Raw genomic sequence first — 72,089 nt, 5'->3', positions numbered from 1 at the left:
AGAGAATTCTCGAGCCAACTGCTTTCAGACTTCGTCTGCAATATCTGCTCTTCCTGGCTCTACCACAGACGGTCTTTGGGCTGGAACATGTGCATATATCTATATCTATATCTATATCTATATCTATCTATATCTATATCTATATATACATTCTATTAAATCCATTCCTTGGGAGACCTTGACTGCTATGAGTGGTATATCCCAGGTACATTGCTGGGTCGAGGGTAGCATCAGAAGATTCCTTTCGTTACACAGGATAGTCTCTGCAAGTCTGTCCTGCTGGCAGGGCACACATAGGGGACCAAGAGGGCAGTGGGGAGAGCTGCATCCTTCCAAGGGGAAAAAAAAGAGTTGGGGGAGGGAGAGGGCAGGAAGGAGGGTGGCAGGCGTGGCAGGCCACAGTGGAAGCCCTAAGCCATCAGGGTGAGGAGTGGACAGTTACATTATCAGGGGTCACAAATGGGTCGCTGGAGGTTCCTGAGGCAGAGAGAGGCATAATCCAAACACTAAATCTGGTGGCTGTGTGGGGAGGGACTGAATGAGGGGACTGATGTCAGGGACCCCAGGGAAGACACAGGGAAAGGCTGAGCGTGGGCATGGGGGGATGGGAGAAAAGTCATGAGAAAGGGACAAAGTAGAACCCAAGTGGCCAGGTCCCCAGGGACACAATGGGGGAATGCAGACTCCATGAAGGGAACCAAAAAGTGAGGCCGGGGAGCTGATTAGTGGGGAAGAACTAGTGAGTAGAAGGTGGTGGTAGGCCATTGGAGTGGAGATATTATGGCAATTATTGTTGGCCAACTACTCTCTAGCAGGCACCATGTTAAGCCCTTCTCATGTCTCATCCCATTTATTCCTCACAGCCTCCCACTGGGGAGATCCTATTATTATTCCCGTTTTACGGATGAGGAAACTAAGGCTCAGAGAAGTTAAGTACTTGCCAAGTTCTCACAGCTAATAAGAACCCTGTTTACTTACTCCAAACCTTCTAACTGCGTCTAGGCTCTGGCTCTTGGGAAGCAGTCAGAAGCTGGTCCATCATCCGGGGATGACAAGAAGGGTCTTAGGAGTATCTGGGACCTCCAAGGAAATCTGGAGGAGGAAATGGACAGGAGAACTAATCTTTATTGAATACCCTTAGACAAGTCACTTAACTATCACCATCTGTCAGTGAGCCTTTCATCAGACCTCTAACAGCAACTTCCCCTTTCGCCGGGATTCAAGTGGGATCTGGAGCCGGTGTCGATGTCCCACCGACAGCTCGCTAACCACAGCACAGCCGCCCCTTACCTGAGCACGAAGGAGGCACCTTGCTCCTTCCACTTTCTAATTCAAGTCCCCAATTTCTGTTTTTTTCCTAACAAGAAGTTCCTTTCTGGTTGTGAATCTGGACAGCAGACGCGGGGAGGGGTGGTAGGGAGCAGTTTTGGGGGTCACCATAGTTTTCAGTTATTCCCGGGGGAGCTCCATCAGCAGTCTGGCATGGGGAGACACTGAGGAGACAAGAGAGCCTCAGGCCTTCCTGCTTCGAGTCTGTCTTCCTCACCCAGGTCTGCCTTCCCAGAGCCCAGCACACTTCGGATGCGTGACAAGTGTCTGCGGGATGAATGAAGGAATGAACAAATGTGAGATGAAAGGTGCCAAGGGCAGAGCCTGCCGGATGGAGGAACCTCCAGTCTCCCTGGCTGGCACCGCGGTGAGTCACGGGGCTCTCCACGCCTCCAAGGCAAAGCTCTGGAAACCTTCAGCTCTGACTCAAGCCCAGCTGGCACGGAGTGGGCTTCAGTCTGCCTGCCTCAGAGGTCACACCCTGGTTGCCCAATCCTGGGACCGGCGGCCTCGCCTCCAGTACCCAATGCCCCCAGCCAGATCCAGGCTCTGACATTCTGCCGTTGTCCTATTTGGGCAAGACAGTGGGCTGGAGGCTCCCAGCAGGCAAGGACTTGGGCTCACCCCCTGCGTGCCCTCAGGGACAGGCTCACCGTTAGTGGTGGGGGCATGTCCAGGGGGAAAAGCGGCTCATTAAGCGCCAGCATCTTGAACACACAGCTGTCATTCAGGCCACACAGCAGTTCTGGGAGGCAGAGGAGGAAATGAATATGGGCCAAGAACTTAGGAGACTTCTTGAAGCTCCGTTAGTGGCAGAGAGCTTGGGGGGGTTCAAATCGAGTCTTCTCTTCTAAACGCCGTGTTCCTTCTAGCCACCCTAAAAACTCCAGTGGATCTGGGACCTGGATGGGGAAGCCAGGGCGTCTCAGAGCCCCGGCGGTCTTAGCTCCCCCCAACCCAGGCTGAGTCGGGAAGGGCAACAACTCCTTTTAGGCCTTGAAGTGGCTCACTGACGTGTCACTAAGACTGGGACTCTGTGGCCTCTCAGATGCCAGGATGGGCAAAGGGGATTTCTTCTGAGACCTAAAGGGCCTGGGTAGCATCTGGATCCCAAGGGTGAGCCTTCTGCTTCTACCCCCACACCCTTAGGGCCTCTTTCTCTTGCTAGGGCCTGGGGGCCCACAGCACACAGCCTGAGGTCAGGCCATGCCCACGCTCTGGAAGGACCCAGTGTGCCAGAGGTGAGAAGAAAGGCAAAGCCAAAGAACCTGGCAAGGGGAGACCATTGAACACTTGACCCTAAAGCAGGGCAAGCACGTGGACCGCCCCAGACTCCACCCGCGCGCCCGGGTATCTGAGAGGCCCCAGTCAGAGTCAGTCAACACCCGCTGAGTCTGCGCCTTGCCTTCCAGAGCGTGGCGCCCTGGAGCCGTAACTGGACCTCTGTGAGAGCCCTTCCCTGTGAGCGTGACACACTGCAGAAGACTCTGATGGGCATCGAATGAGATGGTGGGTGCGCGTGAAGCACTCCCCAGCAAAGCCAACAAAAAGAAACGGAGAGAAAACATCCAATTAACGTCTGGAAACGGAACTGTTCTTATTTCTGGCTAGGTGTTGACGGTGCCGCCTCTGCTTAGTTGGATTTGGGTTAATATTCCCTCATATTATCTCATTCTCTTTTTTAATTTGTACTTGAGTGACTGGCAAATGACAATGGACGTGAATTGCAGGTCTAGTATGTGCTAGATTCGTCCCTCTCAAAGTTTGTTCCCTGGACAGATTGTACCAGCATCTCCTAAAATGCATTTTATTTTATTTTTTTTTTAAAGATTTTCTTTAGGGGGCGCCTTGGTGGCTCAGTGGGTTAAGCCTCTGCCTTCGGCTCGGGTCATGATCTCAGGGTCCTGGGATCGAGCCCCACATCGGGCTCTCTGCTCAGCAGGGAGCCTGCTTCCTCCTCTCTCTATCTGCCTGCCTCTCTGCCTACATGTGATCTCTGTCAAATAAATAAAATCTTTGAAAAAAAAAAAAGATTTTATTTAGGTATTTGACAGACAGAGATCACAAGTAGGCAGAGAGGCAGGCAGAGAGAGAGGGGGAAGCAGGCTCCCCGCTGAGCAGAAGGATACATTTTAGAAATGCAAATTCTTTAGGGGCGCCCCAGACAAACCTATCCAGAAACTCTGGGTGGGGCCCAATGACTAGAATTTCCGTAAGTTCTCTGCTGATGCTCCCGCATGCTAAATCCACTGTCCCAAATGTTTTACATGAATGTCTCATTTAATTCCAAAAATGCCTTAGGAGATGGGAATTAATATCTCTGATGTACAGGTGAGAAATGAACTTCGGTGAAGTTAGTGCCTTGCCCCAGGTTGCACACTATCGCCCTTTGTCCTCACTACTACAATGCCTCCCAGAAGTGGGACAGTTTTGTTCCCAGTGGGTGTCCTAGGGGCAGGTGTGAGAGGCAGGAGTCACTGGTAAAGAGGGAACATTCTCCCGGGCTGATGAATAGCATAGCTGGGTATTTTTACATGGTGTGCCAGACCAACTGGACTGGGTTCTTTTATGAAAACGGGCCAATATTTAGTGCGAGGGCTGTCCTACTGAGCTGGCTTTCCAGAGGCGACGCTCCTAGTTTGCAGCGGGCCCAGAGCACCTGCCTTCTGCCAGTCGTGAGTTTCAGCAGCACTGAGACCTGTGGCCGACCTGTAGATAACACCATCAACGACGTACTGGACTCCCGCTGCAGGATCTAGAGGGTTTTCGATTTAGGCTCAGGGACAAAACTCACAATCAAGGGGTAGGAGTCTGGCCTGTCCAGCTCTAAAGTTCAAATTCCTTCCGTCATGCTTCCATTATGAGAAGGCAGCTCTCAGAGGCAGGCAAATCTCGTCCTACCCTTGGCGCCCAGGCCCACTTGCCCTGTGGGGTCCTTGCACCGGGAGAAAGCCAGGGGCAGACCACCAGCGCAGGTGGGCCCAGCGCCAGGCGCCCAAGCCAGAGGAGCCCAAGGGCGCCCTGTCCGCGGCCACAAGATGGCGCTGTGGCTCAGGGGACTCGGGGGCAGGCCCGACACCCTCTGCAGGACCGAGGACCAGGACCCACCAGGTCAGGCCGGTCCCGCGAGGGGGACCCCCGGATCGCTGAAAGCGGTTGTGGAGGAGACTCCCCGCTCCTTCCTGCTCCCGGCCGCATCGGGGAGGCTGGACCCCGCGGAACAGGGACTCAGCAGGGGCTTCCAGGCAGGGAGCGCCCCCAGAGCCCAGAGGTTTCTCCCTCCCATCGTCCGCCCCGAGCGCCTCCCAGCCAGCCGGCCGGGCCCAGCCCACTGCCCTCCCACCATACACGTCATTTCAGCCCAGTCCCCATTTGAGGATTTTAAATATTGCAAAACTCAGCCTCAAAAATGATCTCTTCCCAAGTCAGTAACGTGGGAACAGCGTTGTATGGTGACAGATGGGGACTACAGTTATCACCGGGAGCCCCGAGTAATGTATGAACTTGTCGAGTTGCTGGGCTGTGCGCCTGAACCTGATATACCACAGATGTCAACTATACTTCAATATTTAAAAAAAATTTTAAAATCACAACGAAATGATCTCTTCACCTAAGGTACGCTCCAGCTTTAAAACCTAGCCGTTGAAGCTTCTTCTTTATATCAAAAATAAGTTACAAGTGGAGTCAGAGTCCTGTGCCTGCTGTTCCCTCTTTCCCAAAGTCTTTTCCCATCACTTAAGAAAAACATGCCCAGTATGTTTGTGCACACGCACACTCGATGAGGCAGAATTCTGAGTTCGAATCCTGGATCTGCATTAAAAGTTGTGTACCACCTAGCGAGTCCTTTAATCTCCCAAGGCTCACTTTTCTCATAGATGAGATGGGAATACTAAGGGCACCTGGGTGGCTCAGTTGGTCAAGCGTCTGCCTTGGGCTCAGGTCATGATTCCAGGGTCCTGGGACCGAGTCCCACATCGGGCTCCCTGCTCAGCGTGGAGCCTGCTCCTCCCTCTCCTTCCTGCTCACGCTCTCTATTGCTATCTGTCGCTCTCTTAAATAAACAAATAAAATCTTTTAAAAAAAGGATTAAAAAAAAAAGAAACCCAATAAACCATTGCCAGAATCAAGGCCATAAACATATCCATCACTTTCCAAAGTTTAAAAAAAAAAAAAAGAAGAAAAAGAAGGAGGAGGAGGAGGAAGAGGAGGAAGAAGAGGGATGGGAATAATACCAGTGGATCGTTGGAAAAAATAAATCCATATAAACCATGGGGAATAGCGCTTAGACATGTAGTAAGTGCTCAATAAATGTTACCGTTGTGATTTCCTTCCCACTAATACTTCCTGGTGTGTACTTATTAGTGGTGAGCACAGTCCCTTGGCATTCAGTCCAGGCAGCCTTGTGTTTCGGACCGATTTCATTTGGAATATCTTATGGCCGGGGCGGAGGGGGGAAGCTCTTTTATATATGTCTATGCTCAGAAGACCCAACTCCTCCCGCCGTGAGACCCCACAGACCTCCCGTCTGTGGTCCCCGCAGACCACAGCCTCGAGCTGCCACTCTTCCTCCCTCTTGTCTTCTCCGGGTGGTGGGTGCTCGCAGAGACCAGCCATTGCAATGGCGGAGTGTCCCCCCTCTTTTCGGCTGTGGGGCAAGCGGTGCCCAGTTGTGAGTGGTAGAAGCTATAGCCTTTGATTTTCCTCTAGGCCAGGGAGCCCCTTCTGCTCCCCAGGGCTGGGGGGATGTCTCGAGTGCGTAGGGAGCGGCGCCTACGCCCGTTTTATTTCCACCCAGTACTGGGGAGACCCTGTGTTCCGTGGCAAGGCCTGCAAGGGCGGGGGGAGGACTGTGGCTCCGGAGCGTCGGCCAGAGGAAGGTGGTGTGCGACTCTCACCTCTGCTGTGCCCGGTCATACCGGTGAACAGGTCAGTTGAAGACGTTTGTGTCTGGAGTTCTGTGGGGTTTCTATTTCTGTCTTTCCCGACTTCTGCATTTCTGAGAGCTGGGTGTTCCCTCACCATCTCTCTGTCTTTCACAAACCCGTGTCTGACAAAAAAAGGCTTCACGGGCAGGGCACAAGCCCTCCACATGTGTTGACTGACTGCCTGACAAACTGGCTCTGAGACCTCAACCAAGATCTTTCTAGAAGCCGCAGGCAGACCCATGGACCCACTAGATTCCATGGGGCGTCCCAGAGATCACTCCCTGTCAACAAAAAGCTACCCGCCTATGCAAATGAGAGCCTTGGAGGTGTGGGGAGCAGGGTTGGTAACCCGGGAGGAGAAAGGGCTTCTGGTTCATCTAGGAAGGCTTTCTGGTTTGGGAGGGTGTGTGTGCTGTGGACGCTGTAATTAAAATGGATGCAGTTTGACGAAAAGGAGAGAAGGGTGTGGTTTTAGGCCATAACCCATCCTTTCCTGGTTCAGGTCCTCACTTGAGTCATTCCAGAGTTCCCCTGCCAGCCCCTGGGAAGGTTCCAGTGCATGACATGTCTCAGGAAGCTAGCGAGGTTCCTAGAAAACCACCCACAGAGAGCAGATCTACCATCTCCACCCCCAAATCTTTCTTAGAAATCCTACCTGCAGCGAGGAAGGAACAGATCGGAGGTCAGGGATTAAGCAATAAGCAAATACTGGGTTTGGGGCACCCCCGTAATAGAAATCTGGTTTTGGTCAGAGCCACTTGCTGGCACCTACTCCCTGGGGGAGGCCACAGGACAGATGTGGGTTGAGCCCGGCGGGGAAGGGGGTGTTTGAGGGGCTCTCCGACGTCATGATCTCTGGCTCAGCTGGCAGAGTGGGGCCGGCTCGGCCAGCTGCTCTCCGAAGCGCTCGCCTTCCTGTTTTCCTCTTGGGACGTTGAGAGGGAAATCTAAACCGTGTGTCTCCGATTCATTACTGTGAACTCATCAAGTTGGTGTTTGGCAAGAGTCCTTGGATGTTTCCGAAAGAGCTTTTGGTTTGGTTTCGTTTGTTTTTGTAGTGTTTTTCCTTTGAAATAGGAGGTCCGTTTTTGCCGAGAGTAAAACGACAAACTAGATTGGAGGTTGGATCGGAACATAAGGAGAAATTTAGAAATTATCCTTTTGTTTCTCTATTTTTGACTGTGCAATACAAAGTAAGTAAGAGCTAACATTTAACCTTGCAGATCGGGTCCTATTATTACCATCCCCCAGCTACAAAGAACAAAACTAAGGCCAGAAGAGTTAAGCGAAACGCCCAAGTCCGAAGAAGCGGGAAGTGGTGACCTGATACACCCACACGGTGCCGAGGACCCACGATGATACTTTGGGGGACTTAGAAAAATGTTTCAATTTCTTAATTTCTTTAATTTTTAATTAAACTCAGAAGGAAAAAATGAATTTTTAGATCTGAAGATAATGTTTTAATACATCAAAGAAATATGTTCATCTTGGGGCACTTGGTGGCTCAGTCGGCCAAGCCACTGCCTTTGGTTCAGGTCATGACCTCAGGGTTCCGGGATCGAGTCCAGTTCAGGTTCATTGCTTAGTGGGGGCCTGCTTTTCTCTCTTTCTCCCTCTGCCCCTCCCCCCATCTCTCTCTCTCAACTAAATAAATAAATAATCTTAAAAAAATATATATTTTTTTTAATCCAGCATGGCCATGTAAGTTGTAATTATTTTAGAAGCAGCCCTCGAGCCGGGTGCCAGGTGGAATTAGAACACAACAGTGGCAGCCGGGGCTGGAACTGCCCAAGTGAGCTGATCGCTGGGTCCAAAGTGACTCAGACACCACCTTACCCCCTCCCTGGGGGAGCCAGGCCCGCATCTGAAGTTCAACAAAGTACTACCGGGTCTGCTCGGGGAACGTTGCGAGAGGTTTCATGAAGGAGTCGGTTCTGCGCAAAGAGGCTTAAACGTCAAAGGAGAGAAATGGGAAAGTGGCAGCATCGGTGGGAATGGGGACGTCACTCGTATGGGGAAACTGAGGCAGCTGAGAGGTCGTGTTGGTCATCAGTTGACATTCAGTTCCAAAACTACTTTTCAACATTTTTCTTATACGTTTCACATCCGGGACTCGTATTTAATGACTAACCTCCATCAGTAGTACTGAAGGCCTAACTGCTGCTTAAACTCACAAATGATTCTCTTACGTAACAGGAGGAAATACAGGACCTCTGTTTTGTTCGTAGTTCTCTCCTGTTAGATATTAACTCATATTCATTCTTTAGTAGTTAGTGTCCACCAGTTATTAGCAAATTGTCCTAAAGTTCATAAGAAACCTTCTCACTTCCTTATTTTTGCATCGTAGTGACATACTAAGGTTTGTAGGTTTCCATGGGGCCGACTGGTGGTTTACAAACAGGGCTCCTTAGAGATAGAGCTTGGTAAAGATGCCCAGAGCTGGGGGCTTGGGGCCTTTCTGCCTGCTTTCACCTGAATATTAGAATGATAGATTGATAGATAGATCGGTAGTCAAGGACTTCCACTAAATAAGAATAGCTTCCACGTACACCACGTGCTCTCTGTGCCCGGCCCTGTTACCAGCGCCTCATATGCATTAGCTCCCTTGATTCTCTCAATAACCCTATGTGATGAGTACTGCCCTTATCCCCATTTGGCAGATCAAGAAACGGAGGCCAGAGAGGTCCACTACCTTGCCACGGTCATAGCACAAGATCTGAATCCAGTCTTGCTCTGTGTGTTTCCCACTCGCCCTGAGGCCTCTGCGTCTGCCATGTTGCAGCCCGCTGGTTAGGGATGTTGCTGGGCCTCAGGTCCCCAGTGCCACCCTCCAGTGGGCCTCTCAGCCTCATTCTGGTCCGTGCTGTTTGGTAGCTGCAGGTGGCACCTTGTGCTGTGTGCAGGGCTAATCGAGAATGTAAACCCCAAGGAAGACCCAGGGCCCGAGGGCCCACAGGAGCACGCAGCGGGCCTTCCTCACAGCGGACAAAGCGCAGGCAAACCGAGCCTGTGAGGGAGTGTCAGGGCTGTATCTTACTAACACTACTAACTCATAACTTACTGTATCTTACTAACACTAATAACTTACCAACACTAAGAACTCATAACTTACCGTATCTTACTAATGCTAATAATTACTGTGACCGACGGCATTTACGGCCAGTTGCTAGACCTTTCACACTCATGATCTTATTTAACCCTCAAAGCAGCTGAGCGGGCAGGTATTATGAGTCTCTCTGTCCAGGGGACACTGAGCCCTCGGGCAGGTTGAGTGACTCCCCAGAGGGCACGGCTAGCTCCCCCGGACCTTCTACCAGGCCATAGTACCTCTGCTGCCTACGTGGCCACCACCCATACCCACCAAACCCATTTGTGCAGAAGTTCCTCCGTGAGCGTTCTCGGGATCTTTCTCTGCTTCTGTTCCTGCCTCCGACGGTCAGTTCCTCGAAAAGGTGAAAAGTTCTATTCACCAGCTCTCTTTGTGTACCCCCCTCCCCAGTGCCAAGGGTCCCACAGGAAGTTCTGGGTAAGTTGAACTCTAGTGAGATGCTCCAACTTCATGGCTCTGCTTGCATCAGCACCTGGCATCTCTGGTCAAAATGCAGAATTAGGGGCACCTGGGTGGCTCAGTCGTTAAGCCTTTGCCTTCGGCTCAGGTCATGATCTCAGCGTCCTGGGATCGAGCCCTGTATCCGGCTGCTTGCTCAACGGGGAGTCAGCTTCTCCCCCTCTCTCTGCCTACTTGTGCTCTCTCTATCTCTCTGTCGAGTAAATAAATTTTTTTTAAAAATGGGAAATGAAGGACCCAGTCTCAAATCTAGTTTTCTGATCCTTTATCCCTCCCCCAAACCACTTACTTGGGGAGACAGGCATAAAGCATATATCTACCCAAATGCCCCCCAAATGTCCCTACAGGTGAGTGTCTAAGACCCAGCCATTTAAATCATCACGCAAATGAGGTGGCAGCCTGTGAGGTGGCCAGAGCCGTCTCTGCTCACACCCAGAGGGAACGCAAATACTGCCGGGCCAGCCTCAGTGCCCCCAGCTCACCCCTGGCCTGATGACTCAGGGAGAAACCGTGCAGCAATTTACTCAGCAGCCTCTCGATTTCCCTGCCCGTCCTCCCGCACCCGCACCTGCATCTGGCGTAGACGGGGAGAGGGGGTAATAAATGGGCTGTTCCCAGCTGTCATGGCTGGGCATCGAAAATGCCCGCTCAGCCTGATTCATGAAAACACACTCCCCTACCTCTGAGTGATCCCTGGGCGTGCAGGGGTGCAAGGGGGCAACTGGGGCTGGGCCCAGCTTTGGTCTTGGGAAAGCGTCATTCATCTGTGTGGAGCACAGATTGTGACAACGGAGCACCAAAGTTTCCTTTTCCGCCATCTACAAAGACATGAATTTCTAAGCAAATGAATTCTATGATTAGTTTGTGTCTTCAGTGCATCCATGGTGTGCACTCGGTGAGGACTGGAGAAATAAGTAAAGATGGTCCCTGGTGACAAGAAAAAAATGGGTAAGATAATCCGTTGTAGCATCTTCGCCTATGAGAGAGAATCAGGCATTTCCAAGCCGTCCCAAGGCCCCGTAGCTCAGCAGGAAAACAGACCCGTGACTCGCAATGTTTCCCTCTTTGCTGGAGCAGATCCGTGGGACCTCCTTCCTCAACCGTCTGTCCCTCCACTCACTAAACATGCATCTGTTTGAAAGAAGCAAAAGCCATTGAACTTTATTTAAGACAGAGGCTCGGCAGCCCTCCGATCTCCCGGGGCAGGATCTGCAGTTTAACGAGATCCCCAGTCTCTTCCGGTGCCCACGGAAGTTCCAGAAGCCGGGCTGGGTTGGGTTACATCTTCACGGGCAGTGACTTCCCTTGCAGAGTTTTGCTCTGCTCCAATGATGCTACCAGGGGCTGGTCATCTCTGAACAGGTGCTGCATTTGGGGGTGGTGGGGCAGCCAGTTCTGGGGCTCGCTGAGGAGTGGGGGGGCAGGAAGAGAACAACCCAAGGCACGGGAGGACAGAGCACAAGGTGGGCTGTGTGCACCATGACCTCGGCTGCCGGCCTGTAGGTGGGGAGGAGCAATGAGGGGAAGAAGCCCAGAAAGTAGATTCTCCCAGGGGGCAGTGGGCAGCAGGGAGGTGGGGTCCGTCCGCACCCCATGAGGGGAAGCATCTGTCTTCAGGACAGGTGGCGCGCATGGAAGAGAAAAACCCCTTCAGGATCAGCACAGGGATCCAGGGGGTCTCTCCTTCAGCCCAGCCCCTAGTGGGGAGGGGTAGGGCTGTTGGCTGGGGCTAGGGAAAGGTCAAAGGCCAAGCCAGGCTGAGAGAGAGCTGGGTCAAGGCCCAGTTCATCCCTCCTGGAGTGTCTGCTCCTGGTCTGCACTAAGACTAGGAGAGAAACAGGCAGTGCTGCACAGGCAGGGAGAGAAGCCTGGGCTTCTGAGCCTCCGGCTGCAAAGCGGAGAAAGACAAAGGCGGATCAAGGCTGGCTCTGGGTTGAGACCACCCATGCCACCTGCTGCACGGGCAAATGTGTGTCATTTTCTTGGGACAAACCCTGAGCCCATAAGATGAGCACAGGCAACAGCCACACCCCTTGACTCCCCTAATAAGGTGGCATTCCTCCCCCTCAGCCTTTCTCAGACAGAAGGCACACGCGGGCTTCCTGAGTCCCCCAGCCTGCAAGGATGTATACTGAGGGCTGTGAGCTCCCTGTTGAATTTCTCTTTCTTAACCGTAATAGATGGAGGCAGCCCTCACAAAGCCTTTCACAGTCTCCCCTCTCTCACCCCTTTAATGCACTTGGCGTAGCTGGGAGGTTTCAACGGTCAAACCACCAGCTTTAAGCGACCGCTGGGGTAAACTTCTATCCAGTCTACCAGTTCCTTTGGAAGGTCTTCTCTACTCTAACGCGGTAGCTGAGTTGAAACCTCAACCTTACATCTTGCGTATGTGTCACAGGGAAAAGAAATCAACTAGGAAGGCCCTCAGTGTTGATCAATATTGCTTCTGTAAATAAGAGACATCGGTTCTTGGGATACGATGCAGCGGTTAAGAAGAATGAGGTCTGTCTCAGTGTGTGAGCGTGAGATGGTGTCCAAGAGGTATCTAGTATTGTATTATTTGTGCCTAAAAGGAGAGGGAAAGATGTCCACATAGATGTCTTTATGCAGAGGATATTTCTGGATGTATGTACTAGAAACCAGATTGTCCACTGCTTTTAAGTAAGGGGCTTTGAAGCTTAGAGCTGGAGAGGGAAGACTTAGTTTTTACTGCACACCATTCAGTAGTGCTGAATTTCTGTGTGTGTGTGTGTGTGTGTGTGTGTGCGTGTGTGTGCACATGGATTTTCTGTATATATATAATATATAAACATATATAAAGACATATCTAATGTATATATGTGTATATGTATCCCCATTACATTTTCAACTCCCAAAGAATACAGTCATTTACAATGGTGATTAGGAAGATTAATGTAACAACACGGAAAATTTTATGACATAATGTTAAGTGAAAAGGGCAAGATTCAAAGTCATTATGTGCATTCCGATTTCAATCATATGAAGATAAGGAGATGAACAAAATTTAAGAGCAGTTTTATTCTAGTGCTGGAATTCTCCATACTTATAAAAATCAACAATAAAGTGGAGGCATAATTTATATACAATATAATACATATCATTTATAAGTGCACATTTGGATGAAATATAACTATCACTACAATCGAGTTACAGAATATTTCCATCATCCCAAAAAGGTTCCTTGTACCCCATCCCAATCTGTCCGGGGATCAGTCCCACAATCCATGATGTGCTTTCTGTCACTATAAATTAGACTTGACTTTTCTAGAGTTTCATAAACATGGAATCTTTAGCGTGCACTCTTTGTGTCCTGGCTTTTCTTTTACTCAGCATATTGCTTGTATCCATCCTCCCCTTCTTCCTTAGTAACCGAACCCTCAGTAAAAGATTATACCTCCTAACCCTCCTTGAAACTAGATGTGACCATAGGATAAAATTATGGTCAAAGAAACTAATTAAAAGGGTCTTCCGGGGATGCCTGGGTGGCTCAGTTGGTTAAGCAGCTGCCATCGGCTCAGGTCATGATCCCAGCATCCTGGGATGGAGTCCCATATCGGGCTCCTTGCTCGGCAGGGAGCCTGCTTCTCCCTCTGCCTCTGCCTGCCACTCTGTCTACTTGTGCTCACTCTCGCTCCTCTCTCTCTCTCTCTCTCTGACAAATAAATAAATAAATAAATAAATCTTTAAAAAAAAAAAAAAGGGTCTTCCAGAAAGTCTATGTAAACGTGAGAGACAGATACCCACTTTCTTTTCTTCCCCTTTCTATAGCTGTTGGCCTGGAATATGGACCTGATGAATGGTGCTCCAGCTGCCATCTTGGAATATGAAATGACATTAAAGAAAAGGAGCCTGGGTCTTTGATGCCACAATGGCACTGCCATACCAGTTTGACTGCCTTCCCCTTAAGCAGCTTTTACATGGAAAAAATACATATCTTGTTCAAGCACAAATATTTTGGGCCCTTCTGCTAAATTTGTGGTTGAAACTAACTCTAAATGTACCGTAACCCTTCAAGCACAAGTTGATGTTTTAAAACATTATGCAAATGTTTGATTAAACATTAATTTTAATTTTAAAAGTGAACCTTTATACCAAAATCTTACAAAAGTGGTTCAAGAAAAACACCACAGACCATTCTTTCTCATGAACATAGTTGCAAAAATTCCTTTTTTTCAAAAAAGATTTTAATTATTTATTTGACAGAGAGAGACACAGCAAGAGAGGGAACACAGCAGGGGGAGTGGAAGAGGGAGAAGCAGGTTCACCGCTGAGCAGGGAGCCCAATGCGGGGCTCGATCCCAGGACCGCAGGATCACAACTGGAGCCGAAAGCAGACGCTCAGCGACTGAGCCACCCAGGCAACCCAAAAATTCTTAACAAAATGTTCGTAAATTGAATCCAGCAATATACAAAAAGAATGATGTACCATGATCAAATGGAATATATCCCAAGAATGAAAGTTTGACTTGACATTCAAGAATAAGTTAAGGTAGTTGACCGATTTAACAGAAAAAAAGATTTTTAAAAATCAAACCATCGGGGCGCCTGGGTGGCTCAGTGGGTTAAGCCTCTGCCTTTGGCTGAGATCATGCTCTCAGGGTCCTGGGATCGAGCCCTGCATCGGGTTCTCTGCTCAGCAGGGAGTCTGCTTCCCCCCCCCCGCCCTGCCTGCTTGTGATCTCTCTCTCTGTCAAATAAATAAATAAAATCTTAAAAAAAACATCAAACCATCATCTCAGTAGATGCCGGAAAAAACATTTGAAAAAATTCAGTATTTCCTCATGACTAAAAACTGTCAGCAAAGTAAAAATAGAAGTGAACTTCTCAACTTGATAGAGGGTAATTCGGGAAAAACAGAAAACAAAAAACCCTACAGCTAGCAATATACTTAATGATGAAAGACTAAATGCTTTCCCCCGATGTAGGAAACAATGAAATGATGACTACTTTTTTTTTTTTTAATAGAGAGAGAGTACACTCACAAGCACGCACAAACAGGCAGAGTAATGATGACTACTTTTAACTCGCCTATTAAATATTGTGCTGCAGTCCTCAGCCAATGTAAAAAAGAAGAAGAATTAAAAGGCACAAAATTTGGAAAGCAAAAAGTAAAACTTTCTCTACTTACAGGCAACATGATTATCTACATAGAAAATCCCAAGGAATCAGAAAAATAAAATCCAACTAGAATTAACAAGTAAATTTAGCAAGGTTAAAGAATACAAGATCAGGGCACCTGGGTGGTTCAGTCGTTAATCGGCTGCCTTCAGCTTAGGTCATGATCTCAGGGTCCTGGGATGGAGCCCTGCATCAGGCTCTCTGCTCAGCGGGGAGTCTGCGTCTCCCTCTCCCACCTCTCCCCCTGCTTGTGTTCCCTCTGACTGTGTGTCTCTCTGTCAAATAAATAAATATAATCTTTAAAAAAACACAAAATCAATATACAAAATCCAGCAACAAACAATTGGGAAACCAGAATCTTATAAATTCCAGTTACAGAAACATCAGAGAGCAGACAAGACTTAGGGGGAAATTTAATGGAAGGTGTGCAAGACCTTTCTGTTGAATATTATAAAACATGGGATTTATAAAAACATTACATATAAGCAGGGAGAAATTAAAGAATGCTTAAACAAATGAATAGATAGATCACCAACATGGATTGGAATACTCAGTTTTTTCAAGATGTTTAATCTCCCCAAATGGAATCACAGATTCAGCACAATCCTACTTGAACACAGCTGTGGTTTCCAGACATTGACAAGTTGATTATAAATTTATACAGAATTTTTAAGATAATACAATGAATCTAAAATCGAATAAAACAAAAGCAAAGCCGTCACCGAGGCGGCGGCGAAGAAGGAAGAAGGGCTCGGATCAGCTAACCCAGAAGCTCCTCAAGGGAGGCTGAGCTGGTAGTTAAGCACTTACCAGGTGCGGGTAGATAAGTACCGATCAGGTGAGACATTCATGAAAGGCATTGATTTACTTAGGTTTTCCTGATCATGAGGAACTAAAATTCATCCCATTTCGTTAAATGGAGGACTTACCTAGAAAATTAAGTCTCCCAAGAATCCTTAGAGACACCCCGTGGATTGTGAGCCTGGAGGGCAGTCCTGGATCCAAAGCTCCTCTTCCGGCCTCAGCTGCTGAACCCCCTAAATCTTTAATGTCATCTCCTGTCTGTGTCCATCCCCTCTCGGCGCCTGCTGTCATCCGCTTTAGTCTCTCTACACCTCCGGGAAAGAAGCTAGAAGGATAGGTTAAAACCAGATGCCAAAGGCTTCGTCTGCCCAGGCAGGCTGGTTTTTATCATTGTAGCCACTAAAGGTTTTTATACGAGAGAAAGAACTGATCGGATTGGGCTCTGGAGCAGATAATTCCATTGGTGTGTGGAGGAGACGAGAGGCAGGAGGTCCGGGAAGAAAGTATCGCAAGGAAGAGAGAATGAAGCTCAAAACCGACGGAACTCAGTGAATGTGGGATTTGGGTCTTAGCAAGATACATCCTACTCCGGTCAAAAATGTTTCTATCTCCTTAGGAGACAGAGGGAAGGAGGGTTCACGCATCTGCATTTTGCAACAACCCCCAGTTGATCCTGGTTGAGAACGACTAGTCCAGATCGGGTGGCGTTTCTAGGGATGGAGTGAGAACAGAGAGAAGACAGGGATGGGCGGGGGCACCGCTGGCCCCGGGGGAAGCAGGCGTCCAGGTCACTGGAGCTTCTCGCTGAGGAAGCTGGGTGGGTGACGACTGCATTTGCTAGGCCTTGAGAGCCCAAGGGCAGACCCGGGTTGTACACGGGACTGGAGGTGAGGGAGGTGGACAGGGTGACTTCTGCACGTCCCACAGAGAGCCTAGGAAGTCGGGCGCCCTGAGCGGACCCAGCAGGCTGGGCCAGAGACGGGCCGACTCCCGCCAGCCCTTGAGCTTTGCGTCCCTGGGGCAGGCCCTGCTGGCCAGAAAGGTGCTCGCTGGGCGTTCGTCAGTCAGTTGGATAGACTCTGAGCCTCGGACTCCGAGCACGTCCGAGGCAACGTTCGCCAGGCTCTTGCTGTGGTGGTTGCCGCGTTATTTAGCGTGGACTTCGTTAGCCCTTTGATTTAGAATATGCTGGAAGAGTTTCACCAGCGTATCCGACAGGTTCCAGGATTCCACTCTGATGGTGCTTCTGAAGAGACTTTAATAAAGGCGCAGTGGGCAGGAATGGGGGGATCGGACAAGGAAGTGGAGGCCCCCAAGGGATTTCAACGGCGGGAAGCTGTTCCATGTCGTCGGCCCGACGGGACGGAGGGAGAGGCCAGTGCTGCTGAGGCCCAGGGGCAATGAGCTGTGGAGGAAGGGCTGATCGTGCAGGAGAAGCTACAGTCACAGAGGAAGCAGCCACTGCCAGAGGGAAGGTTCCAAGTCAGAGGGACAGGCCAGAAACAGCCTGGCCCGCGCCTCCCTGCTCTCACACTCCAGTCTCCTACTGGTACCTCCGCTGGGTGACCGCCAGCGCGGAGCCGGCCATCGGGAGAGCCCGGGCCGAAGGCCAGGGGAGCGGCCTGCAGACGCCGAGAGGCAGGGAAGGGTGGAGAACGGATCAGGTGCAGACGCTTAGGCGCAAACTTCGAGACGCACCGGCACGACCACGTCCCCCCACCGCGCAGCCTGTGCGAGGCAGCGGCTCGGTAAGTCTGTGGAAGGACAGCGAAACCACATCACAGGAAGTCAAGATGCTTGGATTCGGACAGGCCGACCCTCCCGCACGCTGACTGCCCTCAGGGGCGCCCTGCTGGCATCCTGGCCTTGACTGCCTCAGCTCTGAAAGCGCATTTGCACCACGTGACTTCCAAGGCCTTCCAACACAGCGTCCCTTGACCTCTTGCTCTCTCGCCCTGCAGACGGGGCTGGGCGCTGGGGCCCCGCTCCCAGGGCCGCCCCCCGTGCCCACTGGGCCCTGAGCCCGACCGAGGGCAGCGCCGGGGAGGGCTCCTGGGGCCGGCCGGCCTCCAGAACTACACAGCGTGCTCCTCTCTTCCAGCGAAGCCCTGCGACCTGCAGAGTCAACCAGGGACTTTCTCAAACGTATTTTCTGCTGTGATGAGGTACATTCAAAAAGAAAGAAGAGTGGATTCATCTCCAGAAAGCAGCAGCTCACAGACCCGTGCGCCGAGCTCCAGGTCCCATGCCCCTGCTCAGCTCCTGATAACTGAAGACGAAACTTGAACAGCAAAAGGGAAGTCTCCTGGCTCCTACAGGGTATCAAATCCTGTTTCTACCCAGTTTCAGTTCTTGAAGACGCAGGAATCCATATTTTCTCACCCAGGATGCTGGAAGGCCAAGAATGTTCAGTGACCACCAGCCACCTTTGTTGGGCCCCCGGGGGTGAGCCGGGGGGAGGGGGGCGTGACATGGAATCGGGCCGCAGGGCCTTTCCCAAGCCAGGCTTGGAAAGGGCGTCTGCCTCTTTGTGAAACGCATCATCAATTTTCTCCTTCTTCATCTAAAGAAGCGGTCTGGGCAAGTGCACAGATTTGCTCAGCCTGATCTGGGGCCCAGCGAGCCTCTGATGCTTTTACTTTCCTAGCTTCCTGCGGGGGCCCAGATGACTCATCATTTTCTCTTGGAGGTGGGAAGTTCTATGCACCCTGGCTTCAGGTTCACCCCAAGAGTGGCCTCGGGGAGCAGCCCACTCCCCTGTTGAGCCTCTGCTGGAGAATAGCCCAAGATTCAATGTATTGGGGTCCCGCTGCCTTCCAAGCAGTTACGTTCAGTTCAGTTATGTGGTTGTTTTGTGGGCTCTGTGGTTTATTAGAGAGGATGGGGTGGCGTGGGGCGGGGGGAAAGACGGAGCAATATAAAAAAGAAAAGGTGCCACAGGTGTTAGGGAGGGTGCCCACGCATATGAAAATACACAAGAAAGAAAACAAGGGGATGTGTCCACCGACAGAGAAGACGGGAAATTGTTTCCACAATGATTCTCTTTAGGACCAAGAAATTTTTTCACCGAAGTTAGATAACAGAACAAGCAGTAACAATCGAATGGGATGTGGGCTCTGACTCACATCCAGAGTCCAGGAAAGCCCCTCAATCAACTTTGTAGGATCACAGAAGATTGCTGGAGAAAATCACATTTCGTGGTGACGTAAAGGATGGTCAGGAGTTTGAGTTAACAGTAAGGAGGAGGAACAGCAAATTGGAGAACCTGATTCAGGATGATGGAGCCCAGGACAGCAAAACAGGAGAAATGGTCCCAGAGACAATGCCCCTTGGAGATGACACACTCAGTGTCAATCAATACACTGCCTGGCTTTCTTGGACTCTGTCCTCATGGGGAGAACATCGCCCAACAACACTAGGGTCATTGGGTCCTGTTTAAAAATAAGGGCAGGGGCCCCTGGGTGGCTCAGTGGGTTAAAGCCTCTGCCTTCAGCTCAGGTCATGATCCCAGGGTCCTGGGATGGAGCCCCGCATTGGGCTTTCTGCTCAGCAGGGAGCCTGCTTCCTCCTCTCTCTCTCTCTCTCTCTCTCTCTCTGCCTTCCTTTCTGCCTACTTGTGATCTCTGTCTGTCAAATAAATAAATAAAATCTTAAAAAAAAAATAAGTGCAAACAAAGGCAAAGTCAGGGCCCTTGTTCAGATATGAAATGAACAGGGGTTAAAATTTTTACTTATTAGAGATTAAATAAGATCATAAAGATTAACGGTTGTTAATTGCTGGGGAAGCTGAGCACTTATGTAGCCCGTTCAAAAGAGAATGCAAAGAACCACCATATTTATAGATTTGGAATATTGAGCTGAACACGCCCATGGAAGCATGACTGGTTTCTCAAGGAGGAGGGAGGGAGAAAAGTAAACTGACTTCGAGGAACAGGACATCATTTGCATGTCTAGAGATGAGAATCAGTGTGCGTTGTTACCAATCAGCTATCATTTACAGAGTTGTAAAACGGCTCAAAGACGTCGAAAGGCTGTAATTAGATAACGTCAGGAATGTCCTCACGACAATACATAGTTTTCCCTTGAGCTTTTCCCCTCCAAGACTGATCTGCTCAATTCCTCTTTTTCCCCTCCAGACCAGAGCCACTGGTGCGATTCCCGTATCCACCTGCGTGCACGTGATAAGTCCAATACCCCTAAGCAAATATTAAAGACTTAAAAAATAGTGTTGTACAGCAAATAAAAATATAGTGACTATTTCCAGCATTTAAATTGAAGAAAGCAACGGAGAGTCTTGTTTCGTGTGTGTTCTCTGCCCCACACCTACACCTTCATCGTCATCAACCTATTGTGCTTTCGACATTATCGCTACAAGATCTTTATGAAGCAACTTCACTGCCGACTTACAGGAATCCCTAATTTAAAGCAGGCAGAATGACCCAGATGAAGAATTATAGGAACGAAGGAAGTAGGTTAGGTGCATGCCCTTAAATGGGGAAATAACACTGAGAAATTCACATGGCAAATGAAGTAAGATTAAATGATGGGGGTGTGGAATGGGGGTGAGGGCTTACATGGAATGAGGACTACGGAAGAAGTAACCATTCATTCCATCACTCTCTCAGACGGGGATTTCAGTGCTTACCATGTGCTAACAACCATGGTAAACAACCAGGGATATATGGATGAATAACGCGATCCCTGTCCTCTAGTTATTTACGATCTAAGTAGGAATATTACTGGCTCAGACCAGATGGAGAAAATCATTCTCTCTCCCCTCCTCAAATGGGAAAAGGTCTAGAGGTGGGATTTCAGAAGTTATTTGTTAAGGTGATTCTCTAAGATATGTGCTTGTGTTGAGGGTTATCTGTCCCTTGCTGGTCCTTGTTCCCCCCAACCCCGACACACACACACACACACACACACACACAAAATGGATACTTAGCTACTAATCATTTAAACAATAGCTAATTCAGGGGTGCCTGGGTGGCTCAGTTGCTAAGCCTCTGCCTTCAGCTCAGGTCATGATTCCAGGGTCCTGGGATCGAGCCCCATCGAGCCCCACGTCAGGCTCCCTGCTTGGTGGCAAGCCTGCTTCTCCCTCTCCCAATCCCTCTGCTCGTGTTCCCTCTCTCGCTGTGTCACTCTCTGTCAAATAAATAAACAAAATCTTAAAAAACAAATAAACAGCTAATTCACAAATTAGTAACAACTAATCATTCATAGTTTTATTTTTAAATAAGTGTTTTGTTATTTACTTCTATAAATAAATGTATTGGTTTGGTACAATCAATCAGTTATTAGAGTGAGTAAGTAATTACTAATAAAGTTTAGTAATCATTGATAATTAGCAAACTCAACCACAATAGTTCATGAACTACTGCAAGGTACATTCACTGGTTCTTTCCATTCTTCTACCGCGGGATGCTGGCCCCCACTGGTGCTCCTCCAACTCTCTAACTTTCTCAATTTCAGAAAGTACTGCCTGGCAGATTGCGCCTCCTGTGGGTTTGTGACATTTGGGAAGGTACTTTTTTGCCTTGCCGCTAGTCTAGAGGAAAGATCGCAAGGACCTCCACGAATGCCGGGATGCTCGGGAAACACTGCCACTTTCCAGACCCCGGGCAAGGACCCTTGCTCTGTCCATGAGCGAGGGACCGAGACAGAGACAGAGCAGAGGACGGCTTCAGAGCTGAGCAGAGGCTGATGCCCCGCACACGGCCACTGAGAACTTAAACCCGCTCAAGAAAGGTCTCGATAATGGATGGATAGATAAGTAGCAGGTTTTTTAGGGAAATCAGGGAAGTTCCAGTTCCATCTTTGGCCTTTCAGGATGGTGTCTTAGAATGCAAACACTGGACTGTCCCTCACACTTTCCTCAGCATCGTGGTCGGAATTCTGGGCTAGTGGCCTTTGGTCTGATCTTGGATGACATTTCTGACCTTGTCAAGAATATCGGACCCCAAAAGGTCACGCTAGAACACCCAGAAGAGCAGGTGAGCTGCCCCCAGGGCCAGAGTCAGCCCTGAACACCGCTCCAGATTTAAGACACGAGTTCTTCAAACATGCCACACCAAGTGCATCGGCACCTGCTAAATGCAGACTTTCAGAGTGGGTCATGCTACTGGTGATGATGCCTATGGTGGCGGACAAGAACCCATAGATCTCCTTTGGTCCCAAATAGATAAGTGGGGGCAATCTCAACAAGGAGGTCCATTTCCAAGTGGGCAAGGCAGGAAGGATCCCTCGACTCCAAGCATGGAGTGGTTTGCAAACATTCTGGCCTTGGCCAGCACCACTCCCCCGCCTCCAGTCACAGGTCATTATTAGGGGGCTTCCAGCTGCGCAACCCCCTGGGGATTCAGCATCACTTGCCCAGGAGCAGGAATGCTTTTGGTTCAGAGCTCAGGATCCCCACGGCCCTCCCCATCCTCCTTCCTTCTTTCCCGTTCCCTCTTTTAGCCCTTCCCTTCCCTCCTCTCCCCTTCCTCCTCTCCATTTTCCCTTCTTTCTGCTCCCCGGCTTTCCTTTATAAGCCTTCCTGCCGTGGCATGGATGACCCTGCCAGGACTTCCCAGATATCGTGGGAAGGAAGATGTGTCCATGAGATTGAGGGCCGCCCCCTTGTCTTCTAGCTCCTGCTAGGACAGAACTCACAGCCCTGGTAAGTACAACCCGGACCGTGGAAACCCTAGTGTTGATGGGAAAGAAGAGAGGGGCTTTTGGGTCTCGCTTTCCTGTCCGTTACTGTCATCATTCTCAACCAAGGTTTGGGGCCCAAACTGGGGCCTGATTCATTGATGGAAACCCCAGGCTTCAAGGCTGGGCTGTAGCAACACAGGGAGGGGTTGCGGACAGGAAGTGGGGTGGCCACGTGGGTGTGAAGGAAGGGTTTCCTCCCTCCGACACTTTCTATGCTGAAGGGGCCTTTCTCAGCCTGCCTCCCTTCCCCCCACCAGCCCAACACACACCGTCACTGGGGGACTCGATTCAGATGTGGGGCTCCAGGCCGCGCACGCACCCACCGTGTGAATACAACCGAGTGAATCCAATCCCTGGCAACTTACCGACTTGCCTTGTCCCTCCTGGAATAATACAGTAGTTCCTCAAGTTTATACAGAATTTTTGTTTCTTCGGAGTGGGGGTCTGGGGAACTGAGCTGCCCCAGTGGGGAGGTTGATCAGGACGTTCTTAGCAGCCAGGGTCAGTGAACGTTTGGTTTTCAAAACTCTTGTCGCAATAGCCAGTTATCCCGGAGGGGACTCGGACCCCAGCCCCATGATGCGCTACCCTGAGCTTCCCTGGCTGGGGCTGCTTGACGTCACATGTACTGCTCTGACATCAGATGTGGGGGCGGCTCCACCTTCGTGAATCCGCGGCTCGGGGGGAAGGCCCCCGTGCTTAGCAGCTAGCTGGAATCAAGGCCTTGTTAGCAGATAAAGCCATTAGCCTGTCGGAGCCAAGTGACCAGATCCTGGGGTATTTGGGAGGCTCAACTGAAGGGCTTGGTGAATTATTCTGGGAGCACAGGGGTTCCAGCTGTGATGCCAGGTGGGGGCAGACCCCTTTCTCAGACAAGCGGGAAAGATCGAGAAACATCTTTGAAGGGAAGACGATGCGATCGTGAGTACGGCTGGGAACGTGTCGAGTGGGTTATGATTGTGTGATGTTCTCTCGGAGACGTGGGAAGGGCCCCTGAATATACCGGCCGTCGTTCTGGGTCCGGATGCAGGAATTATCAGTTCGGGGATAGATGGGAGATGGAGGCCCCAAGAAGAGGAGCCCCTTTCTGCTGTGAAGCAGCAGGTAGAGACATGGAAGGAAACGCAGAAGCTAGTGTCGTAATCTGCGGGACGAAAGGAAGACCAGACCTGAAGTGTGACCATTAGATTTGGCAGCCAGAGCTGACTGGGGACCTGCAGGAGGACAGTTTCAGTGACGGGGAGGGAGCAAAGCTAGATCTTCTTCTGCCAGAGACTGACAGGTAGTCCCCAAATCCGATTTGTCTCCCACTGAGGACATGGCCGAATTTCACTCCGCAATGTCCCGGGTCGCTCAGTGAGGCCGAGCGATTGAGACTGGCCATGGCTGTGGGCGGAAATGGTATGAGAGAGATCTGCTCCCCACCATCCTCCCTGGGCCCCTTGTCCTGAGTCTCCTGGCCAGAGGAGAGGAGCCAGGGGGCCCCAAGGCCTTGGGGGCACAGAGCAACTCCATGGAAGGAGATGGTCTCTGAATCATGGTACAGAGCCAGGGGACTCAGGCCAGGGAGGCCAGCAGGCGCAGACACTCTGGGGTTCGCAGTGGAACCGGGGAGCAGCCGGCCAGACACGGTGCCACAGATCCACAGAGCGGATCAGCGGGCAGTCCCGCTGGAGGACTGTGCAGGCCAGGACCGCCGGAAGTCCCACGGGGTCTGCCTGAGACCCGGCCAGCACGGAAGGTGCTCCCTGCAGGGACAGACGGTGTTGGAGGTGAGAGACGGCAGCTTCCAAACACCTGCTGGTACAGGCACACACTCTATGTGTTCATACTCACAGCCACGTTGGCTCTGGGACCCTGGCTCTGAGCCTACCGCTCAGGAATGGGCTGGTCACCGGCACTGTGGTGGTCCCGGCCAGCCTTGTGAGGTGCTGACACGAGGTCACGCCACGTAGAGACCCCAGGTCCTGCCCTGAGTCACCTCCTGCGACATGGCTTCAGCTTGATGGTGGTGGACCGGGAGTCATGTCAGACCCTCCGGGGTTCCGACCTAGTTCTGCTCCTCGCTCTCGGGGGACCTTGGGCAAGGCCTTTGCCCCACTGCCTCAGAGCCCCTTGTCTGCAAAGTGCACGAATCAGGCCGGATGATTATGATTTATAACATGTCTCTTACGAAGAAATGCCACCATTCCCCTTAACAGCTGCATCCGGGAAGCTCTGGCCTGGTTCTGCAGGTGCCTGGGTCTCTAACGGCAGATTCCAATGCCTCTGACCAGGGAAACCTTGCAGCCTGCAGCTGGTGTGAGTTACAAGAGACCCTCCCACGAAAGGCCTGGGGGGCAGGAGACACTTGCCCAGGAACAAGGAGGCCCTCGACAAGTAGCCAATATGTATACTTGTTAGGAAGTCAGCAAGTTGGTCACCCCTGGGAGGGTCTGGGTTCTCTCTTTTCTTACTTTCTTCTTTTTAACATCTACATTTACAGCAAAGCATTTTCCTTCTGTTCCCGTTCCTTGTGCCCTTTAGGATGGTATGGCTCTGCCCTCCACAACTCTCTTGGTCCAGAGAAAAAGAGAATTGGAAGAGGATGGGGGAGTCCTCTGCCATTTTGCTTTTCTCTCTGGGGCCACCTTCCACTTGTCTTGGTTCTGCTTTTCCTGAAATAATAGTTAGATGGGACTTTGGAAAGGAAATTGCTCTCCTCATCTGCCAAAATATTTGTTTTTTTCAACTAGGGGACAGATTTCCCCGTTCTGTTGTGATTCATATTAACATAAAGTCAAACTGTCCTCTGATCCAATGCCTACTTTTGGAATGGGGAGGTGGCCCAAGAGTGTCCAGAAGAGACAGGAAAGCGAGCCTGGAAGAGAACATTTCCCATGAGAGCCCAGCATGGGCGGGGCTGTTGACGGAGACGGAGGGCCACCCAACCGGAAGACAAGCCCAAGTCCCGCCCAGCATGACTACCCCTTCGAGACCCAGCTGCGGTGGCAAGAATTCCCATCAGCCTTTGCTCTCCAGGCCCCCAAAGGTGCCTCCCGCATCAAGCCCAGTTATGACCACGGGGACGATGACCAGGACGGGGAAGCAAGACCCAGGAGCCACAAAACAGCCTGAGGAGACAGAAGGCGTCCACCTCTGCAGGACTAGGAAACATCCTGTCTGTCTAAATTCCAAGAACGTGGCCAAAGGAGAGATCATAACCACCTTTATTCTCCAAATTCTGGAGGAAATAGTTCTGCACAACATGGAAACTACTAGCTGCCAGAGTGGACTGAGGGGACTCCCGAGGGTGGCCTCCAGGCCCGGATCCACTCAGGGCTCCGAGAGGCGCCCTCGGGAGCGTCCTGCGGAAGCTGTGTGCTGAGGACACGGCCAGGAGCTCCGAGGAGGTGACCTGGCCACCGGTCCCCCTGGACACAGACACGGAGGGAACCCTTCCCCCACCAGGTGTGAAAAAGACCAAGGCTCCTCCGTCGGCAGAGGAGGACGAGCCGCGGGCTTCATCGGGGCAGGCAGCCAGCCACCGGGTCCGGCCGGGGCACCGGCACAAAGTTCACGGGGCACAGCAGCAGCGGGCACATCTTCTCGTGCTCCTTCAGCGCCTCGCTCAGGTGCTTTAGCTCCTCTGTCAGCTTCCCGATCTCTCGCCGCAGCACGGCGTTCTCCTGCTCCAAGCACTCATACTCCTGCACAGAGACACGGGGTGGGTGACGTGGTCGCTGCAGCCCCATTCCCTGCCGGGAGGCCGGCCTCCTCCCCGGGACAGCTCCCTCCGGAGCCGAGCCCCCTTCACCGCTCCTCTTTGTTGGCTTCCTGTTTCTCTCCCGCCACCAGGATGAAAGGTCCAAGAGGGCAGGCTGTGCTTTTTGAACCGGCCTGACTGAGATACCATTTACCTCAAACAGAATACACCTGTTTTACGGGTCTCGTGCAGTGAGCTTTGGTAAGGGTCAACGTGCATCAAGAGAACGTTCCGTCACTCCTGAAGTTGACCTTGTGGCCCTGTGCAGACTGCCTCCCCTCCCCCAACTGCTGAGCAGCTCTGTGAAGATCTCTGTTGGGGTCACCGCTGTGGGCCCAGCTCCTGGAACAGTGCCTGAAACACAATACACCTCTGCTGACCGCATGAGTAAATGAAGGAAAGTATCCCTTGCCTTGGCTCCGCCCCCAGCTCTCACCTCTGAAGTTTCCACCATAGCGGAGTTGGCAGAGGCTTACACCTGGAGGGGCTCATAGATACCCCTCAGCCCAACCCACACAATGTAGAAACCAGACATCCAACTTGGGCTGGGCACTCTTTTCTTCAAAGGACAGTCCCTGCCTTTTCTGAGCTGCTCTATTAGAAAGCTCCTCTTTGCACTGACACAAAAGCTCTCGCTCCTTCACACCCATCCATTGGGCTTGGTTCCACCTTATGGAACCACACAGAGTAAATTCAATACTTTTTCAACATCGCAGTTCTTGTAATATTAGGAGGCAGCCACATACCACTTCCCCTTAGGTATTCCCTAAGCTCAACTGTCTCAGGTCTCCTGAGCTCCTTGGGTTTTAGGACTTCTGGTCCTTCTGTCCTCCTGGGGGTCATCCCAACACACACTCTCACCTGCCAGGATCTATCTGGCAAAGAGTCATTCCCAGAGTGATTCTGGGGATGGCGTGACCATGCACAGGGAGATGCACGGGGGTGGCCTGCCCCGGGGACGGACACAGGCCTGCAGCCACCTCACCCTGGGGACTCTCCCTGAGCTTGCAGAGAAGTGCAAGCTCCGTCTGCCTCTGCTGCTTCTCTGTCTATATTTGGACGATGACTGATGTTCTGAAGATTAAGGGTGGGCTCTACATCCACTTCTTCTGACTTTCACTGCGGTCACTTGGGCGTCTTCCAGCCTAGCAAAGTCTTTCTGAATCGTAACGGGTCAGCTCACGGATCACGATACTACACAGCTATAAGCTGTCCATTAACTTGATAGTTAGGTCTTCCTTCTCTTCCTCCGAGTCACTGGTAAGTTCTACAGTACTTGGCCAATGGCAGATAGAAATCATCTCGAAGATGAGAACCTTATTTAAATATTCTTTTTTAAGGATTTTATTTACCTATTTGATAGACAGAAATCACAAGTAGGCAGAGAGGCAGAAGCAGGCAGAGAGAGAGGGGGGAGGAAGCAGACTCCCTGCTGAGCAGAGAGCGTGACAACAGGGGGCTGGATCCCAGGACCCTGAGATCATGACCTGAGCTGAAAGCAGAGGCTTAAGGACTGAGCCACCCAGGTGCCCAACCGTATTTAAATCATGCTACAATGTTGTTTACCGTGCTTTTCCTGACGTGGGGACCCTACCTTATTATTATCCACCACATCTTTTCTCTTACTAGTAAATTTTCAAAAATAACACTAAAAAAGTCTGATCTTTTTACAGGCCCCTAAAGCACATGCAAATTCTCAACTCTGGCCCTTTGCTAATGCTGTTCTCTTCCACAGGAGTACGTTCCTCCATTCCTGTGTGAGCCCAGCTCAAGGCCACCACCTCCAGGAAGGCTTCCCGGATCACAGCACCTCATGGAACCACAACCCTCATCATGTGTTCTAGTCAATCTCATATCACATTCAATCTTACTTATACTAAATAGGATCGCTTCCCAAAGATCAGAAATGTATAGCTCCTAGGAGCCTCTGCTACCCTCTCCTATAGCTGCGCCTGATGGGCCACCGCCCAGTGACTCCTCTGCCTCCTTCTCGCACTGGCTTCCTTCCCTCCCCACCTCTAGGCACCAGAGGTGCTGCACACAGAGGCCGTCTGAGCCTTCCCTAGGCAGGCCCTCAGGGTGGTCTGGAATATGCTCCACCCCCGCCCCGCAGGCTGTCCCAGGTCAGGCCGGCTTCATTAGCCCATGGGCCCCCTTCCGCCTTCAGCCCTGCTGCCGGCCCCACTCCTCACGCTTTCCTCGGGCCTCTCAGAAGCTCGAGTCCTAGAGCCCGAGTTCCATCTACAATGTGGCAACAAGCCCTCCATGGGCCAGGGGAGGCGGTGGATGGGAAGACAGTCATCTCGGGAAGGCTGCCTGCAGCCGCAGGACGACGGGCTGCAGCTCTGTGGAGCGTGTGTATACACACACATGCACACACGCACGTACACACACACACAACTAGACACACACACACACACACACACACACACAAATTAGACGTGCTCCTCACCTCCCAGTAAAATGGAGAATAGATGTGAATGGTTCCGATGAGCAAACATTTTAACTAGATTCCAAAAAACAGGAAAGTCTTTGCTGTGGCAGAATATCCCATTTCTGTAGTAGCTTGTTTGCTGGTTGAGTTTTGTGGCAGGATGCCCCGCGCTCCCGAGCCTTATCTCTGGAAGCCAGGAGGGGCCACGCTGCCTAATGTCTTCCTGAAGTAACACTGCTTCCCCCAAACCCCAGCCCATCAAGGTCCCCCATTTGCCTTCTCTGTGGGGACTTTCTCTTCTGCGATTTGACTTTTACTCATCAACCTGCTAAGGGACTTTCATGGAGCCGAGGGAATAAAAAGGAGAGAAGAAGTCAAGATCTTCTGGTGAGACCAAACAACAAAATAAAAGGAGGAGGGGCACCCGGGTGGCTCCGTGGGTTAAGCCTCTGCCTTCGGCTCAGGTCATGATCCCAGGGTCCTGGGATCGAGCCCCGCATCGGGCTCTCTGCTCAGCAGGGAGCCGGCTTCTCCCTCTCTCTCTGCCTGCCTCTCTGCCTACTTGTGATCTCTGTCAAATAAATAAAAATCTTTTAAAATAAATAATAAAAGGAGGAGCTGGGGCGAGTGGAGAGGAGGTGAGAGGAAATGGGGGTGAAGGGGGAGTAAGACCCACTTCACACCGAGGAGAAGGTACCCGACTTCACAAACGTAAAAAAAATCTTACAGTGCGCAGAGGCCCCCCCGACCCCAACAGGGAATTAGCTGGCCCCAAATGTCAACAGTGTCGAATTCAAGAAAACCTGGTCTGGGCGTCTAAGGGAGGTTGGCTGGGGACCGAGGGACTGTCTGGGGGTATCCAGGGTCCAGGACGAAAAACTGGCAAATGAGCTAATGTGGGTCCCGGGGCCAGAGGTGACAGTGAAGGCAGAAAGGAAATGAGGTTTGGAAAAGGCCATCAGAAGGGCACAGCCACACACAGACCCCATTTCACAAGCGAAGAAAGCGAAACTCTGAGAGCCACCATGACTTTTCCAAGGTCGTGCAGGCTTGGAACCTGACTTCAAGGTCAACTGCAGCCCTTGAGCAAGGAAGTAATTCTGCTTTCACTTGGCAGTGCCTGGCCCCAAATTTCCCCGTGGTGGTTACCAGCAGTAAAGGGCTGTGAGTGCTCAGGATTTTACAATAAAGCCTATTCCCTAGCCCCACCCTGACCTTCCCAGCAGACAAATTGTGTCATCAGGGAGGGCTGTACAAATGGGTGTCATCATCAGTTTCTGAACCAAGGGGGGACGACTGGAAGCATTCTCTTAGAACAGGCAACAGCTGAAGAAGCCGTGACAACACAGACCACAACCGAATTGCCCAAGACATCTGTCAGTTGGTGACATTTGGGGTTCCTGAGGATGGCATCCCTGCCTTCCTTTTCTGACTCAACGTTCTTTCTCAGTCTTCACCTGGGGCTGCCTGGCTCGAACCAGTCGGACCCACTTCTGAGACACGGTTCTGCCTGCTGCAGAGCTGCACTGTTCACGCACGTCCTTATTTGTGGACGTGGACTGAGGCGTGTGCCCAACGTTCAGAGACGAACAGGGACTGAAATCCCCCTGAGAGGTGTCAGTGCCTCGACAGGATGATTCGAAAAGCCATGGTGAGCGCAGAGGTGCAGACACACACAGGCGTTAGGAACAGCTTCTCGGCACCACACTCGGGCTTCCAGCAACCATCTCCCCGAGGGGAAGACTCAGACTGAAGAGTGACCCCAGCCTCCCTCTGGCAGGGCCTGCTCAGGCTCTCCCGGCCCTGCCCTCCGGGGAGGTGGAGAACTAGGAGCCGGGGGAGGTAGCCCAGAGGCTTCTAGAAGCTGCTCCTGGAGGAGGTTTCTCAGGGTGCTGGAGGGAAGGGGGACTCAAGGTGAGTGAATGAGGCGGGCAGCAGAGAAGGGTGGGGATTCTAACCAAGCTCCAGATGGTCCCCTTCGTGGTACTCAAGGAAGGCAAATAAAGACCTTGAGTTCCTCTGAGAGATGCACCCATGTCACCCCACAGGATGGGACGGAGAAAGGACTGAGTACAGCCCTTCTCACGGCCGAAGCTCCCCAGGGAGTGGCGGTGGCCCTGGCTACCAGGTGGCAGCTTTCTGGACCCTTTAGTGTCTCTGAGACAGAGGGACTGATCCCATGTTTGAGGTTTCTGAGAACTGTGTCTGGTTCCCACGTGCCCCATCCTTGACGGGGCCTGGAGCCCGAGGAGGCCTGACGGGCTTTTCTGCCATGATCCAGAGCAGTGTGCTAGGTGCTCTGCCCACAACTCACTTCCTGGAGCCACTAAAACAATTCTGCACCACATTTTTAAACCAGACACCCCACCCTCAACATACAGATTTTTTTTCAAAGTTTAAGAAAATACTCCTTTTTTTAAACTATATTTACTTTTTTTTTTTTTTCTGTGTTGGCCCCACAGAACAAAGATCCCCATAACTGGGATGCCCTCCCTGGAAGGAGGTAAGGAATTACCGGCAAAGCTATGATTCATGTGCTACCCTTTCACCCAGAGATGACGTTCCTCTTCTACAGCAGGACTGGGATGTAGTTCCATTTTCCTGAGCTGGCCACCAGCTCCCGCACTGCCCCTTGTGACCAATAACAGTAGTATGTAGCTAGTGACAGTAAAGATGGGGGCTATAGCTTTGGGGTCTGTATATGAATGGACCCACTGTCCTGGCCTCCTGGACACTGAGTTTCTCAACAAGACTGGCCTCGATGAGGTGATCTGCCGGTGATGGGTCAGCAGGATCTACTCTTCCTGCTCCACAGAGGCAGAGAAGGGAGTTTTCTCCCATGGAGGGAATGGGTTTCAGATCAATTAGCCCCATTTCCCAAAACAGCACCTGCCATATCTGATCATGTGACATGGCATGTAGACCGCAGAAGAAGCTAGGAACCCTACAGAAGGGGGACCCCCATGGTTCTAAGAGGGATCAGGCAGGAGTAAATGTACCACCCTAACTTTCCCAGGCACCTGGCTCATTTGGGCATCAAATCCAACAATGACAGATACGGAGAGAAACCGTCTTCTTTGACCCTGTAGGATTTATGCTACCTTCTGAGGTAGGCTGAATAAGGGCTTCCCAAAGATGTCCCAAAGACGTCTACATCCAACCTCTGGAACCTGTGAATATGTGAACTTATGTGGTTAAAAAAAAAAAAAAAGAAGAAGAAGACCTTGCCGACGTGATTAAGAATCTGAACGTGGGGGAGATTATCCTGGATTATGCAGGTGGAGCCAATGTAATCGTAAGGATCTTAGTGAAAGAAAAAGTCAAGAGTCAGAGGAGATGTGACAATGAAACAGTGTCAGAGTAATGCAGCATGAAAAAGACTTAACTAGCCAGTGCTGGCTTTGAAGATGGGAGAGGACCACAAGCCAGGGAACACAGAAGTTTCTAGAAGCCAGAAAAGACAAGGAAATGGATTCTTCTCCGGACCCCCTGGAAAGAATGCAGCCCTCTTGACACCTTGAGTTTAGCCCCGTTGAGTCCCATTCCAGATGGCTGACTTCCAAAACTGTAAGATAATAAATCTGTGTTGTTTTAAGCCACCAAATTTGTCGTAATTTGTTACAGAGTCCATAAGAAATGAATATACTTTCCTGAAAACATACTCCTATGCTTTCAAAAATAGGAAGGAGATCTTATTCCTCTCTTTGTGACCTAGCATCAAGGCCTTGTCCATGGTAGTGCTAACAAATATTTGTGGAATGAATCTACCCGCTCTTGCTCTGTGGAAGGTCTTATCGTCATTTAGCCACCACCACACACACAATCACTTGGGACTTACAATTGAGTTTCTCCTAGTGTTTCCTTATATTAATGCACCTAGCTGGGACCAGAAGCTTCTTGAGGGTAAGGGCCCTGGCTGTCCAGCTGGCACACAGGGTCTGAACGCAGGGCCATGTCCTAACTGGCCCACAAGTGCCCTCTGGGGTAATCTGGTAACATGAGGCTAGAACCAGGACTGCTTCAAACGCAAGGGGGGAAGAAGAAAGGAGACAAAGGACATTCCAGCTCCTCTGTGGGAAGTTTACAGGACCAATTCAGGCTGGGAAGGATCTCCTCTGACCCTATCTCCTTTTAGGGCCCAGCCTTCCTGCTTCCAGGAAAGAGTCTGATATTCGTAATTTATGCCCACTGTGAATTTCGATCATTGGTTGCCTCCCCCGGAGTATGTATATCCTAAACCTGTTATCAGTTTACCGTGACAGGCTTTTCAGAGATTGTTTTTCCCCTCATAATACCTCGGTATCTGCTATGTTGTCAATGCCCCCAGACCCCTCTTGCTAAGACCAGCTGTGACAAGACAGCAGGCAGGGAAGGGCTAAATTAAAATCCTCAGTGATTTACACCAACCTTGTCTAAAGATGAGCGTTCAGAATTATCACCAGTTCTTTGCACAGACACTTGGATACCTTTGAGGCCAGTGCCTGATATGGGGCAGTTCCCATGTTCTGTCTGTGAGATTATGTGGGATTATGCATAAGGGTAGAGGTAAATGGGAAAGTTTAGGGTAAATCCCAGGTTCCTGACGTGGATGATGAGAAAACTGGTGAGATCCACTAACTTCACTTGAAGACAGGAGGAGAAGAGAGTGTCTCAGGGTAAACACACATATCAGAGCCGTGTTGCATCCAGGCAGCCTGCAGCCCACCCATCTGAGGACATCTAAGCAGACACTGGAGATAGGGGGTCGGGGGGCCTCCAACTGAGGTCTTGCCTGGAGTAGTCAACGTAGGGAGCTAATGCTGCGAGAACAGATGAATAGATCGTATCTTCAGGGTGGGAAGGAGAAAGGGCAGCGTCCGAAAGGCTGGTCAACACCAAAACTTAAGAGAACTGACAGAGGAAGAGAAGGTAGCAAAGAAACGGAGAAGAAAGGTGGTTAGGAAGGTCCAGTGGGAAATGCGGTCTTTTAGAAGCTGAAGACCTTGAAAGAAGGTCTCAGGAAAGGGGGAAGGTCAATGGTGTGAAATGTTCAGCAAGGTCAGCAAGGTCACAGTCGATGAGTCTAAAAGAAGTCCCCGATCAGGTAGTGCCAAGGCACTAGGGGTCCCCGCGGGAGCAGCTTCTGCGGAAAGGATGTGTGTGCGCACGCGCACGTGGCCTGCGTACGGTCACGTGCATGCGTGCGTGTGCGTGCGTGCGTGCGTGCGTGCGTGCTGGGTGGGGCGGGGCGGCAGAAACGCCAGCACAGAAGACTGGGAAATAAATGGCACTGAGCGAGCGTATGGAGACAGCAGGTCTCTCTGGGAGGAGCAGGGAGGGGAGGAAGGAAAGAAAACAAATGGGGCTTGAAAAGGAATTGGGATCGAGAGGAGGTTTTGTTTCGTTTTGTTCTGATTTATAATGAAAGGAACTTGAGAGAGGAACCCCCAGCGGATGAGGGATAAAGATGTCCGTGAAGGATCGGAAAACTGGGCTGGAAGGATGCAGTGACATGAGACGTACGTGTCCAAATTGGTGGTGACCAGGACGTGACCTTGGGGCCACCACCACAGCTCCTTTCCGTGGCCCTAATGTGGCTCTGCCCCAACCACAGGCTCACCTCGTGGAGTTTGTCAGCCTTCTGGGTCTGCTTTTTCCGACTTCTCTGAGCAGCAACTCAGTTTTTTTCTCTCCTTCGTACCTTCCGGTCATCGTCGTCTGGGCTCTGGGGCGGAAATGTGTGGTTAGATGCGCTGTCGGGGCGCCTTGCTTCGACCTCCTCTGCCCTGTCCCTTTCCTCAGCATCACTTCACCATTTTATTTGCAGTCCTGGCAATGCTTGTTGCTACATGGGTGGGACAGCCCTAGCCCCTTGTTCAGCCTTGTGCCCTGGCTGAGTTTAGCTGCTCATTCCATGACCCCCCTGAGAAATGTGTGGTGAGACTGCCATTTAAAAGATGAGGATAAGAAACTCAGAGGGGCTAAGGAACTTGCTCCAGGTATCACAGCTAGACGTGGGGAAATGGGAAGTGGAACTCAGGTCTGTTGGACTCCAAACCAACGTTCATAAACTTCTACCCCACAGGGTGTGTGCCTGGAAGAGGTGCGGTGTCAACGTGCATCCGAGAACAGGGAAGGCAGAAGGCATGTGCTATCTGGAGCTCGCTGTGCGGCAGGCCTTACCCCGCCACAAACAAACAGGTACTTTTGATACTGCATGCACATTTTACACTGACAACTAACTGCAACCACACAATTCTACCAACACACCAAATGATCTCAGACACTTCATTTGAACAATACTCGATGGACATTTTCACAGGTCAGAGTGAATCAGAAAGCAAACTCATGATGTGTCTTGAAAGCTCTCAGCTCTATATGAGATACAACCACACCTAGTTGAATCCTTCAAGAGTTATCCTGAAACAGGCAGGATAAAAAAAAAAAAATATATATATATATATATATATATATATATCTACCAAGATGAAAGACATTTCAGTTACAGAAAAAACATGGAGAAGTAGAGAGTATTTGCTTTCCGGAACCCTGTGAGAAGGTACCAAAGGGCGGGGATGTGGTATGCTACCTTTAAACAGTTTAAAAGCCAAGAGGTTAGTGGGATACAAACACAGGAAAGCTACTCAGTTATTAACATTAGTGGAGAACAAATATTGATAATATAAGATAATGGGTAATTTCAGTTATTTTATCTGGTTTTGTATTCCAAATAGGAGAGACACTTCTCCCCCAACTCTGGTGAGTAAAGAATTTTCAGTATACAGAAGAATATAAGCCTATAGAAGGAGACAGATAACATATTATAAATAATATAACAAATAGATGTGGTCTGGAAGTAGTGCTTAAGGGAACAGGCACAAGGTGTTAAAATGTAGCTTTTCAGAGGCAAAGAAGTCTTGGTTAACATAACCAGGACACCACAGGGGCAAAATGTGGTTTACAGGACAGAACTCTAGCTATAGAAATATATAGCCACTGGTTTTGTCTCTTACTGTCAATACAGCTTGGGGGAAATGGCTTAAATTCTCTGAATGTTCAGTTTTCTCATTTATCCTAAGTGTGAGTCATTCATTCTCTCAGCAAGTATTAACTGAGTACCTGCCGTGTGCCAGGCACTGTTTTAGGCACTAAGATGCATGCCCGGAACAACCGATTGGTAATGACTGCATAAATCATTCCAACAGCCTAATGCTTGGGACTAGCATACGGATAAGATGAGATTTTAACCTAAAGCTCCCAGCACATGGTATGCCCTTAATAACCTAAGGAGGCTACTATTATATAGTAATAGGTTACTACTGTTACAGTAACCTGTGGAGGTTGCCATTTATCGAGTCTCCCGTAGTGCTTGTCTCCAAATCATGCCTTTTTGTTCACAATTAAAAAGTCATAGGACCCAAGGAAGCAACCTGCATCCTGTCCTCTGGGAGCAAGACACTCTAACCTGGATGTAATCACCTATCCATATGGTCACAGCTGAGAACCCAGCAGTAACATTCAATCAAAACAGAAAGAGGGGAGCCAAGTGTTAAGATAATCATAAATTATTAACCATATCTTAATTAGTCATAAAAATTTCGAGAGGTTATTACTATATTCATTCTACAGATGGGGAAATTGAGGTTCAAAGAAGTTAAGCAAAATGCTCAAGGCCACTCAACCTGTGTGTGGTTAAACCAAGGTCCAAACTCAGAAATGTGTGACTCTCTAGCATCACCTGATGACACTATGTGCCAGGCATCGAATTGGGAAGGGGAGGAGGGGGGACATAATGATGAAGACTCCCTCCAGAGCAACCCAGTGGGAAGTTCTCTGATTGCCATCCCCGCGGGCAACTTTATCTGTTTCCGGAGTAGGCAGTTGTACATGTTGCCAAGGACAGCACAGAGGGCTGAACGCGGGCCAAGGGGTTTCCACCAGCAGAGGGACTGGAGTTCTCCCGCTGCGGGGCCCCCACCCCGCACCCTTAGGCTGATGGGTCGCGAGTTCCCCATTCGGAGGGGAGATGTTGGGAGTGCCTGGACACGAGCTGCCCCTTCGGGCCGAATTTCCCCTCTGCACACACTGGCGCCTGCGAAGGGCCACGCGCGCCGGGGGTGGGGTGGCAGCGGGCGCCAGCGCGAGGATGGCGACGCCGGGACAGCGCGGATCCCACGCGCGGAGAAGCGTGGACTGTGCCCGGTCGTCTGCGCCCTGCGGCCTCTCCGCTTCCCGGGGCGCAGGAGCCCGGTCACCGTTCCGGAGGCGGCGGGCACTGTGCGTGAGTTGGGGACCACCGGGCAGAAGCGCCCGCGGGATTCCTGCCCGCGACCCCACTCCTGCCGGTCTCTGGCTCCCGCAGCGCCCTTCACCCCAGCACTCAGCGTTCACCACCCCGGAGCCCCAGACCCACCTCCTCGTGCCCCTCGGCGCTCCCATCCCCGCACGCCCGCCGGCCTCCCTGAGCCTCTAGTCCACTACCTGCGTCTGAGGCTGGTTCCCAGGCGCCCCGACGCTCCTCTGCAGGACGCTGCCGGCCGCCGGGAGCACTTGGGACATGCCGGGCGCTCCTCCGGCCCGCCCCGCCCCGCCCCGCCCCGCCCCCTCGCGGAGGAGCGGCCCCGCGGCCCGCCGCGCCTTGCACGCGGGGCGCTGCCTGTGGGCACTCTCGGGTCACCCGCATTCTCGCGGCCCCGCACCTGCCGCCCTCCGTATCCCCCTCCCACCCCCCACCCCGGGCTTTCCGCTCTCCTGGCGCCTGCGGCCGCCTCGCTGCCCGGGTTTCCCTTCCCTGGCCCTGGCCCGCCCGCTGTCGCGTCCCGAGTCTGCCCGCCCCTCCCCTCACTCCCGCCCCGTTTCCTCCTCTCCCCGCCCTCTCGCCGCACCTCGGGGTCCCTAATCCCACCCCAGTCGCGGCTTTCCGCTGGGTCCCTGCGCTTCGTGGAAGTCACGTGGCGGCTCCGGAACCTGGGAGGGAACGCGAAGCCCCACTCCCGAGAAGGGACGCTGGGGCCCGAGGGGTCAGGGAGACGCAGCGCAGCCTTTGGGGTCCTTCGGACGCTCTTGGGGAACTCAGGCTGAGAAACACAAGTGGGTGGCTTGGACGGGAAGGGGGCTGTTTCCAGGTCCCATCTGGGCATCTTCCTGGGCGCCCAGGGCCCCGCCTTTCCCTAGCGCAGGGGTCAGTGTTTCGGGACTTTCTTCGGGGCGATCGGTCGCCCAGGCTCCATCCTCACTCCTTCCTCGACCCGCGGCTCCTCTGCCCGCGAGGCGCAGGCCAGGAGCTGGCAGCCAGCGTTGCCGAGTCCCAGTGCCCACCCTGAGAGCCGCGGCATCCCAGGGCCTGTCTGCCGGGGCACGTGCCCTTCTTTCCACGGACGCCGCGGGGCTGTGGGGGAGAGCGAGACGGGGCGGCCCCGAGGGTGAATTCCCTCCGTATGGGGTGGGGAGGAGGAGGTCGTCCTGAGAGCGAATCTACCAGGGTGGAAGTCACTCTCGACCTGGTCTGATCCTCAGATGCTTTTTCCTTTAGGTTAAAGCGCCAGGTGCTCTGCTCACAAGTTAAAATGGGAGCCTTAATGCCAAGCTGGGGACAGGGTAGAGGTATCGGCGCTTTCCCCTCCACCTGCCTGCCAGTGAAAGATACAAAGTCAGGCCTTATTGTACTTGGGCCCACTGAAGAGAAAAAGGAGCGGTTTGGGGTTTGTGGTCTGCTTACTGCGAGCCCCGGGAAAGAAAGATAACCGCGAACCTACATGGGCGGGTGGGAACCAGCGCCAGGAGGTCGGACATGCCTTCCGACTGTGGTTGCTTAAGTGTTGAGGCTCATGGGCAGCAGCAGGGGATGGGGGCGGGCGCTTGGCGCTCTCAGGCCAGTGCACTTGGCTGTCTGCCAGGATTGAATATCCTGGCAACAGCTTTGAGATGCAGCTTGAGTGAACTTGGTTGCCTGGCCTGGAGCCAGGAAACAAGCAGATGATCTTGTCTCTGGGATCAGGGGATTCCAGCAACCCAACAGAAGGCTGAGGTGCAAGGCAGCGGGGAGGACTGAGGGTGGGAGTAGCCCTTTTCAGGGACAGTGCCTTACCCTTATACCATCAGGGCTACACAGTGGAGCCATCTCTACGCTAAGTTATCCGCCTCGATTTATTTTCTCATCTTCCGTTTATCCTTTTCCCATGCTACATCACTCACCGTTGCCCCGGAGCTATTACTTTTGCAAACCACACAGGTACACAGCCTTCCTAGTACAGCGCTACACACACACACACACACACACACACACACACGCAGTAAATTCATTGTAGTACATTGGCTGAGAGCCTTCAATTCCTGGAAACATAAGGACTCTAGCAAGATAGGAAAATCTCTGGGTCAAGTGGTCTTGAATTTTCAGAAGTGCTTTCGTTCTCCAGTGCTGGTTAGGAAGGAAAGGGTAAGGTGTAAGCACAGCGGACATTTAGGTGCTGTCCCATCCTACGTTCTGGGTATTGCCAATCTCCTGTTCCCACGGAGCCACACCACACCCGAAGTCCTCTGGGGCTGTACCTTCTACCTCGCTCCCCACAGAGCGTTGATCCATGTCCCAGCACACGAGAACTCTTCGTATAGGCATAGGCCTTGTGTCTCCTCAAATATATTTAAAGGAGGACTCTGGGTTAACTAGTGAGCATTTAAGGAACAGGTCAATTTGACCTATTACACATCAAAATGAATGGATTAAATAATTAGATACAGAAAGTAAGACCAGGGAGATAAAACAGAATTAAATTATTTACTAAAGCCCTGGGATTAAGAATCCTGGAGAGAATTTTCTAAGACCACATGTGACAGGAGATACCACATCAGAAAGATCTGAACTGTACAAGAATGCTAAAGTGCTTTAGATGTGAGCATGTCCAGAAATGACAAAGACAGGGAGAAAAAATATTCGCAATAGCTATGATAAAGAGTTCAAATTTTACTATTTTTAAAACCCATCAAAAGGAATAAGAACAATATTGAGACAGCCTCTCAAAAGTAAACTGCAAAAAGGACATGAATTGGCATTTCCCAACAGAGAATATAATCAAGAAAAATATCTATAGAAAGATATGTATATTAGCATGAGAAACATTTAAAAATATTAAATTAGCAAAATAAAAAGTATCAATTGTTGGTGAGAGTGTGAAATTGCTGCTTTCATATTTCATTGGCATTGTTGAAAATTGTTACAAACTTACTGGAAGGCAAATTTATTGCCACTTTTAAGAACCATGCAATAATCATCGCTTTTGACTTCATTTTCCTTAGGAAAGTTCTAGAAAATCATCTTAGGAAGATCACTGTAAATACTAGAGAGAAAACTATTATATGCAATGAAATCTCATAATAATATTTTTAAGAGTAAAAAGTTGTAAGCAACATAAATGTTCAATTGTAGGAGAATGGCTGACTAAAATATTTTTAGTCATGGGATAGAACAGTATGCATCTTTAAAATTACAAGCATGCAGACAGATTTGCCACGTGGAAGATTTATTGGATATAAGGTAAAGTGAGAAAAAAATCAGGTTACAAAAAGTACAAGCATAACTTGTATAAAATGCGTGTGGAACCCTGCTATACTGTATGCTTAAAAATGGTTAGGATGGTAAATTTTATGCTGTGTTTTTTTTTTCTTACCACAAAGACAAAATGTATGCATATGAGAAAAAATTGGAAGAGCATATAACAAAGTGGTAGCTTTTCTGCTGTGGTGGTGGGATTATAAGTAATTTTCCTTCCCCCTCCCCCTTTTTTTTAAACTTTTGGAGAACATTTTATTATGTTAACATCTTCAAACATCTTATACTTACAAGCACTAACTATTGCTTTCGCTGTTCACACCAGAATGCCAACATCTCTTTGACCAAGTGGAGGCTCTAGTAACAGCCTATTTTCTTGCTTTTCTGTGATTTCTGATTCATTTTATTCTACGTCAAAAGGAGAAAAAAACAGTGAAAATGAAGAAAAGATTAACAAGAACAGACATTTCGAGTCTCTTCTTTTCTTCTTTTGCCTTTCCTTTGTATCCGTAGTTTTTCCTTTGAACAGGGGAGGGGGGAGAAATTACATGGTTTGGCAATTTCCTATTCCTACCGCAATGACCCTGGATTACATCTCGAGGGATGGGGAAGGAGGTGAAGGAGATTTATAGCTCAGTGATCAAATCCTCTGGAGATTCACTTCATAAGATGACAGTTCTTCATAAAAACAAGTTGCTGAAATGCTAGAAAACCCTGTCACTACTCACCCTCTTTTAGGGAAACTGGCTTTCCAGTAACTCTGTGTCCCCTGCTGTTTCTCAGAAGGTGGTCCTGTGAGGTCATGGTGGGGCTAGAGAAAGGAAAGTTGAAGGCAGAGACCCCCATGTTTACCAGAAGTGAGTCAGACAATGGGCAAAGCAAAGATCCACAGCTCAGGGAGTCAAATTCTAGGGAAGGGAAACAAACAATAAACATATACGGTATTTAGAGGGGGAAAATGTAACATTTAGATGGTGGTATGTTCTATGGGGAAATATAGAGGAGGGATGAGAAATAGGGCACAGTGAAGGGAGACGAAGCAAAGTTCTCCTGAAGGAGGTGACAGAGTGGGGGCCATGTGAATAACTGGGTGGGGGCGGTCCAGGTGGCCCAGGTGGCCCATGAACAGCAAATGCAAGAGCCCCTTGGAAACATGCCTGACCATTCTAGAAACTAGAGGACCCTGAAGTGAGGTGAGGCCAAAGGTGAGGCCAGAAAGGCAAAGGGGCAGGCTTTTACTCGAAGCGAGATAAGAAAATATTGGACTTTTGAACAGAGGTGTGACATGATCTAAGGTTATATAGGATCCCTTTGATCTAGGTGTTAAAAACAGTCCCACAGGGTTAAGGAAGAAACAAGAGGTGATGGCAATAATCCAGGAGAGCGGGGATGAGGGCTTGGAAGATGCTGAAAGCAATGGGGGCTAAGACCCATGTGCCAGGAAGTCATTGTCTGTAGACTTAATGGTTCTTCACTTGGGTAGGCCCCTCTCAAGATCCAGAGGGGGCCTAGCAATGTGTCTATATGGTGATAGGCTGTAATAAGATTTGCAAAAGTGGGCTATTTCAACTATAAATGCTTAAGACCACTGTTTCTTTTCACCCCAAACTCCCCTCACTCCCTTTATGTCTGGTGGTGTTGAACCGGCTATGGGCATCTGGGGGACTTTGCCAAGGAAGGTTCATCAGAGCTGTACTTCTGTATTGGGTTATATTTCTGTGGTTTGCAGTCACTTCTGTCTAGAATCACATTATTGCTAATTGTATGGCTGCCAGGAATATCCCTACTGAACCCCATGCTAACTCACCTGAGGAGGTTCTTTGTACTGAGAAATGAACATTTTCACACAGCACCGAACCAATGTCCCCAGAAGAAATTCTCTGAAAATTCTCCAGATCATCACACATGCAAAATTATAAGCAGAGGGTTGAGTACTTGTGTATGTCTAGTCAAAAAGCATCCTCTCTTGCCAGGAATAACATCAACAATACAGCTTATATGATTATAAGTATACCTTAAGTGGTTTTTTCTTTGCTAGGTGGTATATTTTGTAAGGCTTGATGATAATATTTTAATTGCTGTTCAGAAATGTGTTCTGGAATATTTTCAATAGAAGTTAGAAAATACAGACTCCTGATTGGTTCGTATTTGAAGGACACTATCTTTTATCTTTGCTAAGTTTATTTATGTATTAAACAGAGAAAAAATGTATAAAATTAATGACGTGTAAAAAAGTGGTGAAGATAAGCAATTAAAACCAATGGAAAATTTTCTGACATGAAAAAGCAAACTGTAAAGACAAATTTCGGGTTATACTAGAAGCAAAGACATCAGAAGAAAAGATAAATGTCAGACGGAAGCAATGAACGGGGTCTTAGATGGTCTGATGATGCAGTAATGAAGCAGAGTGGACCATACACACTATGGAAAAGTACTTACCGTTCTTGCTGCTCTCTTGTTGAAACACTGACATAGACAAAGATAATGTGCCACGACAGCGGGGACAACGGTAATGATTGCTTGACGGGTGTCACCAGTTCTAAGAACATTTAGGATGAGTCAGTGGAAAACAAAAGGAAATGCCCTGAAATACTACAACTCACCCATTAAAAAACTTAGAAGGGTTTCCCAAGTGTGACAGTTCTAAAAAGTGGCATTACTAATAATGTGTTGTGAAGGAAGTTATCTAAATATTTTTTAAGTCAAATTTTCATCCACATGACAAGACTGGATTATCTTCCTACTCCAGTTATAGAAACACTACATTACAGAAGCATTGTCTTACGAAGAAGGGAACAAGAGTATGCAGCTTACCATTGTAAGAGGAAAGTATTATAGAGGTATGTCAGGGAGGTAATTAAAAATATAGTATTTTTCTGCTGTTTTTGGTATTTGTCAGTTTTTTTAAATTTTTAATTTCTTGTACATTTTTTAGAATGAGAAAATTCCTTTCCTAATTTCAGTCCTGTTGTGTGACAGTCAGTGACGTTGTATTTATTGTTCTCTCTGTGAACAATAAATATCCATCTACATCATCATTTTAAACAGGCATAACACCCCATTGTAGACATATACCATAGCTGATCTATTATCTATTACTTTACTCTGTTGTTTTCAGTTTTTCCTTATATGTAGACAACATTGTTATAAATGTCATTGTCTTAAGTCAGCCAGGGCTGCCATAACAAAAGAGCATAGACTGGGTGATTAAAACAACAGAAATTTACCTCTCACAGTTCTAGAGGCTGGAAAGTCCAAGAACAGTTGCTGATCAGTTGAGTTTCTGGTGAAGACTCTCTTTCTGGCTTGTAGATGGCTGTTTTCTCACTGTGTCTTCCCATAGTCGGGGGAGAGAAAGAGCGATGTCTCTGTCTTTCTCTTTGTATAAGACCATGGTCTTATTAGATGGGGGCTCCACCCTTATGACTTCATTAAACCTTCACTACCCTCTTAAAGACCCAATCTCCAGCTACATTCACTTTTGGGACTAGGGTTTCAACACATGCATTGGGGAGGAACATAATACAGTCCATAGCAATCACTGTACTCACATAGCTTCGCACCTCTCTGAGTATGGCCTTATATTTAATTCCTAGGAATAGAATTGCTATCTACTTTCAAGGTATTCGACCAATATTGCAAAACGACCTTGCAATTAATAGCCCTGCCAGCAGGGTGTGAAAATCCTACTAGCTAATTAGGGAACATTTTTAGGTGAACTACCGTTCAGCGTCAAAAGGATTGAACTTGATTCTCAGGTCACTTGTTGGACTCCTGGTAAAGAAGAAAAAGAAAAACAGGAACAGAAAAATAGAAGATGAGGACCTGCCCCAAAGAACACGTCAAAGTTTGTTTTTAGCGACTTCCCTTCCATAGCCCCTTCTAGACACATGGACTCCCTGAAGCTGTCTCTGCAGCCTGGGGTTCCCCAGGAGGCTTGCAGCCCAAGGCAAAGCTCTGGACTCTGCAGCCCAGTCCGAAACACATCAGGACATTTCCTCCATACAAACTTCGCACCCCTAGGGCTTTTCTCTCCCTCATTTCTCAGAGAGGAAAGACAAAGACAGCAAGGGTGTTCTTGCTACCGGTACTGAAAGTATTTGCATTTCAGAAGGAAAAAGTATGGATGATGCATTCACACAAAGGACAAAAATCAAAGAGTGGAATGGTAGGCTCCCTAACTCTACCAGTGGGAAGATATTTGGAGAATGTGTTTTAGTCACACTGTGTTAGGCTATTACCCTCTTACTCCTAGGCATAGAATTGGCACTGAAAAAGGTCTGACTCTCGATTTTTCTATTGACTGACCATGTTTTTTAGCAAGTCTAAGAACTCTTTGGCTAGCCCTAGATCCTAGAGATTTTCTCTTACTCTTTTTCTAAATGTTTCATAGTTTTTGCATTGCAATTTATATCTAAGCATGTGATCCCTGTTAATGTCTCTATAAGGTATGAGTCTTAGGGTCTTTTTTTTTTTAGTGTATGGATATCTAACTGCTCCATTTATTGAAAAGATTGTCTTTTCTCCACTGAATTGCTTTTGCATTATTGTCAAAAATCAACTGAGCAGGAGCACCTGGGTGGCTCAGTCTTTGAGAATCTGCCTTTGGCTCAGGTCATGATCCCAGGGTCCTGCAATCAAACTCCCCAGGATCCCAGGTTCCTGGGATCCTTTCCTCTCCCACTCCCCCTGCTTCTGTTCCCTCTCTGGCTGTGTGTCTCTCTGTCAAATAAATAAATAAAATCCTTTTTGAAAAAATCCTTTTTGAGCACATTTGTGCTCAGTTTTGCATTATTGTCAAAAATCAAATGAGCGTATTTGTGTGGGTCTATTTCTGATTCTTTATTCTGTTCTGTTTACATATGTGTCTCTCTGCCAACACCACATGGTTTTGATTACTATACCTATAAAATGTCTTAAAATGTGATAGACTGATTCCTGCTAGTTTCTTCCTCTTTTTCAAGATTGTTTCAGCTATTCTAGTTTCTTTGTCTTTTCATACAAATTTTAGGATACTATTGTGTATCTCTACAAAATCTGGGATTTTTATAGGAATTGCATTAAGCTTTTGGAGAAAATTGGCATCATTACTAGGTTGAGTCTTCCAACCCATGAGCATAGTATGTCTCTCCATTTATTTAGATTTTTTACATCTTTCATTAGCAGTTTGTAGCTTTTCACATAGAAGTCCTATATGTGTTTTGTTAGATTAACACCTCAATATTTCTCTTTTTTTAGTTGTTATAAATGGTGCTGTAATTTAAAATTTGATGTCCATGTGTTCATTTGATTTTTGTAGGTTCATCTTGTGTCCTGTGAACTTGTTGAACTCACCTATTAGTTTTAGGAATTTTTTGTAGATTCCTTGGGATTTTCTATGTAAACAAACATGTCATCTGAAAATATGGACCGTTTCATTTCTTCCTTTATGATCTGTATACTTTTTATTTTATTTTCTTGCCTACTGCACTGACTAGAATATTCAGCACTGTGTTGAATAAGAGCAAACTTTATTACCTTGTTCCAGATCTTATAGGGGAATGCATTCAGTCTTTCACCATTAGTATAATGTTAGCTGTAGTGGGTTTTGGGGGGGGGGTGTTGTTTCATTTTGTTTTGTTTTGTTTTGTTTTGTTAGATGCTCTTTATCAAATTGAGGAAGTTCCCCTTTATTCCTATTCGTCTGGGAGTTTTTATCACGAATCATTATTGAATGTTGTCAAATAGTTTTTCCACATCAATTGATCTGTGTGATTTTTCTCTTTTAGTCTGTGAAGTGGATTATATTGATTGATTTTCAAATATTGGAACTGACTTGTATCATTGGAATCAACTCTATTTGGTCATGGTGTGTATAATTCTTTTTATATATTGATAAACCCTATTTGCTAATAATTTGTTATTTTTTTCTATATTCATGAAGTACTGACTTTGTCTGATTTTGGTATCAGGATAATACCAGTTTCACAAATGAAATGGGAAATGTCCCCTCTTCTATTTTCTGGAAGAGATTGTATAAAACTTGTATTAATTCTACTTTAAATGTTTAGAATTCTCCAGTGAAACCATTAGGATCTGGAGATTTCTTTGTGGAGGGCTTTAAAAGTACAGTTAATTCCTTTAGGAGTTATAAGGCCTTTAAAACTGTCTGTTTTATATTGGGTGAGTTCATGTTTTTCCAGGAATTGGTCCATTTCATCTCAGTTGTCAAGTCTCTGTGTGTATAATTGCTCATGGTATTCCTTTATTATTCTTTTGATGTCTGGAGGATCTTTAGTGATACTTGCTGTTTCATTCCTGATATTGGTCATCTGTGTCTTCTCTCTTTTTTCCTCTGTCAGTCTTGCTAGATGTTACTCAATTTTGTTGATCTTCAAAAAATCTGCTCTTTGTTTCAGTGGTTTTCTCTATTATTTTCTGTTTTTCATTTCATAGATTTTTATTATTTCCTTCTTTCTGCTTGCTTTTGGCTTATCTTTCTCTTTTTTTCTAGGTTCGTAATGTGAAAGCTTGAGAGATTTCATGCTATAGATTTCCCTCAGAGCACTGCATTAGCTGTGTCCTGCAAATTTTAATATATTCTATTTTCATTTTCATTTGTTTCAGGTATCTTTTTTAACTTCCCTTGAAATGTCCTGTTTGACCCATTGGTTGTTTAGAAGAGTGTTTAGTCCAACTATTTGAGGACATTTTGTGTCCAGTTGTTTCCAGTTCTTAGCTATTATGAGTAAAGCTGCTATAAACATTTGTGTATAGGAATTTGTTATAGGAATCTGTTATTGAGTTTTGCTTGATTCCATGTGGTCAAAAATGCATTCTGTATGATTCTACTTCATTTTTAATTTGTTAAAGTTGGTTTCATGGCCCATCTTGCTATAGGTTTCATGAGCACTAGCAATGAAGTGTTTCTGCTGTTTTGAGCTGGGGTGTTCCACAATTATCTATTTGATTTGTGTTGGCCGATGGTGTTGTTGAGTTCTTCTACACCCTTGTTGATTTTTGTCTAATTGTTCTATTAAACGTTGTCAGATGTCTTAAATTTTGCCTGTGTAGTAGGTGGAAAATGTTATTTTGTGGTCTCGACTTGCATTTCCCTGAGTTCTAGTAAAATCGAAGGTCAGATTACTTTCCGTCCTCTCTAATTGCAGCTTTTAAAACATGTTGTTGAGACTTTACTTTATTTTTTTAAAGATTTTATTTATTTGAGAGAGAGAGAGAGCACAAGCCAGGGGAAGGGGCAGAGGAAGAGGGAGAAGTGGACGCCCCACTGAGCCGGGAGCCTGATGCAGGGGCTCGATCCCAGGACCCTAAGGCCCTAAGATCCCAGGACCTGAGCCAAAGGCAGACAGTTAACCAACCGAGCCATCCAGGCACTCTTTAAGGAGAAGCAGACTCCCCACTGAGCAGGGAGCCCACCTTGGGGCTTGATCCCAGGACCCTGAGATCATGACCTGAGCCCAAAGCAGATGCTTAACCGACTGAGCCACCCAGGCTCCCCAAGACTTTCCTTACAAATTATTCAAACTTTTTTTTCTCTTATTTCTGTTTTTTGTTCTTGTTTTTGTTCTCACATGTGTAGTGACCCTGGTGATGCATCTGAAGAGAGAAATAAGGAATATGCCTCTGGATAATCTCCATCTGGCATAGTGCCATAGCAATTAGACACATACTTGGGCCAAAGCCTTCAGTGACTCTCTGTTTTCTAAAAAATACAGTCCTATTGCTTCTCGGCATTTTAGCTAAGATCAAGTGTAAAAAATACAGACCTACACCTTAGCCTGGCGTTTAAAGCCCACGTGATGTACTTCTGATTTAACTAACCCAGCTATGTCAATGCCTCTCTGTTGTCTAATAAGTTGGGTCTTGCCATTCCCTTTTCCAAGAATGTCCTTGGTCAATCAAAATCCTACCTATGCTCTAAATGTTGCTCAAATGCTCGCTCTATGGAGGCTTTCTTGATCATTCCAGCTGGAAGTGATTGCCCTTTCCGCTGTCCTATAACATCTGTCCTATGATGGTGCACAGCTCAGGATCATAATGCACACACCTGGTAAACCACTGAGTGGCTTCATGTCAGTGATTCAGACCAGGACTGTGCAGTTGTTACTTTACATCTGTTTCTTGGCTTGCAGACAAAGTGCCTCTCCTTTAGTAATATTCTAGCTCCCATGGTGAGCATTGTTAAAATTCTATCTCAAATGACCAGATTCGCTGAAAGTAGTATATTAGGCAAGGCAACAATTTGTTGAGAAGAACAGATTAGAAGACTAAATAATTTCGAATACTGATAAACTCATGCTCTGAAATTATTTCTCTATACATGTCAGTTGAATGTGAGACATGGACTAGCAAAACAACTGAAAAATATATTTTTAAAAATCTGAGTTTGCCTTAGGGACAACACTTCACTGAGTTTTGAACTTTTGTTTCTTTAAGCCAGGTGATAGTTTCAGTAGACTAGTAGACTGTATAATATAACAGGACTTAAAAAAAAGCAAGTCTAGATAATACCCTATGTTATTTTTAAAGTAAGAAATTCCAGGAAAGGTTCATACAACTTATCTACATAAAAGTAGCTGTGAAATTTCATATCTCACATTTTCATACACCTGGTAATTCCAGTCTTTATTAAAAATCAAACTATTGTTTCTTTTAAGTCACAGAAGACTAGAAAAAATTTTGGGGGGAATTCTTACCTTAAGAATGAAACTCCCTTATTGTAGAGAATTAGAAAATAACAATGGTAATAGTTATTATTAATAAATAATTAAGTATTTTTACGAACCATAATCCCTTTACTCAGCAATGACTATTGATAACATAGGACTTGAAAAAGTTGTTTTAGATCTTTCAGGTTTGTGTTTAGACAAGACTGTTACTGATGGATTTTTTTTTTAAATATTTTATTTATTTATTTGACAGAGAGAGATCACAAGTAGGCAGAAAGGCAGGCAGAGAGAGAGGGGGAAGCAGGCTCCCCGCTGAGCAGAGAGCCCGATGCGGGGCTCCATCCCAGGACCCTGAGATCATGACCTGGGCCGAAGGCAGAGTCTTAACCCACTGAGCCACCCAGGTGCCCCGGATTTTTTTTTTTTTTTCAATGAAGAGTCTATACCTATCCTTGGTGTTCCAGGACGCAATAACACTGATGGTTGGCAGTGAGTGCTTCGTGTTTATTTTCAGTTGCATATGCTGTTCTGCAGACCCATTTCCTCTTGTTCTCTCCCTAGCAGAGGCAGAGAAGTGTTGACCTCTCTCTTCCGCCTCAGAATTTTCCACCGAATGAAACCACTGCACCTTCAACCTGCTTTTCTCCGGGATGAATCAATCATCTCCCTCTTTGAAATTTGAGTCTCATTTTCCAATTATTTTTATCCCTTTGAAGTATCCTCAGAACCTTCTAAGGGCTGAGAGCAAGGCATATTTTTCCCAACAACTAATTGACTTGGCTATTTCACGTTCTCTTTCCTGAGAGCAGGGGAACTGGATAGATGATTGTGGAGGCTCACTTTCACTTGTGACTTCACTCATCTTTTTATGGTGCCTTAAATGAGGATTCTACATGTGGCAAACATTTAGTAAGCCTTCCTGGCTGTCTGACTCAAGAGTGTGGTTCCAAATAAGAGCCACAAATGGTAAAGGCAGTTCCAGGAATTTGCTGGTTACTCAGCAGTGTTGGATCAAGCTGGGAAGACAATGCATGCTTCCTGCCCACTTCCCAGGCACTTCTGCCCACACTCATTGTGAAATAGATGGTCACAAAGAATGATCTGAGGAACCCCACGTTGCCGCTCACCAGGTGCTCCCTGGCAGGGAATGTGCCTTGTGGATTATGTTCTTCAAAGAAGCTCATGCTTCACGGGGGCGGCTTTACTCAACATGGAATAGAGCTCTGGGTAGTCGAGGCTCACCTGGTTGCCTCCTTCTGGTTTCGTTGTTTCTTTTCAAGGAAGCCATTTTTACACATAGCGTTATTGAGGCCATCCATTGCTGCCCTGAGCGATAGCCGTGTTCATCCTGTGCCTCGAGTTGAACCCTTCCAGAAGTGAACGGGAAGACCAAGGGAGTGGGAGTGCCAAAGCGATAGTCTCCTACAGTCTGCCTCAATAAATGTTCACCTTTGCAAAAGCTTTCCAAACACTGGAAAGCTTTTACAGAAAGTGCCCGTGAGTGTCAACTCCCAAATTGGCCCCCCTTTCTTCGCAGTTATTCACCAACCCCTTCATCCATCTTACTCTTGTGCTTTGGATATTTTCTTTTAGATCATACTATTTGCCCAAAATATCACCAATCAACTTCTATCTTCTCCCATCATTCAAAGGGTTTCTGAAACCACTTCTTCCAGGAAGTCTTCCCTGACTCACTAGAACAATGAAACCTCCTGGCCTCCCTCCCCACTCACCACTCTCCTCAAAGAACTTCCCCTTTGTTTCCACAGAACATAAATGCTGCAACTTATTTCTTAGTTTAATGTGTATTTTGAATAGATTCTCAGGAAGGATGCCTTCCTGAGGCATCATAATAGGTGATGACTTCCAAGAAGGAGGATGGTATCTAACGGAGGTATAATGACCCCACACGTAAGAGCAGCAAACAAGCATTGCTATAGGTATGATTTTGCAGATAGCTGCTCAGACTTTGCCTTTGGAAACTGAACTTCTACATAGTAAAACAGAATAAAGAACAAAAACACTGATCATTCCTGAAAATTGGAGGGGAGTATATGATCTTCCAAAGTGGCTTCAAGGTACGTTGATAGATTAATGCTTCCAAGTTTAACAATCAAGTGGACTCATGGTAGCAACAGGTCTTAAAAAACAAACAAACAAGCCCATAGCAAATTCTGGGATAAGAGTTGACACATCCGTCTTCCTTAAAAATAAGCTATCAAATTAGTGCAATCCCAAAAATTACCAACATGATATTTTTGTCCTCTGATGCTAAAGTTCACGTGGGGAAATAAGCAAAAGTAGCCAGGAACTTTCTGGAAAAATAATGATAACAAGTGGAGGAGGAAGAGTCTTAAGAGAAAATAAATATATCATAAAACTATAAAAATTAAAGCAATTTAGTATGGGTGTTTGAATAGAACAGAATAGAAACAGACCCCAGATAGATGATTAGGTTTTATTAAATGGAAAATGTGGCATCTCAAATCAGTGGTTACTATCAAAAAGAGGTACTGTTGAATAAATGGGGTCAGGACAGGTAGTTAACCATCTGAAAGAAAATAAAGGAATTGGATCTCCCCTATTAACTACTATACTATTGAGTGGTAGGAGGAAAAAAAAAACAAACCTCTAGCATTAGTCCAACTCTGAAAATCTAGTTCAATCCAATTATTGAAACAGTTTTTAGGAAGTGACTGGCTCTCCTGGATGATTTAATATCTTTCAGATTCTTTGTTCCTTATCAAGATTGCATATGGAGGGGCGCCAGGGTGGCTCAGTGGGTTAAAGCCTCTGCCTTCGGCTCAGGTCGTGATCCCAGGGTCCTGGGATCGAGCCCCGCATCGGGCTCTCTGCTCGTCGGGAAGCCTGCTTTCTCCTCTCTCTCTGCCTGCCTCTCTGCCTATTTGTGATCTCTGTCAAATAAATAAATAAAATCTTAAAAAAAAAAAGATTGCATATGGATGTGGGGGGAAGAAGGGTCTCCAGAGCCATCCGGGCAGATCCTTGTACCTTCTTTGGCCCCCCCTGGTTTCCGTGGTGATGCACCTGCCACCTGGTGTCTGGGCACATCTGACATTGTGGTCTAGACGATCTGGTCGAGGCTTGTGGCCCTCCCTGCCCACGTAGCTCACCTCAGCTCCCACTGGCCACAAGGATGACTGTGACTCCCTTTTAATGTCCTGACCAATGTAGGGTGATTCATTCTTTCCAGTGTCCCTCTGATGGGCCGCCAGCCACCTCCACGGGCTCCTCCCACAGTCTTCCACCTGGCATGTGGGCATCTCCAAACGCCTTCTGTGAAAGAACAGAGCTAAGACAGTCTCGGGGGCTGAATTGTGGAGCACCATCCCAGCACTGATTTTACCTTCCTGTCGGATCATGGTTAGGTGGGGAGCACAGGGACAGTGTGCTTCCAGGCCGTGTCCTCTCAGAGTCCCCTCATTCTCCTCTAGTCTGAGACCACTCCCCAGAGAGGGGACATGGGGCTCTGAGTCTACTGGCTTCATCCTTTTCATCTTCCCACAGTTCACGGGGGCCAGAGGGACAAGGGTCACCTTCTTCTCCTAGACTGTGCTTCTAACTAGTTTACCAGACCGGGCTCTTAATGTGTGACAAGGAGGTTAATGGAATTGAGAAAATCCTTTTCTCTATAAGCAAAATAGAACTTTCAGGACTTGCTTTGATGCCCAGCTGGTTCACAGCACTTTCTTTCAAGCAGGACTCATGGCCCCCTCCTCACTTGAGGGGCAGTAAGTGTTAGTGTTTCGCCTTAGACGTGGAAGGCCAGGAGGGAACAAGGGTAAACTTAGGGAAACAAAATAAAGTCCGGTCAGTGTTTTCAAAACATTCTTGTAACAGACAGTGCATAAATTTGGAAGACAGGGACACCTGGGTGGCTCAGTGGGTTAAAGCCTCTGCCTTCAGCTCAGGTCATGATCCCAGGGTCCTGGGATCGAGCCCCAAATTGGGCTCCTGCTCAGCGGGGAGTCTGCTTCTCCCTCTGCCTGCTGCTCCTCCTGCTTGTGCTCTCTCTCTCTGTCAAGTAAATAAATAAAATCTTCAAAAATAAATAAATGAATAAAATAAATAAGTTATGTGAATGTGGTCTCTCTAAATATCTTACTGTACTTACCTTTCTTCTTGTGTTGATATGGAATGATAAAATGCTTATGTGATAAGATGAAGTGAGGTGAATAAGTCAGGGGTTGTGATGTAGCATTAGTCAACTGTTGACCTTCTGACAACACATCAGAAGGAGGATCATCTGTTTTATCCAGTTGTCCATGGATAACTGAAATGGAGGAAAGCAAACCACGGATAAGGACGGGATGGGGGTGCGGGGTGGTGTACTATATTGAATCTCTGTAAGATGATCAACTGCCTTAAACCACCTTGGGGAATTTCTTAGATTCTGCTATTATCTGGCGTTGTTAGCTATTCATTAACTCCTGGAAAACTGAGAAATGTTTGCTGTTAGCATATGTTATCATAAGTCATGAATGAGGAGGAGAGGAGGGGGAGGAGAAGAAGAGGGAGGAGGAGGGGGGAAGAAGGAGCGGGAGGAGGGGTCCAGCAAGGGGGCTATCGTGTAAGGGCACCGGTATCTGAGACCCAGGGCAAGGGGACTTGGCTGTGGACCACGGGAGAGACACAGGCAGGGCTTGGAGTCACAGAGCCTCGCCCCGCTGTGATAGTGGGCAGATCCTCGGGACAGGGGCTGAGTGTGCGCTCTCTGTGACTTCTCTCTGCATCATGAGAATGGAGATAATCGCCTCTACCTCATAGATTGTCCTGAGATTTACTGAGATGATACATGTGAACCTTTTAGCATGTTCCTGACACATAGGAAGCACTCCGCCCGCGGTAACTACTAGTAATTTATTACTATTAGCTTCGGTAAATCAGTTTATAAGACTATATCTAAACATTCACAGGAAAGTATTTTTGTATACTTCTGGACATATAGTGGACTCTTCACATGTTTGTTTTTAAAATATGCTCCTTTCCAAGTTCTACAATTCACTCTATTTATGAACGGCTTTCGACCGATTTGGGGGAATGGTTACAGTGGTGGCTTCACTGAATCTCTTCCTTTTCTTTGGGTAATCCGTATCTTCATCTCCCAAGAGTAGAATATATTGTGACTTCACGTTGCTGGAACAAATCTGACATTGCGGGTTTGTTTAAACAATTTTTTTCAGCGGCGCCTGGGTGGCTCAGTGGGTTAAGCCTCTGCCTTCGGCTCAGGTCATGATCTCAGGGTCCTGGGATCGAGTCCGGCATCGGGCTCTCTGCTCAGCGGGGAGCCTGCTTCCCCCTCTCTCTCTGCCTGCTTTTGATCTCTCTCTCTCCCTCTCTCTCTCTGTCAAATAAATAAATCAATCTTAAAAAATTTTTTTCAAATCAGATTTCTAGGGAGATATGAAAGAGAAAAGGAATTTGTTAGGGAAAAACATGGTTTCTCAGCATCCTAAGGCACTGATCCAATGTGTTAAGTAGTGAGGGAAACCACAGAAACCATCACCCAGAAAAGCGAATGCAGTGCTTACTTATATTCTTGAACTTTTCTTCCTTTTGAGTGTAAAGGACAAACGAAATGAGGATTCATTTTAGTAAGAAGTATATCTAGAGAAGCAATCATTTGCCAAATCTGATAATTTCCTTTAAAAGAAAAATTCTTGGTTGGGCTTCTAACAAAGGGAAATTGCAGTATCAAAATTTGCTAGTAAGGTCTAGGAATTCTGTAGTACCCTGTCGTGGCTGCTGAAGCCAGACAAACCAACTTTTTGCAGCTAATTCCTCAGAAGTCTCAGAAACCTGTGGGTTTCAGTCTCCTCTTCCTTCTGGAACCTCGGCAGCAGTAAGGTGTGTGTCCCTCCAGCCGCCGCTGCTCCTCTTTCCCTCTGGTCCCCCTCGACCAGCCTGGTGGATTCTCCAGTGGCCAACGGTAGACGGCTTGTGTGCGGGGTCTGTTCCTTGGCTCACGTGTGCATAGCCATAGGCACCTTAGCACCCTGTTTGGATTCCTTGAGTATTTGTGGAATAAAAGAAGGCATGTAAGAAAAATGACTTTATTTCATTTTTTAAAGATTATTTATCGACAGAGAGAGAGAGAGTGAGAGAGGGAACATAAGCAGGGGGAGTGGAAGAGGGAGAAGCAGGCTCCCGGCTGAGCAGGGAGCCCTACGTGGGGCTCAGTCCCATGGCCCTGGGATCTTGACCTGAGCCAAAGGCAGCCACTTAGCCCACTGAGCCACCTGGACATCCCTGAAAACTGATTTTAAAATATTGTATGTCACGTGACTGGGAAAGACCAGGAGGCTCCGAGGCTGGGGTTTTGGGACCTGGAGCAGAGGGGGACAAGTTACCCAAATGATATTATGCAGCCACGGCCACCCCCTACACCCTCCCGGGATCAGAGAGGGCAGATGTGATGTACAGAGAATATGACAAATCAGCGAAAGTTCATACCCACACTAATTCGAACCTTTTTTCCCACCAAAATCTTTTTTTTTTTTTTTTTTTTAAATCAGGGAGGGAAATGAAGCAAGATACGCCGGTCAAATCATCCCTCTTCTCCTTTTTCTACCTTCTCTTCCAGTGGAGATACCCTGCCCAGCTGTAAGATGACTCAAAAGAAAAGGAGGCTCAAAGGTGGGAACAAAGGAAAAAGCCACCAAACCAATGGCATAGCGAGAGGGCAGGGGAGGGAGGCCTAAGGGGTGGCTGTTGGGGGGGGGTGATGCCCGCAGCAAGGGCCCTGAGGGGGAGAGCAACCTCGAGCTGCTTCCTGGGGAAACCAAACCTCAGAGGAGTTTGAAGAAACAAACAAACAAAATGAAATGCTCTTTCACTACTTAGGGACTGGCGAAGAGGGGCACGGAGGGGATTCCCATCCTGGTAACTCCAGAGGCAGGAGTGGACAGAGTTCCAGTGCCGCCAGCGGCAGGAGTGGGCGGCAGAGCCACGCGTGTGGGCAGCAAGGGAGGCCTTGAAGTCTCTGACTAGGTCTGAACCCAGAGGCATGGGAGCCATTCTCTGACTGAGGCTGATCAAGGTGAAAATAGACTGCCTGATCCTTCACAGGCAGGGGCATCCGCCGGAGCAGGGGACCCCAAGGGGCCAAGTGTTCTCATCTGGCTCTGCCAGGCCCCACAGAGTCAAAGGAATGCAACCCGAGGAGAAGTGGGCCAGAGGGAAAACAGATCTGTGGGCACCGTGGAGTCAGTTTGAGAGTGTGAATGCCATCCTCCGCTCTGACATCCTCCGCAATATGGGGAGCAGACTTCAGCTTCAGTAGCCAAGAGCCCCTAGAGTTCTAATTCAGGCAGGTTCCCCAGGATTTGCCCCCCAGTCCTTTAGATCCCACCCCCTCTCATGTTCCCACCCCCTACTTCCTGCAGTACAAAGCCCATCTTCTAAACTCAATTAATAATGACACGAATGCCAAGTCATTCATGTCAGATTGTGAGCTAGAGGAAACTGACAAGTCAGAAATTTGCAATGTGAAATCATTCATCCATTGAACTAATATTAGTGAATAGCCCACAGGGTAGAAGCAATGACTATGGGGAGACATTGAGCCCGAAAGTTTCAAATGAATATAACATTAGTTTCCCCCAAATCCTTTCATAAAATCACTGCAACCTCTTCAGTGGTTCTCCAGAAAGACACTTTTTCATCATTTTTATACACAGAGGCTGCATAATGGAATCCTATTTGCAAAGCAATAGTTTAGGGAGGAAAAAAAAACAAGCCTGTAAAGAAACCAAAACTAAACTCTCAGCTAAAAACAAAGTCTGCAAGTCTTATCTGAAATATACGGAGAGAATGGAACTGAAACCCTGCAAAAGCCTCCGGGGGATTTGTTTCTCAATTCTCAGTGATAGGAATAATGAAGGATAGAATGGAAGATTACTCATATTCACTTGCATATGCGTGAGTTTTAAAATCACTTAAAAATGTAATTTTATGCAAGTATTACACACACATAAAAGAATCAAATCCATAAGGCTTATAACAAAAAAATCTCAGTTCGTCAGCCTGCTTCAGCCACCTCGGTTCATTCACTTTCCAGTCTCTTAGCAGTTTGTTTGCTTTTCCTGGTATTTGCTTGAATAATATCCACCTTGTGATGTCTTTTGGGTCAGCTGTTTCAGGGATTATGCACTTTTACTTGTGGTGAAGATTTTACTCCCCAGCATTCCCACTTTATGGCTGATGCTCAGATGGTCACACAGTCACGACCACATGAGTTGTTTCAGTATTACAAAATGAACTTCTGCATTGGTTGGTCCAGAAGCTCCCTCCGTGCCCGATCCCTGTCCCCCAGGTTGCTACCCGCTCCTGTCCTGGGACACCGTGCACTTCCCCAGAGCCCAGCAGTTAAGGGGGGACCCTGAACCCAGCTCTAGTGCTTTCACCACTACTCGCCCCGACTGCCGAGTGCCCTCCCTGTGCTGATTACTTCCCAGTCCTCTTACCCTCCCCACAGAACTGGTCCAATTTTTCATTGAATTCAGTTTAGAGTGTTCCTTGTTATATCTGTATGAACACTGGTCACTGTGAAGCTGATTTGTAACTGTGAGTACATTTCCTGTACGGTTTTCTGCTTATACTCTAGCGAATAGTTGTCTGATTTCTTATTTGGTTCGTTGTTCTGGACACCTAAATACCACAAATATCTCCTTTACACGGTTCTCCAGGTGGTTAAAACGATCACTCCTTTTGTCAGTTCTGTTTCCTCCTCCTGAAAATACCTCTTTTCTAGTCCTTCCTATTCTTGTTGCAGCCTGGTCTGACCGGATGGACTTTTCTCCAGATTTGCTGACTAGTGTCCCGAGGACTCGAGTTTGCTGCTCTCCATCTTGTAGCTTCTCTTTGCTAGACCCCATGGCTGCTGCTTTTTTGTTTACCCTTTGTAGTGGAGCACATCCACTAGTAGTGTCCCAAACAGCGTGCTTTGGGGGTAAAATGTATATATTTTAAAGGATGTATTTATTTAAATTTTACATGTCTGAGAATGGCTTTAGGTTAAACTCTCACTTGACTCTCAAGTTAGGTTAAACTCTCACTTGGCCGGGTGTAGATTTCTAGGTTGCAACTCATTTATACTGAATGTTTATTAGGATGTTTCTAGGTTTATTGCTCCAGAGAGTTCTAGATTAAAAGTTACTGTTTAGGGGCACCTGGGTGGCTCAGTTGGTTAAGCGTCTGCCTTCAGCTCAGGTTATGATCCCAGAGTTCTGGGATTGAGCCCCCGTCAGGCTTCCTGCTCAGGGGGATAAATGCTTCTCCCTCTGCTCCTCCCCTGCTCATGTTCTGTCTCTTGCTCTCTCCCAAGTATATAAATAAAATCTTAAAAAAAAAAAATTACTGTTTAGTAGTTTGATGCCATGCAGATTCCTCTTCCTTTATGATCTTTCTCCCCTAGTGGAAGCTTTTAGGAACTTCTCTTTAATACAGTGATGTGCCTTGGTGGGGGCGATTTTGTTTTTTTGTTTCTTATCTTCATTTCTTGTGCTGAATACTCAGTGTGCTTTTTCCTCCCGGAGTTTTGGAGTCCATGTGGAGTCTTGGTATCTGGGAATGTTTCTTGTATTATTTCTATTTCTTTACTCTTGTTAAATTGACATACACTTCACATCCCAGGTAGTTCACCCAGGTAAAGTGTACCAACCAGGGGCGCCTGGGTGGCTCAGTGGGTTAAGCGTCTGCCTTCAGCTCAAGTCAGGATCCCAGGGTCCTGGGATGGAGCCCTGAATCAGGTTGTCTGCTCAGCAGGGAGCCTGCTTTCCCCTCCGCCCTGCTTACTTGTGATCCCTGTCTCAAATAAAAATCTTTAAGAAATAAAAAATAAAGTGTACCAACCAATATTCACCTATCAACAATCACTCCTATCAATTTTAGAGCATGGTCATCACCCCCAAGGGAAACCCTATACCTATTAGCAGTCACTCCCCATTCCTCCTACCCTCCCCTGTCCTCCATCCCTGGGCAACCACTAATCTATTTTCTGTTTCTATAGATTTACCAACTCTGGAGATTTCATATAAATTGAATCATACAAAAGTGTTTTGTGAGTGATTTGTAACTTAGCACGCTTTCAAGTTTCATCCACGTTGTAATATGTACTGTACTTACTGCCAAATAATATTCAATCAATTGAACGTACCATATTTTATTTTTCTACTTATCAGCTGATAGACATTTGAGTTGCTGTTGCAAACATTCATGTACAAATTATTGTGGAGACGTGTCTTCAGTTCTTTTAGTTTAGACCTTGGAGTTGAATTCCTGGGTCACATGGTAATTGCATTGCTTGATAATTTTGCTCCTTGGTTCTTTTCTGTACCTTCTGGCAGATACCGGGCCCACTGAATTTATTCTCTTTATTCTTATCTTTTCTAAATGGCCATCTGTTAGTCTTCTTGTTTTGCTTTTGGGAAAATTTCGTATTATCTTCCAGCCTTCCTACTCAATTTCTTTCAACTTTTACACCTATAATTTTCAAGAACTCTTTCTTGTTACTTAATTTAATATTCAGATATTTAATTTAATATTCAGATGTTTTAAAAATGGAATATCTTCTGTTATCTCTGGGAGGACCATGATTATTCTGAAACTTTGTTTTATATGTATCTCTAGGTTTTTTCTTTGGTTTTAGTGTACTTGTTTTCATTCACTCGGTTAACCAATATGCACTAAGAAACTATATGCCAGGCACTTTTCTAGGTGTTTGGAATACATCAGAACAAAGATTCTTTCCTTTGTGGAACTCACAGTCTTTGGTCTCTGCATTTAAAGGCCTTCCTCAAGGGGCACCTGGGTGGCTCAGTCAGTCAAGTGTCTGACTCTTGGTTTCAGTTCAGGTCACGATCCGTGTCATGATCTCAGGGTTGTGAGATCGAGCTCCATGGTGGGCTCTGTACTCAGTGGGGGGTCTGCTTGAGAGTCTCTCCCTCCCTCTCTGGCCCTATCCCCACTTGCACATGCTCTTTCTCTAAAAAAATAAATCTTTAATAAATAAATAAATGCCTCCCTCAAATGTCTGATGAATCTTGATTTGGGTGTTTATTATTTTTTAGATAAACTTACATATAATAAAATGCATAAATATGTAGCTAAACAGTTATACATATATATATATACAGCCATGTGAGCAACAATGTGAGCAACGGATCAAATACAGAACCGTTCCTTTACCCAAAAAACTTCCTAGTGACCATCCCAGTTAATATCTCCCCTCTCCCCACGGGTAATCACCAGATTGGTTTTGCCTATTCTGACTTCAGACACACTATGCACTCTTTTGTGTCTGGCTTCTTTTATTCAACATAACATCTTTGAGATTCATCCATGCTCTATCAGTAATTCATTTTTAAAAAATTCTTGTGTTTCATTATATGTATATGCCACAACTAATTTTCTTCATTCTACTACTGATGGATATGTGGGTAGCTTCCAGTTTTTTTTATGACATCCAATTATTTTTTAGAATGAAACACAAAATGTTTCTGGAAGCTCTGTGTACCTGAAACTTAGACACTGAATGACAGCAGTGTAGGGTGGTCAGCCTGGCCAGCTGCATATGTGGTTTGGGGTCTTTAAATATCCCACTGTTGTAGCTCTTTTCTCTCAGGTTGTTCGGTTTCTCTCAAGGATCATCTAAGATGTGTGAGCCAAACGACCAGTATTCTGGAACTTCAAATCTTATCATTCCAATGGAGAATTTTATTCTGAGCATTTGTTTGTTCTGAGCTTCACCTTTACTCTCCAGGGACCCTTTAGTTCAATTTTTTCCAGAAAACACGCTCCTCTGGCAAAGGCAGTTACTGACGGTGAATGCAGGGGCGGCGGACACAACCTCATGTATAGGCTCCTCCATCTCAGCTCAGCCTTTTGCAGTGTCCTCCATTCTTCAGCTCGCCAGAGATCCTGGGGGCAAACAGGCAGATTTCTCTTACCAATGTCTCTCTTTGCAGACACTTCTTCTGATCTGCTACTTCATTACTGTTTCCTCCATACACATTCTTTCTTCCTATGTTATGGTCTAGGCAACATACCTCCTGGTTTCATCATCAGGTTGACTGCATATTTCTCTCGTTCTTGCTATTTGGGGGGAAATGCTACACAAGAAGAAAAAGGGATTCATTGCCAATTCTAAAAAGTACAAAGTTCTTAAGAGCTAACCCTGCCTCTTTTCAAGTTCACCTATAGCAAGTCTTTTTAGGCAAGATACATATAGCCGTACCTGATGGTCCTCGGTACATTATGCTCTCTCCCAACCACCTGCCTTGGGGAAATTCGCTTCACACTGCCAGTAATCTTCCTGATTTTTCACGTAAAATAATCGAAACTGCTGAAACGTCACCTCCTCCACAAAGGTTTTCCGAGCTTCTTCCCAAAGTTTGCCAATATACATCTATTTAGCATTAGCTGCTTTGCACGATCATTGTTTACATGCTCGTTGTCTCCATTAGAATATATGGGCTTCTTGAAGACAATGTTTAGCCAATGTTTAGTGTTTTCATTTCTTTCATCAAGCCAAGCAGTAACAGTGCTTACAGAATGCTCACTATGTAAATTGTGTGCCAAGTACTAGCCTAAGGACTTTATATTATGAACACATTTACTTCACATAATAACCCTATGATATAGGTATTATCATCATCCCTATTAAATTAGCGGAAACAACAGCACAGAGAGGTTAAGTAACTCTAGTATTCCGTATTCCAATACTATTTAACTAATATTAACTAATAATAACTAATAGATGATCTGGGTCTGAGACTATGCTCTGAACCTGACTTTTGAACTGAGTAGGTGCCTAACATGTATTTGTTGAATGGATGACTGTGAAGGGAAAGAAGGAAAAACCATGACCTTCAGCAGAACTCAAACAAATTCAGTCTTAGAGATAGCTATATTTTGAAGCAAACAAAAAGTCTGATTTTATTGACTTTGTTCTTCATGCAGCCCAAACCTTAATGACCCAGAGAAGTTCTAGGGGATGATTTCTGTTGTCTACTGGTATGGACGGAATATTTGTGTGCCCTCAAAATCCCTAGTTGAAGCCCTCACCTCCAGTGTGGGCTCTATTTGGAGATGGGGACTCTAAGGAAATAATTAAGGGTAAATGAGGTCATATGGGTGGGGCCATGATCCAATAGTATTAACGCCCTTATAAAAAGAAGTACCAACACCCCTCTCCCCCCACCACACATGTACAAAGGAAGAGAAACCTCACCAGAAACTGAATTTGTTGGCATCTTGGTCATGGACTTTAAGCCTCCAGAAATAGAAGAGATTAAATTTGGTTTTGAAGCCATCCAGTCTAATGTGTTATAGCAACTCAATCAGACTAATGGTTTCCAATGGCTGAAGTTTAGAAAACCCATTTTCCTTCACTTCTGTCAGAAACTAGCTGCTTTAACAGCGTTCTCTCTCGCTTGGAACTGGATTTGACCTTCTTGTGCTGTGCTTTTTTGTTTTGTTTTTCTTGAAAGCAAATTTTAAGACTCCATCCAATCCAGTCTTCTTTTACTATAAGGAGGCCAACACTTGACTTTGTTTTCCTTCAACATCGCCTACAACTATAGACTTTCTTACTTTTCATTATCTTAGTTACCTAATTCTTGGCTTATGCAGGAATCCAATTTCTCCTCCTAAAAATGTATACTTTGGGCACCTGGCTGGCTCAGTCGGAAAAGCATGTGACTCTTGATCTTGGGGTCATGAGTCCAAGCCCCACGTTGGGTGTAGAGATTACTTAAAAAAAAAAAAAAAGGTATACTTACCCAGTACTTTCACTGATATCAGCCAGGCTTATCCTAATTAATAATGCTAATATACTGTCCTGCCTGGTGGTATTTCTTTTGGAACTCTGCTATTACTGTGGAGTGATACTCTGGGCTCTCTGAGGGATTTCAAGTTTCAGTTGTCTGGGAACTTTAAAATATAACAAACTTTTTTTGTAATTTTACAAATTTCCAAACAGGTACAAGAGTAGAAGGATGGCTACATCACACAGATCCAACATTATTAAGATTTTTGCCACATTTACTTCATCTATTCCTTTTCTTTTTTTTCCTTGCCGACATATTTCAGGGCAAATCCAAGACATCGAGTCATTAAATTCTATGTCTCTCAATATGGATCTCAATATGTCTCTTAAAAAAAGGAAGACATTTTCTTATATAATCACAAAGCGATTCTCTAATCTAGGAGAATTTACAATAAGTGTTTTGTTTATAGGCTATTGAAATGAAACAACTCATACAGAATTTTATGCTATAGAAATATTATAACATACTATAAAAACCATAGCACTGTATTATAATAACAATATTCTGTAGCTTCAAAACAATTTCAAAGGGAAATTTCGTATGTTCTGAAAGGCAGGATGTTTACCTATCACTCAACTAAAGCTGAGTTCAAGATGTCTCCAACAACTAACAAATACACAGTATCAAGATTTCAGTCTTTGTCCGTTATTTTAATTAAAAACACACTGCAATTACAAATATACAGATCTGAAATTGCAACATTAAAATACAGAGTGCAATAAAGTGGCTTTGTAAATTTTCTTCACTGAGACCGACTTTGTCACATTTTTATGACTGTTAAGACATAATAAATGAGAATTACAGATTTCCCAACATCATGATTAAATTCCTCTGCAAACGAATGAAGTTATAGGCATCAAAGGAGAAAAGGAGAAAAGTTAGATGGCCCTGCCTACATTGTATTAATGTGTGGAAGAGACACAGTAAGAGCTATAATAAGCTATAGCGAAATATTAGAGCTATAGGCGATATAGCTTTCTTTGCCTTCTACCAATAACATCCTTGATAATAAACAGCCGTAAATGTAAAATAGTTCAGTATGATTGCAACTATATTTGTTCCACAATGACAACTTGTTAATTTTTAATCCAATATATATTTTTCAACTGCAATCATGTACAAAGATATAATAAAAAATTCTGAAGAGAAACCCTTAGTCCCAAGTCAAATAATGTTTCAAAGTTGAAAGGCCTATAGAAAATAAGTGTGGACAAGAAACATTGGCTACCTGCCAATTTTAATTTCTAAGGGAAAGTCTTATATAAATAAGTCATCTTTGTCTTACAAAACAAAAACAAAAAAATTCTAAAAACAATACCACAAATCCAAATTAGCCAAACTTGGAGTAACAAAGTCAAAGCCAGTCTCCTCATCTGCATATCAATGTGATAAATCAAACTGCATTGGGGAAACAAACAAACTTTATCTGCTCCTAGCTCCCAGACAGAACTGATGATTACTTTTAGCACTTAGAGACAACTGTGACACTGGCTCTTCTTAGAAGAAAGATGTATACTAGAAATCCAATAGAACGTGTTACTAGGGATAGTCCACAAAAGCTGTAAGGCAGCCAAGAGCCAATTACATTTAAGGACTGTAAAAGCCTGCACTCTTAATGCCCACTGATGGGCTTTGTGCCAATATTCAAAAAATAGACTTTTCACCTACCAGAGACGAAATGATGAGGAAATACAATTATTACATTATATCCTAGCATAGAGCTACTGTATTTGTATAAAGGAATCACTAGTTAAAGAGTTATTTGCCTTTTTAAATGAAGTCCCATCGAGGCATTAGGCTATAATCTGAATGTTGACAGTGTCGAATTTCAACTCTCAAGACAAACAAGAAGAGTTTATGTGTCCAGATTAATTCTCTTTGGCCGCAGTGGATACCATTTTCTCTGGGGACAGTCTTTAGGTCGCCTTCTTTTCAGGACCAGGTCAGTGGCTTTCCTGGTTGAAGTCTCTGTTGGTGTGGTTTCTATTTGTGTTCTATAGCTCTCAGGTTTAACATCTGGTTTCCTATAACAACCGGAAAAGACTTCTTGGTGGACCCTCTGGAGCTGGATAATAGGCTGCATCTTTAAAACTTGGGAAAATCCATCTCCTTGTTCAATTAATGCAGACAAGGACTTAAACAAACAACAGTAATACATAACATTAATCTCAGGTTGAAACACAAACACACAGAGCCAGAGACAATGCTCTAGAATGTCATTCTTCAGGTTAAGGCTTTTTCTAAGACCTAATTATTTGGGTCATGGATATTTGGCGTGACCTTAAAATACCAATATTAATTGAGGATTTTAAACAAAAACTAAAACTAAAAAGATACATCCTATTCCTGCGATGCCTCGTAGTAAAATAAAACTTTGGCAGCAGGAAGTAACAGAATTTCAGAACTGAGGATTTAATGTCTAAAATTCCATATTTGAGGATAGAAGTATTTTAGAAATCTTGATCATCCAGAGCAGGAACCAGTACATTTTTCCTGTAAAGGGCTTTACATCTCTGTCACAGCTACTCAACTCTGCATTGTAATGTAAAGAAGCCACAGACAATAAATAAATGAATGGAAACAGCTGTGTTCCAATGAAGTTTTATTTGCAAAGATAAGTGGCAAGGCTAGATTTTTGCCACTAGTTTGCCAACTCTTGATAAAGAAAATGCTTTGGGTACCAGAAAATCATGGAATGAATACAAACCTCAAAAGAATATTACAGAAAATTATCAAAACATGGGAAATTCCAAAGAGTTTTGAAACAGTTTTCATAAACTACATATCCAGATGTTTTCCTGTATGCATAAAATAAATGTCAAGAATATCAACAATTGTATTATAACAATATTAAGGTATCCAAGTTGGATATGCAGCATACTATAGCAGTTAGGAATATATATATAGGCTCTGGAGCCAAATATCCAGGGTTTAGTCTTGTCTCATTTATTTATTTGGGCAAGCAATAGCCTCTCTCTGTGCCTCAGTTTCCCAACTATAGAACAGGGAAATTAGCAGTTATCTACTTCCTAGGATTATTGGAAGGTAACGTATGTAAAGCAGATAAATGGTGCCTGACCCATAAATGCTCACTAAAAGTTAGGCAGTATTACTATCCAAAACTGTTTGATGGACTGCTAACTCTCAGAATTCAAAAATATAATCAATCTTCAAAGAAACCAGATCTAAAACTGGCATATACTGGTGCCTACTAAATGTTCATTATCCTCAGTGTTATTGTCTCTTTAATAAATTCATTAAATATCTACATAAAAGACTACTGAGAATTCCTGTTATAAGAGACTAAATATATATCCATGTTTAAAGCAAATACCTAGCTCCATTTTGTTCATTTTATAACTTTTCGGCATGTAGATTTTACCTTCATGGCTTCACTGATTTCCTTAGCTATTGTTTCTCCTCTGCACTTCAAATTTTCCACTCGACAGGCTGCAAAGAAACCGCCAAATAGTATTTTAGGGTTATTATCTAATATAAACTCATAAGACACATAGATGTTATTTGGACAAAAATCTGTTAGGATTATCCACCTTAGTTCAATCTTTCTTAGAATACTTTGTAATCTATTAAAGCAAGTGTCCCGTTAAATTCATTTAGTAAATAAAAAGGTCGTGGAAACGTTAGAACAGTAGAGTAAAACTAACAGTTATAAGATGACAGGCAACAAGAGTTCTATTAGTAGTCTTAGCACTGTGTGCAGCTGATAGCCCCATATTTGTTCTATACGTATCTACACTGTGTTCAACATCCTCAAGTCCTGTCACCACATTTTAAATAGATATAGGCTAATATCTGATATCTGTATTACTGAGTATTCTATAAGCAAAACATCTTTGAATTTGGAATATACAGTATCACACTGCATCAGGGATACCTAAATGGAATTTCTGGGGGAAAAAAACCTGGATTAGACTGTCAGTAATATTAATTTTTCTTTCCTTCCTTCCTTGATGCTTTACTGATTCCTAATACATTTTATTTCCTTCCAATCTTTGTTATAAATGTTCACGGCTACTTCACAACAGAACTGCGTACTCAACGATATAATAAAATTATAACATATAATTTTATTCCAGGAATAAAAATGCTACTAAAACTCCAAGCAGAACTGGATAAGAAAAATCATTACTTGGGGTGCCGGGTGGCTCAGTTGGTTAAGCGTCTCCCTTCACCTCAGGTCATAATCCCAGGGTTCTGGGATAGAGCCCCACATTGGGCTCCCTGCTCAGCAGGGAGTCTGCTTCTCCCTCTCCCTGTGCTGATCCCCCTGCTTGTGCTCTCTCTCAAATAAAGAAATAAAATCTTAAAAAAATCATTTCCTTTTGAAATCATCTACAAATTAGTTTCCAGAAGAGTAGTTATCAGTAGAAATTACTTCAAATCTAAGCAGATACATAACCACGTTAGGAGAGCTACAGCCTTACTGGCTTCAGGAAGTGGCAAATAACCAAGCAAAAAATTTCTTTCATAGCTGCTGTTTTTCTTTTCTGACTTTCTTTGGGTCAAAAAAGTGAGAACACATTTAGAATAAAGGGGAAATGAATAGCAAAAGTAACTGGGAGAAGGGGGTACGCAAAGAAAGAGAAAGGCAAAGGCAAAAGGATAGCCTCTGTAAAAGGTTCTTAACCCGGGGCACCTGGGTGGCTCAGTGGGTTAGGCCTCTGCCTTCAGCTCAGGGTATATCTCTGGGTCCTGGGATCAGGCTCTCTGCTCAGTGGGGAGCCTGCTTCCCCCTCTCTCTCTGCCTGCCTCTCTGCCTGCCTCTCTGCCTGCCTCTCTGCCTTCTTGTGATCTTTCTCTCTGTTAAATAAATAAATAAAATCTTTAAAAAAGAAAAAAGGGTTCTTAGCCATTTTTGCCACCAGAGACTTCTTTGGCAATTTGATGAAGCCTACAGATACCTTCTAAGAATAGTTCTAAATGTATTCGTTTTTTAATTGAGGTGTAATTTACATATAGTGAAATGCAGATGTCAAGTTTAACATTCAGTCACCTGTGATATATGCATACCATGCACAGGACACTTCCATCACCCTAGAAAGTTCGCTTGTGTCCTTTTCCCAATCAAACCTCCCTACAAGAAACAAGCACTCATCTGATTTCTATCATTATAACACTGATTTTGCTTACTCTAGAATTTCAGAATGTTTTTAAATTTCAAAATACAATTATTACAAAGTTATGATAGGTAATACATGTGCTTATTAGTGGTTTAAATAACAAGATCAAACACCAGGTCTAATAATTACCATAATGTGAAAATAGTGAGCATAAACAATATTGTGACGTACCTGCAACAACTGAAACCGAAAATATCTATGGCTTTGGGGCACCTGGGTGGCTCAGTGGGTTAAAGCCTCTGCCTTCGGCTCAGGTCCTGATCCCAGGGTCCTGGGATCGAGCCCCGCATCAGGCTCTCTGCTTATCGGGAAGCCTGCTTCCTCCTCTCTCTCTCTGCCTGCCTCTCTGCCTACTTGTGATCCCTTTCTGACAAATAAATAAATAAAATATTTAAAAAAGAAAGAAAGAAAGAAAATATCTATGGCTTTTAATAGCAAAAAAAAATGTTTACAGGTACTGCTAATACTACCAGTGTGACCTACATTCCATGTTGAAAGAAATGTTAAATCTCAGTCTGAGGTTAGTAAAAATAATGTAATTTTTTTCTATCCAAATTCATAATCCCCCTTTATTCTAAGGACCCTTACCTTAGAATAATATGCTAATTTCAATTCTTTTAAGATTTAGGGAGATTTCCCCAAAGTACTTAGGCAATTATTAAATTTCCTTCTGAGGGTCACCTGGGTGGCTTAGTTAAGCATCTGCCTTCGGGATCTGTCCTGAGATGAAGCCCTGTGTGGGGCTCCCTGCTCAGCGAGAAGCCTGGTTCTGCCTCTCCCACTCCCTCCCCCACTCCCCGCTTGTATTCCCTCTCGCTGTTTCTGTCAAATAAATAATCTTTTTAAAATAAGTAAATAAATAAATTTCCTTCTGAGTATGACAAATACATGATCCAGCCCCTGGCACTCTTGCGGCAATCTGGCTTCTGGCCAGGCCCACCCTTCAGTTCTCTCCCACCTGTGTGGGGGTTGCCCATTCTTCCTACATTTATTATGTATTTTCCGTGGACTAGGCCCAGCACTAGGGACTCAGAGTAAGGAAAAACGGTCTCTGCCTCTCAAGGAACACTCAGGTTAGATGATAAACGCACAGAAACAAACCAGCACTTGTTGAAAATCGGCTCAAACTTTTCCTGTGCAGCCTCACATTTCCACGATCCCTGCCACGAATTCTACCCTCTGCCTGAACTGAGCATTCCCGGGCTACAGACTGCCACTTGTCCTGACAGTTCCGGTAGAATATCTAGAAGACTGCACTGCACTGATTGGTTCAGAACAGCTTCTCAACCCTATCAGACTCAACTTCCTCCTTTAGAACATGTTTCGTCAAGTTCCCTTACTATTCCAAAAAAAATTCATGGATGATATTTCTGATATATAAATAGAAATACAAAGGAAAAATGGACATTTATCATAAAATATTATTTAATATGTTTAGTATGTTCCTATCCAACCACATCAGAAGACATAATGAAGTACTCAAATAATTGTAACTATTATACTAAGTTTGGATTTAAGAAAATTCATATTAGAAGTCATTCTACGTAGAAAACAAAAGACCAGATAAACACAAATAGAAAAATTAGTGTTTTATGAGAAATAACAGACTATACGATTTTAATATGATTAGGAGGGGAAAATGGACTATGAACAACATACTGAGACAAAGTATAGGCTGTTGAAACGGTAAAAATTACAATGTGCAATATTTCTACAAATGAGATGGCCTTATTAAAAATGCCACGTCAAAATAATTCCCTAAATTATGGGAAGGTGTTAAGATTAAATCCTACTCTGCAATTCCACCATAATTCTGACTACATTTGTTATGAACATTTACTTAAAAGGACTTTAGTGATCATACTATCAAAAGGCGATGAGGAACATAGGATAGACTGGGCCAAAACGAGAATATGAGAAACTATAGAGGAGATACACGGTAGATCTTTATGGATCAATTCTGGATTGTAGATAGATCTCTGGGGATAGCTTTTGAATAAGAATAAACACAGGGGCACCTGGGTGGCTCAGTGGGTTAAAGCCTCTACCTTCTGCTCAGGTCCTGATCCCAGGGTCCTGGGATCCAGCCCCGCATCGGGCTCTCTGCTGAGCAGGGAGCCTGCTTCCCTCCCTCTCTTTCTGCCTGCCTCTCTGCCTACTTGTGATCTCTGTCAAATAAATTAAAAAAAAAAAATAAATAAATAAATAAATAAATCTTGGGGCGCCTGGGTGGCTCAGTGGGTTGGGCCTCTGCCTTTGGCTCGGGTCATGATCTCGGGGTCCTGAGATCGAGCCCCGCATCGGGCTCTCTGCTCAGCGGGGAGCCTGCTTACCCCTCTCTCTCTCTCTCTGCCTGCCTCTCTGCCTACTGTGATCTCTGTCAAATAAATAAATAAAATCTTTTTTTAAAAAATGCTATTGGAAATGCCCCTAAATAATTCATTGTCCTTTGAAAAAAAGGAGTATGAAAGTTGTAACTGAACCTAAAACATTTTCATAGACTGATAAAATGTAGCTCTAGTTGCAAAGATTCCTTTGGCTAGTTTGTTTCTTTTTAAAAGTTTTATTTACCTTTCCTGCACATGTGGACTAACAGAGAAAGAATATTTGAAGAAATATGATGATAAGTCAGAGTGGTTACCTCTGATACCCAGGGAGTACTAAACAGGAAGGTGAGGAAACTGCTTTGGGTACTGGAAATGTTACATAGTACAGACTGTCCATAAAGTCAGGAAGTAGGATAAATATGTGTTAGTTACATTTTCAGATAATATACTCAATATCTCTTTCTTTAAACTCAAGTATTTCTAAATTTAATGCAATGGGTCCAATTATTAATACATAATAAATATACTATTTTTCTTGTTTCTCGACTTTTGGGATACCTTCAGTTGTACTTATTGTATACATGAAAACATAATAGGCACATTATTTGAAAATATGACATACTGTTTCCAAATAAGTTTATCCTATGTTTCCCAATCATGCAGACACTCAGCATATCCAGATCAAGGTGGCAGTTACGCATGTTTATGTGTATGAATGTGTATGAATTCATCAAGCTATGCACAGTACGTTATACCTCAATATATACACACATCCACACAACAATGAACAGAATCTTTTTTAACATCTACTCTAGAAGGATAATGGTGATTTATATTCTTCATTGTTACTGCATGATTTACAAAATAATCTGTCATCCAAGGGATTCTTAATTTTTGTATAAATACCTGCTATTTTGAAAAAAAATGTCCATAAATCCACACTAATGGACAACAATATCTGTTATCTCTTGCACAAGCAACGACAATGTAAAAGTGCCAAGAGTAGTTTATATGCAGAATGGAGTTAGGTCCCAGGTTTGGACAATTATAAACAGATTTTCACACATGAACTTCTGGTGGAATATTCTAAAGTTGTGCTGGACATTGAAGACATTTAGTGTTCCTGGCTCCTGACTCCAAAATGTCAGCTGTACCCTCTCCATTACTGTGGTAACCAGAAACTTACCCCACTTTCTGAAAAGGGCCGCTAGGGGGCAGTACTGTCTCCAGTGAGAACCGTGGTGTTATTCATCTATCAGCATTCCTTGGGAACAAGAACCTCATTCTCTTAACCTTGAACTCCCTAGTGTTGACCACAGTGCCTGACATGTAGAGCAGGTGCTCAAAATGTACGATGAAACAAGGCTATGACAAGAGTGCTGTGGAGGTACAAAGCAAGGTGAGGTCAGTGCAACAGGGGAATTGAAAAAAAGAGTAGAGGCTTCACAGGTGTTATGAGAAAGTTTCCATAGAAGAGGATCTGCTGCTGGATGGCTGGGGTGAGTGGGAATAGGAGGTAGATGATAGAGGATGTGCTATACCAAAACAAGGGAATAAATCAAGAAAGAAGACAACACAGGAACCAGGAAACATGACTCAAAACAGAAGTGCAGGAAATTCCTAGGATGGTGAGGAAAGGAACGGATGGAACAAAAGCTTTGCAGCAGCCTAGACAGCAACCAGTCCAGATTAGACTAGGAAGACAAAAGGCTCCCAGAGGAATATCTCCAAGAAAAAGGAAAAGGTTTTAAAATGGATTTGATGGATAACCTTAAGTGTTTACCATGCTGAGAGGAATTCTACAGTTCTATTAAAGAGTTTGGGAAAGAATTACTGATAGACACAACAGCAAACAAAACAAACAGAAAAATAAAGCAATTATCATTCCAAAGGAGGATGGGAAGCTGTTCAAGAAAAACATACTCACAGTAA

General features: G+C 46.2%; 1 protein-coding gene and 1 pseudogene across 2 annotated transcripts in view; both read right to left on the bottom strand.

Annotated features, from left to right (window-relative positions):
• Positions 1–25,658: 25,658 nt before the first annotated feature.
• LOC308356324 (basic leucine zipper transcriptional factor ATF-like 3) lies at positions 25,659–37,184 on the bottom strand (annotated as a pseudogene). Its single transcript, XR_013968491.1, has 3 exons — positions 37,107–37,184; positions 34,246–34,350; positions 25,659–26,156 (listed from the first exon to the last, which is right to left on the bottom strand). The product of XR_013968491.1 is annotated as a basic leucine zipper transcriptional factor ATF-like 3 (transcript).
• A 27,360-nt stretch (positions 37,185–64,544) lies between these two features.
• Positions 64,545–72,089, bottom strand: part of LOC308356155 (kinetochore-associated protein NSL1 homolog) — a gene marked incomplete at its 3' end in the record, with an annotated part of 431,182 nt that continues 423,637 nt past the window's right edge. Inside the window, exons 5-6 of the mRNA XM_080824932.1 lie at positions 66,072–66,139; positions 64,545–64,823 (exon numbers count right to left, since the gene is read on the bottom strand). Of these exons, the coding sequence (XP_080681058.1) occupies positions 64,545–64,823; positions 66,072–66,139 (347 nt within the window). The remainder of the gene's footprint in view (positions 64,824–66,071; positions 66,140–72,089) is intronic.

Source organism: Martes martes (assembly GCF_963455335.1).
Source record: "Martes martes genome assembly, chromosome: 15".
Classification (NCBI taxonomy): Eukaryota; Metazoa; Chordata; class Mammalia; order Carnivora; family Mustelidae; genus Martes; species Martes martes.
This window is presented reverse-complemented; position numbering and strand designations above follow the sequence as displayed.